At 38.8% G+C, this 72,089-nt stretch overlaps 2 protein-coding genes across 5 annotated transcripts in view; both read right to left on the bottom strand.

Annotated features, from left to right (window-relative positions):
* Positions 1–30,761: 30,761 nt before the first annotated feature.
* Positions 30,762–60,768, bottom strand: LOC108708785 (zinc finger protein 391). 4 transcript variants are annotated; one of them, XM_041582893.1, is made up of 3 exons: positions 60,693–60,768; positions 36,173–36,240; positions 30,762–32,837 (listed from the first exon to the last, which is right to left on the bottom strand). In XM_041582893.1, the coding sequence occupies exons 1-3, from the start codon at positions 60,701–60,703 to the stop codon at positions 31,453–31,455; spliced, it is 1,464 nt and encodes a 487-aa protein (XP_041438827.1). In that variant the 5' UTR covers positions 60,704–60,768; the 3' UTR covers positions 30,762–31,452. The 4 variants fall into 4 exon arrangements, with proteins under 4 accessions (XP_041438827.1, XP_018103308.1, XP_041438828.1 ...); XM_018247819.2 differs by lacking the exon at positions 60,693–60,768 and adding an exon at positions 39,639–40,111; XM_041582894.1 differs by lacking the exon at positions 60,693–60,768 and adding an exon at positions 38,155–38,194.
* An 8,732-nt stretch (positions 60,769–69,500) lies between these two features.
* trim26.L (tripartite motif containing 26 L homeolog) overlaps positions 69,501–72,089 on the bottom strand; it is a 47,855-nt gene continuing 45,266 nt past the window's right edge. The window contains exon 33 of the mRNA XM_041582891.1: positions 69,501–70,271. Within this exon, the coding sequence (XP_041438825.1) occupies positions 70,146–70,271 (126 nt within the window). The 3' untranslated portion in view covers positions 69,501–70,145. The remainder of the gene's footprint in view (positions 70,272–72,089) is intronic.

The raw sequence follows: 72,089 nt of genomic DNA, 5'->3' as shown, positions 1-72,089 counted from the left end.
TATCTAATGTATCAGCCTGTACCCCTGATTTCACTTTCCCAGCTCTCCTGTAACACCCCTTTCCCTCCTCGTAATCTCATGGGCTCCTCCTCTGTCTGCTGGGAGGGAGCATTACTTGCTACAGACAAGTTTATTATCTACAAGGACTCAAGCTCCGTCTCCATTATGGAATTTGCTAGTGCAGTCCCATTAAGGGGTATAAGTGGATATTGTTACATCCCAGGTGCAGGACTTTACATTTATCAACATTGAATCTCATTTGCCACTTAGCTGCCCAGATTGCCAGTTAGTCAAGATCCTGTTGCAAGTGCCACATCCTGGATGGAATTAATTGGGCTGATAGTTTTGTCTCATCTGCAAACACTGATACATTTCTTACAATCCCCTCCCCTAAATCATTAATGAACAAGTTAAATAAAAGTGGCCCCAATACCGAGCCCTGGGGGACCCCACTAAGAACCTTACTCCAAGTAGAGAATGTCCCATTAACAACCACCCTCTGTACCCGATCCTGTAGCCAGTTTCCTATCCATGTGCAAACGACTTCATTAAGCCCAACAGACCTTAGTTTAGAAAGCAGTCGTTTGTGGGGCACAGTATCAAACACTTTGGCAAAATCCAAATAGATCATATCTAATGCCCCCCCTCTGTCCAGCATTTTACTTACCTCATCATAAAAAGCAATCAAATTCATCTGACATGACCTATCCTTCATAAAGCCATGCTGATTGCTGCTCATAATGACATTCACTAGGACAACATTTTGAATGTGATCCCTTAACAAGCCTTCAAATAATTAGCCCACCACAGATGTCAGACTTACTGGCCTATAATTGCCAGGCTGAGATCGTAATCCATTTTTAAATATTGGAATAACATCAGCTTTTCTCCAATCCATAGGCACCATACCAGATGACAGTGAATCTGAGAAAATCAGAAATAGGGGCTGGTCTAAAACTGAACTAAGCTCTCTTAGAACCCGGGGGTGTATGCCATCAGGCCCTTGAGCCTTGTTTACATTAATTTGTATTAAAGCTTTATGAATCATATCCTGAGTCAGCCACTGACTAGATTGAGCTGAGCCATTAGTGCAACTATAAAGTGAGCCTGGGAACTCAGACTCTTCTATTGTATACACTGAAGAAATGAACTGATTTAGCACATTTGCCTTATCTGTATTTGTTACAACCATACTGGTACCATTATAAATGACAACCATTTCTATTCTGTGTTTTTAGCAGAAAACTTAATGCCCCAATCAGTACTCTGTAGGGCAGCCCTCAAGGCACTAAAATTAGCTTTTCTGAAAGTCATGGTTATTGTTGCCCCAGTATATATTAGTTTTTTGCACCAGACATTCAATGATATAACATTATGGTCACTATTACCCAGGGGTTCAATGACTTGCACATTTGCTATAAGTTCTGGCTCATTAGAGATCACTAGATCCACAATAGCATATTTTCTGGTTGGCTCCTCAACAACCTGTGCCATAAAATTGTCATGTAACAGTTTATAAACTTGTTCCCATTAACTGATCTGGCAGTACTGTTGCTCCAGTCAATATCTGGGTAATTAAAATCCCCCATTATCATTACTTTACCTAAACTAGCAGCCTTTTCTATTTGTATCAGGGGCATCGCCTCCTCCTCCTCCTCGTCACTTACATTAGGGGGTCCATAGCGACTCCTACAATTAATTTGCTGGACTCTTTACAATTGGTGAAGAACTCCACCCATAAGACTTCTGCCCCCTCATTTTCTAACATAACCTCCTCCTTTATATTAGATTTAAATCCTGCCTAACATACAGACATACCCCTCCTCCTTTTCTATTGCCTCTATCCCTCCGAAACAATGTATAGCCCCTGATATTTACTGCCCAGTCATGTGACTCATTCAGCCATGTTTCAGCCAATCACATCATATTTTCCCTCCAGCACCAGAAGTTCCAGTTCTCCCATTTTACCAGTCAGACTCGTTGCATTTATAAACATACATTTAATACTGGTCCCATACTGGTCCCATCTTCTCTCCCAAAACAGCTGCCCCATCATCATTGAGGTGCCCCCGTCCCTGGCAAAGAGCCTGTAGCCGACTGAAAAATCAGCCCAGTTCTCCAAAAACCCAAAACCCTCCTCCCTACACCAATCTCTCAGCCCCACATTAATCTCCCTACGCTCCCGCTGTCTCCTTAGTGTTGCTTGTGGCTCAGGGAATATCTCAGAGAAAATTACCTTGGAAGTCCTCGCCCTCAGCTTTGCACCTAGTTTTTTTTAAAATCATTCTTGAGGACTTCACCACCTCCTCTAACTTTGTCATTGGTACCTATGTGTACCCCAACTCCCGGGTCTTCCCCAGCCCCCCAATAATCTGTCCACTCGTTCCACCACATACAGAACCCCAGCACCAGGCAAGCAGCAGACTGTTCGGCATGTAGGGGCCTTGCGACAGATTCCCCTATCCACCTTTCTAATAATTGAATCCCCTATAACTAGAACCTGCCTTTCCTTCCTTGCACTCCCCCCACCACCCGTATTAGAGACACTGCCCCCGGGGTGCTCCGAGAGTCAGGCTGCTCCATACACGCCAGTTCGGAGTTTTCCTCCCCAGTATCTTCAGCCAAAATGGCGAATTTGCTGTTTTGGACAAACTGTGGACCAGTCCTCGTACTCTTCTGTCCCCTACTTCTCCTCCTGACTGTCACAAACCTTCCTCCCTCATTAGCCTCCACTGCCCCTTCTCCTCCCCCCACTCCACTAGCCCTTGATTGCTCTGTGACCTCCTTTCCTCCCCCACGTTTGCCCCTCAGTGCTGCAAGTTCCCCCCTTAGAGTCTGCAGTTCAGATTCCAAGATGAAACCCAGCGACATCTCTCACATGTAAATACTGCCTGGAACTGCTGCTCTAACACCACATACATGTGACACTGAGTAATACCAGCAAACCCACTTGCACTCACATTTACACTGGTACTTACAGTCTCCCAAGTGCAATTCCTCACAAATGCCTTAAGGTTTTTAACGCTGCTTAACACTTAGATCACATGTAACACTCGCTTAACAGCTCCCACAGTCGCTTTGAATTCACAAAGTTAAGGTTTCAACCAGAGCAGACAAAGACTGATCAGAATTTACCTGATGAAAGAAGGAAAGAGGGAGAAAAAATGCTATTTGCTACCAGCAGGAAAATAACCCCTTATTAACTTTTTTTCAAAAAATGTTCCCCTTAGAAACTCTAAAGCTAAAACACAAAAAGAAAATAAATGCACTTAATGTATCTACGTGTTTACCCCAAACAGAGAAAAGAAAAAGCTGTTTGTCTCAGTCAGATACTCTCAGTTTCTACTATACAATCTATAGTCTGCAACAACTCAGTATATTATCTATGCAGCTACTTGCTATATATTTATGCATCTGGTGATCATTATTTTTGATTCCCAATTGCTACTAGTTTGAGATTACTCAGTGTATTAATGTACATTAAGCATTCCATGTTAAGTCTATCCCCATTTAATTATGGTGTGTGTGTATGTGTATATGTGTATATGTGTATAGATATATGTGTATAGATATATGTGTATAGATATGTGTATAGATATTTATATATAGATATTTATATACAGTCATTTATATGCAGTCATTTATATACAGTCATCATTTTACCATGTGGCAATTACTCAACGTTATACATAATGTATATGTACTGCATGAGGCAAATCATGAAATATAAATATTGTGCATATGCAGATCTACAACATTTCTAAGGCTAATAATTAGTGCAAACACTATATATACATAGGTGCAGATTCACCAGCTCATTTACTGGGTGCAATTACTCAACATTTAAATAATATGCATTCGGCAGTCCATCTTTTTTCTGGGTGTCACTATAAATGATAAAGGTGCACATGAAGTCATATTTATACTAGATTGCAACTACTTAGTGCAACATATGTTCTGCAGTTAAAGGGTATATATATATCTATATATATATAGATATATATATATATATATATAACGTACAGTCTATAAGCATATTACTGGTCAATCTGCAGTTATCATGGCAGATGTAATTATTCATTAATTTAAGCCATGCATTGTACTATCCATATTTACTATGTTACTACTAAATGTTTAATACATATACAAATTTGTGGCATATTAATTCCATACATTCATAGTTCTTGTACCATCTGATTATTATCAAGATTTTATTTCACAACTATCATCCTTAATACTCTAGTTCACTATTGATAGTTTCTACAGTTCTATTACATGCATTTTCTTTGTATTAGTACTGCATACTTCTTGCAGTTCAGCACTATCATATGTAACAAACTTAACAGAATTATTCATGTTGCTCCTGGTTCAGCATCTCTGCAAATGCATCTAACATGGTGCAGGTAACTTTGTGCAGAACAATTCCAATTATGAGCTATGGTCCTGTAAGTAACCAGGCAAGGTATTAATACTTTGGTATCTGCAATTAATTATTGTTGTTACAGGTTACATCTTGTACTTCGATTGTAAATACTATCAGATACTATCAGATACTAGCAGCTCGTTTCAGTAGCATATTCCAGTTTCAGCTGTTAGTGTATCTATGTTGTAATAAGAAGGTAGAGAAGTTGTAATATACAAGTCTCTAGTTATACAGGGTTCTCTGCATGGATTGATGCTGCAGGTTACTACAATATTAAGACTCTGATAAAATAGCTCAGATATGCTTAGTCATTGTGACAGTACATTTACACTAATAAAGTATCTATTTTGTGTATTGCTCTTCTACATTGTGTTAGATCTGATTTTACATTACCCTATTTAATACAGGAGGTTACATTACTGATTCTGCGCATTTAAACTACAGATAATGTTCCAAACCATTTTCTTTTACAGTAGGTCCCTCTGTAAGTTCATTCAAAATGATGTTGTAGAAAAGTAAATTATTTATCAGTATAACAGTAATGAGGAAAAACTTCAATAGCTGTAGTATGTATATAGTATCTTTTTACCTTTCAGCAGATTGATTCTGAAGTATCCATGGAACATGTCTTATTATTGGCTACTATCTTACCCTTTTTACTTTTATATTGTGCAGTTTTCTTTTCAGCTCATTATTACAATGACTCTTCTTGCGGCTGCAGCAGGTAAATATAATGTGCACCAAGTCAATGTATCACCTTGTAATGTGGGTTTGATATATTTAACCTTCTGTAGTTCATCTTTAGTACTATTTGTTGTAGTGCAGCCAATTCAACACAATATGTTGTTATAGTTTCATCATTTATGTTATCATGTTGGCTCAGTTGGTCTTCTATAGGCATTTTTACACAATCCTATCTTGTCTAGTACTTTACACTGCATAATCTTACCAACATGTTATTCACTATAATAATTAAAATTCTTTATCTGAAGGTTTTAAAAAAGAATCTATCTTTCAACAGGTTAAAGTTCCTTTATCTAGCTCATCTACCTGTTTCATTTAACTTGTAAGTATGGAAGGGTTCATCATCCCTGCTAGTAAAAATGAATCAGTTAATAGTGCTGCTCCAGCAGAATTCTGCACTGAAATCCATTTCTCAAAAGAGCAAACAGATTTTTTTATATTCAATTTTGAAATCTGACATGGGGCTAGACATTTTGTCAGTTTTCCAGCTGGCCCAAGTCATGTGAATTGTGCGCTGATAAACTTCAATCACTCTTATCACTCTAACTTGCAGTACAGCAGTAATCACCCCCCTCCCTTTTCGCCCCCAGCAGCCAAACAAAAGACCAATGCGAAGGTAACCAGATAGCAGCTCCCTAACACAAGATAACAGCTGCCTGGTAGATCTAAGAACAGCACTCAATAGTAAAATCCAGGTCCCACTGAGACACATTCAGTTACATTGAGAAGGAAAAACAGCAGCCTGCCAGAAAGCATTTCTCTCCTAAAGTTCAGGCACAAGTCACATGACCAGGGGCAGCTGGGAAATTGACAAAATGTCTAGCTCCATGTCAGATTTCAAAATTGAATATAAAAAAATCTGTTTGCTCTTTTGAGAAATGGATTTCAGTGCAGAATTCTGCTGGAGTAGCACTATTAACTGATGTGTTTTGAAAAAAACATGTTTTCCAATGACAGGATCCCTTTAAGTATTTCAGTTACAGAATGGTGAGTATCAATTCAACCACAAAAATCTATGGACTGGTTGTTCTCAATAGGTAATGGTGTTGTAAGGTACTGTAGGTTCTAGTGTCATTTTTCTATAGTAAGAGACCCAAAGATCACTGCAAGTACCAGCTGGTCTTTTTCTAATTATACTATTGATATTATGGTACAGTATAATTATTACTGTAGGGTGTTCTAGCCATGTTAGTATCTCAGTGGTTGTATAACTTAACTACTATAGATAATGGTGTTGCAGGTATTTCCCTCACTAATATGTATACTGCTTGGGTATATCCCATTAGTACCCACTACCATGTGAAGTGCAAGAAAACGGAAAATCAAATCCTACTTACCGAGGTTTTCGATTCCTGTACTGTATGGCAGTTGGTACAAGTTTCCCGGCCCTAGTGGGGAGAGCCGTATTTTGTTACAGAAACATAAGGATGAATTGCTGGGGCTGGAATTCAAATTTACTGCTATTTCCTGCATGTCACATGACCATCGATTAACCCATTAGTACCCACTGCCCTACTTCAGTGCAGGAAACAAAAAACTCGGTAAGTATGATTTGATTTTTCATTTTCCCACTCTCACCACAATCTGCTAACATTTAACTCTCCTAACTACCTCCAGACCCCCTGCTCCTCCCCAAACATGTACATACCAAGTCTTGCAAACACTAGTTGTGTCACATCTCTCTCTTCTCTCTTCACTTCATATCTCAGTCACCTCTTCTCCTAATCCAACTACTATAGTTGTTCTGCCAGTGTCCTTAGTGAGGTTTTTCCTGCCAAAACTAAATGCACTCGACCCAAACATCTTCAACCTTGGCATACTATTCATACAAAAACTTTCCTTTTTTTTTTTTTTTTTTGGTAAATGTATTTTATTAGTAGATATTGAAAAGAGTACAATTGATAAGTGTAATTGTAATATCAATAACAATATTAAACACAAACAGCAATAACATTGGATAACATTAGCAATCCTGCCAGAATAAAAAAAATCTGTACGACAAATGTCCAAAATAAAATTGAATATATGAAAAAGAGATCATGAAATTATAGCTAGAAACAAAAATTAACTTTGAAACATAAGATCAAGTTACTGTAGATAATGTGAAATAGATCAATGGTTTCTATACAATTGAATTGTTAAATTGTTAAGGCAAGATTACAAAAATGTATTTATCCTTGGAACCATTAAGGAATATATCAATATTTTCTCTTTCTTCCTTGTCGAAGCCATGAAGATAAATTTTCCATTTGGAAGGTAATTGTTCTTGGTTTTTCATGCTGTCTAAACTGAAGTTTATAGTTTCAGACTGATAGAACTTCTTTAACAGAAGGTGAAGTGGACTTAATCCAATAATTAAAGATAATTCTGCGAGCTGCGGACACCGTCAGTTTAATAAATGAAGTTACATTTGAAAAACTCCACTCTTTTGTATTCTTTTTTATGGTGTTGAAATCTATGTCCGTAACATCACCTAAAAGAGCCATTTTTGATGAAAATAGTAACTTAGAGTTTAAATTATTGATTAAAATGTATTTTCTCTCCATCCAATAAGTTTCTATTATTGGGCAATTCCAAATTAAATGAAAAATGTTCAGAGAGGGAGAGTCACATTTTGGGCATGAATTGCTATTTTTTGATGTTAAATGGAATCCCTTATATGCCAGATGAATTAATTTGTAATTTTGTTCCCTCCAGATTTCCAAGGAAATTAGCTTATCAAAATCATTAATAGCATTTACCAAAGAATCTGTAGATATATTCTGTTGCATAAAATTAGACCATTTTTTTGCTGTGGATTCCATAGGGCGAGAACCCAGGTTATTATTATTCCAAAAATTTGTCTGAATAAATCTGATTTTTTTGTCTGGTGGAGAGGAAGAGAATTTATTGAAAAATTATGTTAAGGAGGAGTTGTAAGAATGAAGAGAGTCTTTTGGACTCAGATCATTAAACCAATGATGATTGTAACAGAATTTTTCCTTATCCAGAATCGAATATTTGGACTTAAAGTCTTCCCAATATTATATTTTCTTTGAAATAGGAGAGATAATTTCTCGTAGAAATCTTATTCCTTTAAATTTCCAGGAAGTTGAAAAAGGTGGAGAAGCTGAACTTGGGAGACAACGATTTTTAATCACTGGTAAGTACGGAGTGAGTTGATAGTTGGACTTAAATAGTTTGTGTATAATTCTCCATATCGTAAAAGTGTCTCTGTATAACGGGTTTTCTTTAAATATTGGTAAATGGTTTTTAAAGGGTTTATGCATTGTTACCATAATATCTTTATTAAATACTGTATAAAGCTCGATTGACTGGTGTATTTTCCAGTATTATCCATTCTAAAATATAACCAGTAATGGCCGATAACAATCTGTAATCTGGAACTCCTAATCCTCCCTATTTTTTTAAACTCTTTAGTTTTTGAAGAGCTATTTTCGGGGGGTTTTTTCCAAAGAAAACTTGAGAGTGAAAATTGTAAGGTCTTAATGTCTTGTGTTTTAGCATTAAAGGAAGGTTTATCAGAGGATAGATGCATTTGGGAAATGCTATCATTTTATAGAGGGCAATTCTCCCTTTTAAATTTAAAGCTGCATTTATCCATTTGTCACAAAATTGTATGATGTTTTTTATTACCGGAGAGATATTTAATGGATATAACCTATATAAGTCTACAGGTATAAGGAGACCCAAGTATTTTATAAAAGTTTGTCTTTTTTCTATTCCTAAATTGTTCAGAATTTTGGTGGAAGTTTGACCATAAATATCCATTAGCTCCGTTTTTTTAATATTTATCTTAAATCCCAAAATTGCGGTGAAGTCTTGAAATATGGAAAATATTTCTTCCAAATTAATGTTAGGATCCTTAATAATAAGAACAATATCACCTGCAAAGGAAATTAAATTAAACTGAAACACCATTAATTACCAAACCCGGTAAGTGAATAGATTTATGTAAATATCTGATGAGAGGTTCCATGGAGAGGTTAAAGAGAAGTGGTGAAAGAGGACAGCCTTGTCTGGTTCCTCTTCTCAAATGAATAACTGTAGACAATACACTGCAATAATTCTCGTTGTCGGGGAGGAGTACAGTAATTTTATAAGGTCCGTAAAGGGTCCAGAAAAGCCAAAGGCAGATAGAGAGTTGTTTAGATGACTCCAGCAGATGTTATCAAATGCTTTTTCCGCGTCAATATCTACTAGAGTAGTTGGTATCTTTTATGACTTAGCAGTATATATGGCATTAATAATTGTTCTAATATTTTTAGTTCCAGATCTCCCCTTGACAAATCCTCCTTGGTCAGTAGAGATAAGATTTGGAAGAACCACTTAGAGACAATTGGCAAAGATTTTGGTTAAAATGTTTATATTCTGGTTGAGGAGGGCAATAGGTCTATATGAATTTATTTAGGTAGGATCTTTACCTTGTTTGAGAATAACCTTTGTAAAGGAAATTAGACTGGAAGGTAGTGGATGTTTATGGTTGATAATGTTGTTAAATAGTTGAGTAAGAAATGGAGAGATTTCGTTTATTAAACATTTGTAGAATGGGCCTGTGAGGCCATATGGACCCCCTGCTTTATACATTTTTAATGATGAAATTACATCTCTTACTTCTTTTTCAGTGATTGGAGTGTTAATTTCATCCAGTTGCTCTTGAGATAATAGGGGGAGACTTATTTTGCTAAACAAGATCTTTCTCTTTTCATCGTCTGTATTTGTCGGAGAATAATGTCGTTCATAGAATTTTTTAATAGAATCCACTATTTCTTCTACGTCCCTCCATGTCAGTACACATGGGTATTGCCCCTCCCAGACCTGGAGGTAGGACCTATAACATAAAATAAAATAAAAATAAAACTCAAAATAAATCATGACCTATAAGACCACATGACTTCCTCCTCACCAGTTATTGAGTTATTTTTTGTCCTACTGGACAGGGAGGTAGGATCTCCCTCTTCACTTTTTATTTTTGGGTGAATTTTGAGAGAAATCAAACACAGTTTTTGTTTTTTCTTTTGTATTTTTTGTTTATTTTTTTCCTCTGTGTGGACACAGAGGGATGATTCCCAGGTAATGGAGAAGAATTTACATGATGCCTCAAGATGCATAATCTGTAAATTATCGCATATTGGGAAGAAGTGCAGGTTTCGGCATATCCATGGTTCTAGCCCTGTGCTAAAACAGCCCCCCTGCTATATGCCCAGCGAGGCACAAGATTCAACCTAGTGCTTTTTTTGGGAACAGACTCAGGTGTGGGCTTCCCACATTGTTACCTGTGAGCTTTTTGGACTCCCCTTTTCTTTTGAGTTAAGTGAGGCATTACAGAACCCTACAGAACACTGCAAAAGGGCCATGGGTATGTATATGGGCTAGTTATAACAGCCTGAAGCTGATGAGTATGATTCTTCATTATGCTCAGTGCACTGGGAAGTCTGCATGCTAATTAGCTAATTATGTCCCTCAGCTGAGAGCTATTGGGGCTTTGGCTGGAGTTTCCATCCAGCTAATCATCTGATAAGGTGCAGGTGTTCCTTCAGCCCCGTTGCTATTGTTGTTTAATATTTTAAGCTTTGTATGAGTGAACCTGCATCCTCTGTGCAGACACAGAAGTTATATTGGCTCATGTTACTAAGGCTCCTCCAGGAAGGGCTAGAGGTTGCACTGCTCAAGCAGTATGACACCTCCTTCCTTCTTATGAGTCTGCTCTTAACAAGCAGTGTTCCACCTGTCTGGATATACCTGCTGACAAACCTGAGCTATCTGGTAAGGTGCCTGTGTTCCTCTGACTTCTTGTATTATATGAAGTCTTATGTTGTGAGCTGGAGTCCTCTGTGCAAAATGCAGTATTGGCTCTTGTTACACAAGGTATTTTAAGTACTGGCTGGTGAATCCCTCTGCCTAAGCAGTGTGGTACCTGAATCTGGTGAGTTTGATGTGTTTGAAACATTAATTTCACTGGCAAGTCTGCATGTTAATAAGCTTAATATGTCCCTCGGCTGAGAGCTATCAGGGCTTTGGCTGGAGTTTCCATCCAGCTAACTAGTCACTATCTGGTAAGGTGTAGGTGCCTTCAGCCCCTTTGCTATTGCTGTTTAATATTTTAAGTTTTGTTTGGGTAAACCTGCATCCTCTTGGCTGACACAGAAGTTATATTGGCTCATGTCACTAAGGCACTTCCAGGAGTGTCATACTGCTCAAGCAATATGGCACCTCCTTCCTTTCTTATGAGTCTGCGCTTAACAAGCAGTGTTCCACTGGACTGGATATTCCTGCTGACAATCTGAGCTATCTGGTAAGCTGCCTGTGTTCCTTCTTATATTATATGAAGTCGTATGTTGTGAGCTGGAGTCCTCTGTGCAAAATGCAGTTACACAAGGTACTTTCAGTACTGGCTGGTGAATCTCTCTGCTGAATCAGGGTGGTACCTGAATCTGGTAAGTATCCGTATCCACGGTGTGTTTGAAACATTCATTACACTGGGAAGTGTGCATGTTAATAAGCTAATTATGTCCCTTAGCTGAAAGCTATCCGGGTTCTAGCTGAAGTTTCCATCCTGAGGACTTTTCATTGCTATCAGGTAATGTGCAGATACTCCTCAGTTTGCTACTGTTGTTTCTATTGTCCTGTGCAGACACAGAGGTAATATTTGCCTTTTATTACACTGGGTGCTTGCAGGGTTGGCTGGAGGCTTGCACTCCTGAAGCAGTATGGTAGCCCCTTCTTTCCTAACATTGAGTCTGCTCAGTGCTGAGTAACCTGAGTCATTGGGCCCCACAGCAAATTCATTTTAGGGCCCCTAACATATCCAGAGGTTGTGCTTTTTTTTCCCAATACATATTAAAATTGCTCTTTATTTGGGCCTCATGGGTCCCTATACCTTTTGGGCCCACCTGCAGCCGCAGGGTCTGCTTCCTCTGTAGTTACACCCCTGAGTCTGCTCCTAAGAAGCACCCTGACACCAAGGATCTGACTGGATTATTCCTACTGACTAGCCCATATTATCTGGTTAGGTGCCTGTGTTCCTCTGACTTCTTGTATTGATGTCATCTGAGGTCTTAGGTTTGTGCAGACCCAGTAGGTAAGTGTGATCTTATTACACCTGGTATTTCCAGGACTGGCTAGGGGTTTGTTCTGCTGTAGCAGCATTGTACCCCATTTTTTATTAGGATGTTTCCACACTTAACAGGCAGTGTTCCGATTTATATGGTGTCTTTTTGTGTGATGTAGGCCTTCTCTTAGATATTCTATTCCCATCTGGTGGTTTTTGTTGGGAGCTAAGTTGTAGTTACACTACATCTACTGAGTTTTTGTGGCTGTAGGTTTCCCTTCTTTAATTGTTGGTAGATTGAAGGGCACTTACTGTTATGTCTATTGGCACCTTAACATGCTTGAAGCCAGCTTGTAGTCTATGGCCCTTTGGGTGGCCTCGGGCATCTCGCCAGGGAACTGGGTTTGTGTGGCCTCTGGCTTTCATTTTGGCCCTTGGCTTGGGTTAGAGCCCTTGTTTTGGTCCATGGCTTTTTACCATGGCCCTCGGCTCCTGGGTCTGCTGGCTTTTAAAAGGGCCCTTGTTCTGCCGGCCTGTTGCATGAGCCTTTGGCTCATGTGGTCTTTTACCCGTGGCACATTTGTTTGCTTGTCCTTTTACCAGGGTTATTATGGCTGCCGGCCTGTTTTCATGGCCCTTAACTTAGGTGCTTGCTGCCTTTTACCAGGGTTCTTGGGCTGTTGGCCTTTTCTGTGGCCCTTGGCTAAGGTGGCCGCTGGTTTTTATTATAGTCCTTGGGGGCTTGTTTATAAATAAACTTGCCTGAAGCCTTTTTAATCCTTGAAATCCGCTGAAATTTTAGACAAATTTTTTGTGAGATTTGATCATTTGTTTGACTTGTTTCTCAAGTTAAAATATTTGGATTTGAAGTAAAATTGGTGTAGTGAATCTCTCATCTTGAGCTAGGTTTTCATTTCATTTAGGGCTTCCTCAAAAGCATTGCGAGTATTTGGAGTAGGATTTGACTTAAATAACATATATGCATCTTTTTGTTTCTTGCTTAGGTGTCGGAATTTTAAATTAAGGTTTTTCATGAAAGCTGATTTGTAGGAAATAATTATCAGAGTACCAAAATTGAAACAAAGTAGCGGTGCACCCGCAAGTTAAATTATAACAATTGTAACAGACATATATATCTATTTGAGGAAATGCGAGGTACGATACATAATTGCTTATGCCTCCCCCCTGCAAACCTCCAGTTAACTAGTTCAGGTGCTGAAGTAAATAGTAAATTAAAACACAACTTTTATTAATCTCATTTAAAAGATCACGCTACAAAGACTCATCATTAGGGGATCCTCCCCAATGAAGCTGGACCATGTCCATAAAAATACATATAACTTAAAAACACATAGGATGGATCAGTGGGGAAATGGTGCACTGATATCCAATCAGCCGCTATCACTATAAATATAGTCAAAAAAATAGTCAGTAATGGGGTATATAAGTTATTCCCCTGCTCTTATCTGTATACATAAACAGGTAATGAGACACCCAGTGTTAATTCTGGTAATTAGTAATTCACTCAAATAAACCACAAAAAGATGGCACTCCCTTCTACTCACAGAGCGATTGTATATTTAAGTAGCCAAAAAGAGTTTGCTCCAAAAGCTGGTCAGAAGTCTAGCCAGCCCTCCCAGACCACCCTTCCATTTGTTACCCAGAGTGATTCTGCCTAGCTACGTAGGGAGCAGATGGGAGCTGGTCCCCCACTGTCCACCTATGCCACCCAACGCGTTTCACCGATAAATCGGCTTCTTCAGGGGCATAAGTAAATTTCACGTGTCTTGTGAGCGTTTAAATAAGGTATGCGCAATACATGCGTCTTTACTTCCGCATACGTCACTTACGTCACGTGACATGCGGCTCTTTTTCGTCCAATAGGGTAAGTGCTGTAGACGCGCCCCTATTTTCGCATACGTCACCAGCTTCGCGTGACGTGCGGCTCCCTTCCTTATACCCGGGACAGCGCTGCTTATTGAGGGCTGCCTCCGTGTTCGTAATCCGCATCATATGATGCTCAGTGTAGTCCCTCATGTTTCGCCCTGTCAGTATGCGTATATGTGCTCTTCTGTATATTATAGCTGACAGGGGAAAACAGTAACATATGCTGATTCTGCCCTTGCTTACAGCCTATAAAAGAGCCTTAGAATCTAATCGAAACAATCTCTTAGTTCCTAAGAAACATGATAAATCGGATATGGCAATAAAGTTGAATAAACAACCATTAAGACTTATTGGTGACTTCAGCTCACAGCATAAGAAAATCTCTGATATCCTTCAGAAACACTGGCACATCTTGGAGCAGGATGTAGATCTCAAAGAAGCTATAGGAAATCGTCTCCTGATAACTTATAGACGAAGCAAAAATCTACATGACCGATTCACAGTCATTACAACAATCCGTCTAAATCAACTTGGTTGACGTGTAACATCAAGGGATGTTACAAATGTGGGGACTGTTTAGCCTGCCCATATATACGTAAGAGCACTATCCTCCATGGCAGACTTGACATGAAAGAATACACTATTAAACAGTTTATAAACTGTAAAACGACGGGTGTCATATATGTCATGGAATGCATATGTGGAATGAAATATGTCGGAAAAACAAAAAGAGAATTCAGACGGCGTATATTGGAACATGTGGGTGATGTTCGCAATAAGAGAAATACAACGATCGTGAACCATGTCAATGTACATCATAGTGGCAATAGCGGAGTGATGAAATTTATTGCCGTAGAACATATCAAATTCACCACAAGAATTGGAGATATTGACAATAAGTTACTTAAGTGTGAAGCTGAATGGATTTATTGGCTAAACAGTAAAGCACCCAGTGGCCTAAATTAAGGCTTTACATTTAGCCCCTTTCTATAAATTCTCTATTACAGTAGATTTTGTTCCTTTTATTATCTATTATTATTTTGTCTCTTTTCCTTTTTCATTTCCCTTCTTTTCATTGAATTAGCTTATTATATAGTAGTTTCTATGAAAACATAATGTTCATAGAATAAAAGTGGTTACTTTTTCTATGCCCCTAAAGGTGTAAGCAAGGGCAGAATCAGCATATGTTACTGTTTTCCCCTGTCAGCTATAATATACAGAAGAGCACATATACGCATACTGACAGGGCGAAACATGAGGGACTACACTGAGCATCATATGATGCGGATTACGAACACGGAGGCAGCCCTCAATAAGCAGCGCTGTCCCGGGTATAAGGAAGGGAGCCGCACGTCACGCGAAGCTGGTGACGTATGCGGAAATAGGGGCGCGTCTACAGCACTTACCCTATTGGACGAAAAAGAGCCGCATGTCACGTGACGTAAGTGACGTATGCGGAAGTAAAGACGCATGTATTGCGCATACCTTATTTAAACGCTCACAAGACACGTGAAATTTACTTATGCCCCTGAAGAAGCCGATTTATCGGTGAAACGCGTTGGGTGGCATAGGTGGACAGTGGGGGACCAGCTCCCATCTGCTCCCTACGTAGCTAGGCAGAATCACTCTGGGTAACAAATGGAAGGGTGGTCTGGGAGGGCTGGCTAGACTTCTGACCAGCTTTTGGAGCAAACTCTTTTTGGCTACTTAAATATACAATCGCTCTGTGAGTAGAAGGGAGTGCCATCTTTTTGTGGTTTATTTGAGTGAATTACTAATTACCAGAATTAACACTGGGTGTCTCATTACCTGTTTATGTATACAGATAAGAGCAGGGGAATAACTTATATACCCCATTACTGACTATTTTTTTGACTATATTTATAGTGATAGCGGCTGATTGGATATCAGTGCACCATTTCCCCACTGATCCATCCTATGTGTTTTTAAGTTATATGTATTTTTATGGACATGGTCCAGCTTCATTGGGGAGGATCCCCTAATGATGAGTCTTTGTAGCGTGATCTTTTAAATGAGATTAATAAAAGTTGTGTTTTAATTTACTATTTACTTCAGCACCTGAACTAGTTAACTGGAGGTTTGCAGGGGGGAGGCATAAGCAATTATGTATCGTACCTCGCATTTCCTCAAATAGATATATATGTCTGATTTGTAGGAAGTTATTTCACCTCTTATAAAAGCTTTCCAAGTGTCCCAAGTAGAATTTAATATATAGTCGATCCTTGTAGCTGAGCCATGAGAATGTAAATAGAAAGTAAAATCTCTTTCTGGAGGATTGAAGGTATCATTTAAGTTGGTTGAGTCAAGAAAATCTGATTTTTTTTTTTATTTGACTTCAAATTCATATTACATTTATCCAATATCCACATATGGGATTCAGTGAAATCGCCTCCTACAACTAAATTGTGAGAATTAAGGGAGCAAATTTTTTGAGTGATTTCTGAATAAAATTCTATTTTATCATTATTAGGGACATATACGGAGCACATGTTCCAAGGAAGGTTATCAATAAGAATCTCTATGTGGGCATATCTACCCTTCTTGTCTTTTTTCTTATTTAACAAATGGGAATTTAAATTTTTCTGTAATAAAATTGAGACTCTTCCCTTTTTCTTGATAGCTGGTGAGTGGAACATAACTTCTGACTTTGGTCAATATTTAAATGGGTTTCTTGTAGTAGAGCGATGTCTGCTTTCAGTTTTTTGAAATTCCTGTAAAATCCTTTTATGCTTTATAGGAGAGTTAATTCCATTAACGTTCCAGAATACAATTTTTAACTTATCCATAGATCTTATTTAATGGTATCAAGAAATGAACAGGATCATAAATGCATAAACTAGCCTTGCATAAAATATTATCAGTGGTAGTACAGAGCAATACAAATACAATAATACATATATAAAATAAACAAAACATAGACAAATAAAATAATGTAGAGTATATATAACATAGTGAACATGTGTCATGAAAACTGTGTGACAATTAATAGATATAGTAGATAGTAGATAGTATCAAGGATTTCTCTTTTTTCCTAGAGGTTGGAGAACAGCTCAATAGACTTGTAGAGTATCTCACCTATAGAGGCTTAGGCCACCTCCTCTTTAAAGGGAAAAAAATGCCAAACAATGGTGAAGGTGTAGTTAGTAAATACAAATAGCTTTTAGTAGACCCTTCAAGTGTCCATCACTGATAAATGTGAAGGGGAGGTCCTGAGAGTGTGAGGAGATCTAGATCTAGATTTAGAAGAGTACTTTGTATCCTTTTTATTAAACTGGTTTACCTTTCTGGAGATATGAGATTCAGAAGTCATATCTGAATTGGATGTGGTTTTGTAGTGACTGGAGTTTCCTTCATATTTTTGTGAAGCTGAAGAAATATCAGGATGAACCTTGTTCACAGAGTGGGATAAAAAATTGGAAATGTCTCTTTCTGCATCTCTGTAATCCTCAAAAGAATGTGTCTGTGGGTAGGAACACTTTTAGGACTGCTGGGCAAAGAATAGCAAATTTTATTTTGAGTTGAAACAGCGTTTGGCAGGCTTTATTGAAGTTTTGCCCTTTTTTTTTATAAAAACAGGAGAAAAGTCTTGAAAAACCAGTATTTTATCTTTTTCTATAAACAAATTCCTAGATTTTTTAAACATTTTTATCTTTTTTTCCAGGTACATCAATTTATTATTTGAAGAGGAGGCATTATCTTCCAAGGAAGAAACTCTTTCCTCCATTTCTTTGTGAGGTAAGTTGTGCAACTAGACTATGTTTGTCTACTTGTATTCTGTTTATAGCTTTATCTATTGCTGCATCAATTGTGGGGTTAATGAGGTTCGCTACTTCTGTAGCTGTGTGTTTAATATTTAAATCAGTGGGCGTGCTTTGTGGAGGAGAGGGTGTTACTTGTGTGAGACTAAGTCTGCTTGCGTCCGCCATTGCTCTGTTTGCTGAGGGGCCGTCCTTCTTCCTCTCGTTTTCAGGTCTGACTGAGGCAGACGACGAAGCTGTTCTCCCCGTTCTTCTTGTTCCTCGACGAGTCTCCTGCCATAATGCGCACACAACACACGAGGTAAAATATTACTGAGATTCAGTTGCTGGGAGGATGGGCGGCGGAGCGGGTCTATAGAGCTGCGCAACTCTCAGGCGAAATTCACGTGCACTTAAGTGTCACTGGCACAAATCCCATTCAGAATGAGACTTTTGGAGCAACAAATCTGAACTGCGCTCCTATAACTCCAGCCTTTCCCAAGCCAAACAAACTTACTTTACTTCACTCATTAACTCCCTTTCCAGAAATCCTGAGCAACTTTTCTCTACTTTTAACATTCTTTGATCCCCTTCCCCACCCCCTCGATTTGCATCTGTCTCTGCTCAAGATATTGGGGAGAACTTTAAAAACAAAAGCATTAGAAGTGACATTACAACACTACTAAACCCCCCTCAACAATCACCACCCCCTGTCCATACTCCCCAGTCTCTTCTGTGCTCCTTTATGATGAAGTCTCAATACTTTTGGTTTACTCTCACCTTACTACCTGCCCACTTGATCCCATTCCTTCCAAACCTCACAATGCCAATCCCTGACTAATTAAAGCCTTAACTCACCTGTTTAAGTCTCAACTGGAATCTTTTCTTCTGAGCTAAAATGTGCACTTGTTACCCCCATTCTGAAGTCGGATTTATCCTCCTATAGTCCTCCAGGAATATTAGATTCTCCCCCACAATGAGTAAGTCCCTCTTGGATTTGAATAAATCAGATTTGTTTAGAAAGTTAACCAGCCAGCTTTATTTTGAGGTATACATTAATACAGAATGTTACAATACAAAGTATTAAATAATTGCTCATATGTCCTGAAAGCTCGTGAGGATGTTGGGGGACATTTTGGTAATATAACATACAACCATTGAACCATTTCTTCCCTCATGGGGCTGATCCTGTGACATCCATTTGTTATTTAACATAATTGTGCCTTTCTGTCCATCATAAGTATAAGCCTTGCCTAACCTTAGTATAGTACAAGTTGATCCAGGGACTGGTCCCATTACATTTTGGAGTCAGGAAGGAATTGAGGCAAATTGGAGAGACTTCAGATGGGTTTTCACCTTCCTCTGGATCAACTGGCAGTTAATTCCAATTAGACCGCACTTACTGAATAGACCAATATATCATCGGGTGCACGTCATGTGGCCTGTTCATCAAGGCTCCATTGTTGTATTAATTCTCTCCCAGTAGACAGCACTCCAGTTTTCGTAAAACCGTCTTTATTGTGTATGGGACAGCAGCATAAAATTACAACGTTTCGAGTGGCACTCCACTCCACTGCCTAACTGGCAGTTAGGCAGATTATAATGTAGAAAATGAACAGCACCATCGATTTGGATGTAGTTTTAAAAGCCTTTATTTGTGCTCTTGTGGGCATCCCCCGCGACGTTTCAGGCCATGTGGCCTTTTATCAAGCTTGATAAAAGGCCACATGGCCTGAAACGTCGCGGGGGATGCCCACAAGAGCACAAATAAAGGCTTTTTAAACCACATCCAAATCGATGGTGCTGTTCATTTTCTACATTACATGGTCTGTCAATGGAAAGTGGTCGTTGCAGAACGTGCACCATCAAGGCAAGATACTAAGAATCGGTGTGCTGACTAAATTTGTTCTCCAGTTAGGCAGATTATATACAGACTTAAGGTTGAACTTGATGGACGTGTGTCTTTTTTCAACCTCACTTACTATGTCATACGGTCTCACTCTTAGCTTCCAGTCTTTATTTCTAAAGAACGATGAGTTTATGGAAACTGCAAACATTATCAAACATGTCTATTATTGCACTACAGATCTCTTATATGTTGAACCAGTTCCAAAGATAATGAGCAAAATAACACACAATTAAACTATCAAAAAAATGATCGCACTCTGTAAATTTACTTCAATATTATTGTTGTTTAATACTCTAAAATATCTCAATTTCATCAAAATACACATGGCAATAAATGTGTGTGTGTATATATATATATATATATATATATATATATATATATATATATATAACTAATCTCATTTAAAAAATTCACATATTGTATTGCACATTTAAGTGTCTCTATTATATGAATAAAATGCACTTGTGTTAAATATGAATTCATAGCATATGGAAATTATTTATCAATTTCATTATTCAGAAATCAATAGAGTCCACGTTCAGTACTGTTATTATTTCTCCAAGTGTTTGGAACTCTTCCCCTACTGTATATAAAGACTTTGCTGAAGGTTTAGTCTGGGAATTACTTTTGTGATAAAACAAACTTTTAATCAGGAGTAGTGATGGGCGAATTTATTCGCCAGGCGTGAATTCGCAGCGAATTTTCGCGATTCGCCGGCAGCAAATAAATTCGCAAAACGCCCGTGAAAATTCGCAGCAAAAATTCCCCGGCGTCAAAAAAAACGGACGCCGCGCCAAAAACGGGCGCGGGCATTGAAAAAACGGGCGCCGGCGTAAAAAACGGGCGCCGGCATCAAAAACGAGACGCCGACGCGATTTCGCAAATTTTTTGCCGTTTCGCAAAATTCGCGAATTTTTCAGCGAACCGAAACGCCGCAAATTCGCCCATCACTAATCAGGAGTAAAAAAAAAAAAGTCAACTGTTATGTTATTTCTTAGTTGCTCCTAATTGTTATTAAATGGTATGGGTATGATAACTTTTGCTCCTTTCCCGATGTGGTTTTGATGTTGGATAGCCAGACCTGCATTCCTTGGTCAGTGATCCCTACTGTGAGGGCAAATATACCAGACCCCTCTGTAATGCAATACATAAAATTGGCCAAGATGCTATACAGGACCTATGTACTGTCTGGATCCTACATTCAGACTAAACTGGAAATGCTTCCCAAATGGCAGCCCATTGGACCAGAAGTATTAGCTGTAAATTGGCACCATTACAAGTTATGGCCAGATATGTCCCTATAATGGCCCGTCTGGCCTATCATGTGATTGGCCCTTCTGGAAGTTGCCTTTGTGGTTGGCAATAGGAATCAAACTCTGTTCTGCATTTACAACAGGAGCTGTTCCCTTTCTGGCTAACAAAGTTGACTACCTTGAATTCCAAACTATTAGGGGTAAATTTATCAAAGAGTGAAGTTTCGCCACTAGAGTGAAATTCCGCAGCTCTCAATTCATTTCTATGGGATTTTGAAAGGCGTATTTATCAATGGGTGAAAGTGAAAGTTCACCCTTTGATAAATACGCCTATAAAAATCCCATAGAAATGAATGGAGAGTGGCAGAATTTCACTCTAGTGGCAGAACTTCACTATTAACTTCACTCTGATAAATATTGATAAATATCCCCCTTAGTCTTTTTACATACATGGAGGATAACAGAGACTGCCCGAGTGTAAGTCATCACAGCTGTCCCCACATTCTCCAGTAACCAACAATAGCCCAAGTGCCCAACCCTGGCATCATCCACAAGCAGAATCACTGAATGGTGACTGGCTACCATCTAAATGTGTGACATTGCCATGCTCCAATAAAGAGCTGCATTACGTAAAGGAGTTCTGTTGTGTCCTGCCGTATGTTCACGTCGTGACAACTTTCCTTTACTACCCCCATCACATTGCACATTGGAGACAACCCTATTGATATTGTATGTAACATAAATCCCCATCTTGAGATCAAGAGTCGTGTGTTGTGCAGGGAGTTGTGCAGGGAGTTGTGCAGGGAGTTGTGCAGGGAGTTGCTGGGGTACAGAGCAGTAACTTACATTCTTACATCAGCAGTTTCCCATCACATTTCAGCGGCAGGGAAATTCTATTTTCACTTCCAAAACTTTGGGGCTTGTACAAGTTATTCTTATGGGATCCCAGTGCCAAAAATGTTGGCCATGGTAAATAAACAAAAAACGAATAGCTTTTCAGTTTGACCTGGGCAAATAGTGGAACTTGATGTATGTGTGTGTTTTTATAAGCACAGCTACTATGGATTCTGGGACTTTAAGTCCCTCTGCTTTCCAGAGAATTTGTGCTCCACCCACTATGGAAAGAAGTCAGAATCCATCACAGTGGGGGTCTTTTATAAACACGGGGCAGATTTGCACCTGGGCAGTAACCCATGGCAACCAATCAGATTGTTTTCAGTGCTCAACCTGCAGCTGGCTGAAAAAAGCTAATCAGTGATTAGTTGCCATGGGTTACTGCCCAGGTGCAAATCTGCTCAGTGTTTATAAATGAGCTCCAGTGTCCTTTAGAATCCTTCTCTGTGGAACAAGGTGAAGGTTTGTCTTACACTGGGGCAAATTCACTAAGCGCCGAAGCGCCGAACGCTAGCGTTACTTCGCTAGCGTTTGGCATTTTCGTTACTGCGCAAATTCACTAACGGACGCTGGCGTAGATTCGCTAGTGTTACTTCGCACAATTACGCCTGGCGAATTATCGCTACGGACATAACTACGCAAATTCACTAACTTGCGCAGTGTACTGAACGCTACCTTTTACGCCAGACTTGCCTTCTCCACCTCAGACCTGGCGAAGCGCAATAGAGTAGATAGGGATTGTTTCAAAAAAAGTCAAAATTTTTTCTAAGTCCCAAAAAACGCTGGCGTGTTTTCTACATTATGGTTGATAGGCTGAAAAAGATCGCAAATTTTTTTGGGGCTCCCCTCCTTCCCCCCTACATTTCCTGACTCATGGCAACTTACCTAGACAGTGGGCACATGTGTAGGGCAAAATAACATTTTTATTTGATGTTTTGAAGGTTTTCTAGGCATTTGTAGTGCAGATACGTGTTCCTCCATTGAAATTTGAATTTGGCGCCGTATGCAAATTAACCATCGCTAGTGTAACTTCGCAACCTTACGCTACCCCTGAGCGCAACTACGAATCTTAGTGAATTTGCCCCACTGTGTGTAGGAAACCTCGATTCTGGGATGGCAGTGGATGTGATTTACTTAGACTTTGCTAAAGCATTTGATACAGTGCCACACAGAAGGTTACTGGTTAAATGAAGGAATGTTGGCCTGGAACATAGTATTTGTACCTGGATAGAGAACTGGCTAAAAGATAGACTACAAAGAGTGGTGGTAAATGGAACATTTTCTAATTGGACCAGTGTTGTTAGTGGAGTACCGCAGGGCTCTGTACTAGGTCCCTTGCTTTTCAACTTGTTTATTAATGACCTGGAGGTGGCCATTGAAAGTACTGTTTCTATTTGTGCAGATGAGACTAAATTGTGCATGGAGGCATACGAAGCTCGGCAGTCCCAGACTGGACAAGCGCTGGAGGCGATCCTGGAAAAACTATCCATTCTCACACCAGCAACACCAACGCCAGTTCCAGTCACTGCAGTCGCTGCTTCACATTCTTCCTCCGCTTGTCCATGTATTCCGGCACCTCCTCTTTATAGTGAAGATCCCCAAGCATGTCGTGGTTTTGTGAACCAGTGCCAGATCCAGTTTGTTCTGCAACCCACACAATTTGAGTCTGAGATGGGATTTGTAATTTCTCGTCTGGCTGGGAAAACGCTCGAATGGGCATCTCCACACTGGGAGAAGGAATCTCCTCTAATTGATGGATGCCAAGGCTTTCCTCCAGGAGTTCCAGACTGTGTTTGATGCTCCTGGTCAGGTTACGACCGCTTCTTCACGGCTGTTTCAGATTCGCCAGGGGAGTCGCTGTGTTGCTGAATGTGCTATTGAATTTCATACGCTTGCTGCAGAAACTGGTTGGAACAACAAAGCCTACCATGCCACCTTCTATAATAGGCTCTCTATCCGCCTTAAAGACGATCTGGTCTCCCATGAATTGCCTACACTGCTGGAAGACCTTATTGCTTTGGCTGTCAAGGTGGACACTCGGCAAAGAGAGCATCAGGCGGATAAGGACCGTATCAAGAGGTTCCAACCTACGTTGGCTCCCCGTTTCCAAAGACCCCTGCTACCTTTGTCATCTCAGCAGAGATTATTCCTCCTGAAGAACCTATGCAAATCGGAAGGGCACGTCTCTCTGAACAGAAAAAGCTCGGGAGGCGTTTGGCAGGCCTATGTCTGTATTGTGGTGGTCAGTCTCATTTTGCCAACTCCTGCCCTGTGAAGCCAAAGGGTCCTCTTCTTCAAGGTAAACCTGGGAAGACATATGTGGGTGGCATTACTCCAAAATCCCATTAGAACTCTCCCAGGTTTCTTCTGCCTTTACTGATTTGTCTGGCCACTAAGACTATTGTCGGCTCTGCCTTCATCAATTCAGGGGCTGCCGGGAATTTCATGCAAAATATATGGAGGTTCCCTTGTTTCCACTGACCACTCCCCTATGGGTTACAGCAATTGACGACAGGTCACTTATATCCGAGATAATTTCCATGATGACAGGGGAGTTGTCTGTGCAGGTTGGGACTTTACATAAAGAAAATTTATCGTTCCTGATTATTTCCTGCCCTTCCGTTCCTGTTGTCTTGGATCTACCCTGGCTTCATCTACATAACCCCTCCATTGATTGGTCTTTGGGGCAGATCTTTCGTTGGAGTCCGTACTGTCAAGGACATTGCCTTACCGCTAATCCCCTCCACTGGGTGGCTATCTCTTCGACAGATCTGAAAGCCCTGCCTCCCTGCTACAAAGAATTCTCCGATGTCTTCTGTAAAAAGTCTGCAGAGTTTCTCCCTCCTCATCGTCACTACGATTGTCCCGTCGATCTCCTTCCTGGAGCCATGCCTCCCAGGGGTCACACCTATCCCCTCTCTCCTGCAGAGACCTCCGCCATAAAAGACTACTGTATATCCAGGAGAATCTCCAGCAGGGATTTATTTTGGTCCTTCTTCCTCTCCGGCAGGAGCTGGCTTCTTCTTCATGGAGAAGGACAGTGGTCTGCGTCCCTGCATAGATTATTGTGGACTTAACAAGATTACAGTTAAGAATTGATATCCTTTGCCTGTGATCGCAGAACTATTTGACCAACTGAAAGGGGCAAAGATCTTCTCTAAGTTGGATCTACGCGGGGCATACAACCTAATCCGCATTTGTGAAGGGGATGAATGGAAGACGGCATTCAATACTCGGGATGGGTACTATGAATACCTCATGATGCCCTTTGGTCTCTGCAATGCCCCCGCCGTCTTCCAAGAGTTTGTGAATGACATCTTTGGGGATCTCTTAGGGAGATTCGTGGTCATGTACCTCAATGACATCTTAATCTTCTCCAGGGACTTGGAAAGTCATCGCTCCCAGGTGAAGGTGGTACTCTGTTTGAGGAAGAACTCCCTCTTTGCCAAAATTGAGAAGTGCGTTTTTGAAGTGGCCAAGATTCCTTTCCTTGGCTATATCATCTCTCCAGAGGGTTTCGAGATGGATCCTGCCAAAGTGTCCGCAATTCAGGAGTGGCCCCTTTCTTTGAGCACCAAGGCTATACAAAGATTCATCGAGTTTGCAGATTATTACCGACAGTTCATCAAGGGGTTGTCCTCTCACATTGCGCCTATCCTTGCTCTCATCCGAAAAGGGGGTAAACCCAACTCTTGGCCCCCTTCAGCTGTAGAAGCATTTCAGTCCCTGAAGGATGCTTTCACCTCTGCCTCTGTCCTCTGACATCCAGATCTGGTGTTACCCTTTTTCATTGAGGTGGATGCTTCTGAAGTTGGAGCTGGTGCTATCCTGTCCCAAAGGCATCCTGCTGATGGGAAACTACATGCTTGCAAAAAATTCTCTCCAGCAGAGCAGAATTACGACGTTGGGAATTGTGAACTCTTGGCAGTAAAGCTTGCTCTCGAGGAGAGGCGTCACCTTCTTGAATGATCTTTGATCCCCGTCACTATCTATACTGACCATAAAAACTTAGAGTTCATACAATCTCTCAAGAGATTAAATCCCGACAGGCAAGGTGGGCTCTCTTCTTTTCTCGCTTCAACTTTTTTTTGACTTATCTCCTTGGCTCCAAGAATCAGAAAGCTGATGCTCTATCCCAAAGCTTCACTCCGGTGGATCGTCTTCCTGAAAGGTGAGAACCAATTATTCCTCCTGCCAAAATTATTGCATCTCTGTTCCCTCAATTTGCTGAACAAATCTTGGCTGGCCATACTTCTGCTCCTACCGAAACCCTCATTGGAATGGCGTTTGTACCCTCTGAGCTTCGCCTGCCTATCCTTCAACAGATTCATTGTTCCAAGCAAGCTGGACATCCTGGTCTTGAAAAAACTCTTGAGCTGTTACGACGCCTAGTCTGGTGGCCAACTATCCATAAAGACGTCAAAGACTTTGTTACTGCCTGTATTATTTGTACCACTTCCAAGGCTAGCCATACTCACCCTAGCAGGTTATTACAACCTCTACCCATCCCCTCTCGTCCATGGACTCATTTAGCAATGGACTTCATTGTAGAGCTTCCACCCTCAAGAGGGAACACTGTGATCTGGGTAGTTATTGACCGCTTCAGCAAGATGGCACATTTCATCCCATTGTGGAAACTTCCCTCAGTGGTGGAACTATGCCAGCTCTTCATCCAATTTATTTTCCGGTTGCATGGCTTCCCGGCTGAGTTTCTGACAGGGGATCTGAATTTCTGGCAATCCTTATGTAAAGACTTGGGTATTACAATTCAGTTCACCTCTACCTATCATCCCCAAACCAATGAGGCAGCGGAGCGTGTAAATCAAGCTTTGCAACAATTCTTGAGGAATCGTGTTTCCCTCTGTCAGGATGATTGGTCCGATCTTCTCCCGTGGGCGAAATTTGCTCATAACAATGCATGCCACACTTCCACTGGAAGATCTCCATTTATGACTGTGTACGACCAACATCCTCAAGTCTTCCCACAAGACTTAATTTTGTCTGACGTTCCTGCTGCGGATGATCATGCAGCCCATATGTCTGCTATTTGGGCGGCAACCAAATCAAGTTTGGAAAAAGAGTACTCTTGTACATAAGACTTTTGCTGATCGGAGGCGCAGGTCTTCTCCTCCATACAAAGTTGGTGACAAGGTATGGTTATCCACTAGGAACATTTGCTTAAGAGTGCCTCCACCCAAGTTGGGTCCAAAATTTGTTAGCCCATTCTCCATCGTGGAGATTGTCAATCCTGTGGCCGTTAGACTTCAACTTCCCCCTGAGATGTGAATTCCTAATGTGTTCCATGTTTCTCTGGTGAAACCAGCAATTTCCAATCACATCTCTTCTGATCAGTCTCCTCCTTCAGCTATCTCTGTGGATGGCCAACAAGAGTACAAGGTGAAAAAGATCTCCAATTCCTCATTGAGTTGAAGGGCTTTGGCCCTGAAGAATGCTCTTGGGAGAAACACTCTGATATACACGCCCATCGTTTGGTAAGGGAATTCTACAGACAATTTCCCCAGAAGCCAAGGCTTGGTGGTCTGGTGGCCCCCCGTGGGGGCGGGTACTGTCAGGACCGCTTGGCACGGTCTTACCTCACGGTGTCTCCATCACATCCAAGATGGTGGCACCCATGGCCGCCATGTGGGTAGAGGCGCCAGCGTTTCATTGCCGGCACGATGCCATAATGAATCTGTGCCAGCGGAATTATGTCATGAACCGGCACCAAATTAAAATAAAAGTATGCCGGTTTGATGCCCAAGTATAGGACTTGCTTGTTTAGTGTTCCTGGTTGCTATTATTCCTGATTTGCTGATTATTGGACTTGCCTGGACCTGGATTCTACATTCATTCTGCCTGCCTTTGAACTTTTGCCCGAATTTGGATTTCATCTTTGCCTGAACCCTCCTGTACTGCACTCTGGGACTTTTAACCCTAAAGCTTCCTCCTTGGTCCAGACTACTCCCAGCTGGGAGGCGATAGGCCCCCTGACATGTATACACTAAATGGCAGTGTGTTGGGAGTTTCCTAAAATGAGAAGGATCTAGGGGTCTTTGTAGATAACAAGTTGTCTAATTCTGGGCAGTGTCATTCTGTGGCTACTAAAGCAAATAAAGTTCTTGTATAAAAAAGGGCATTAACTCAAGGGATGAAACATAATTGTGTCTCTTTATAGGTCCCTGGTGAGGCCTCATCTGGAGTATGGGGGCAGTTTTGGACTCCAGTCCTTAAGAGGGATATAAATGAGCTGGAGAGAGTGCAGAGACTAAGTGCAACTAAACTGGTTAGAGGGAGGGAAGAGTTAAATTATGAGGGGAGACTGACAAGGTTGGGGTTGTTTTCTCTGGGGGAAAAAAGGCGCTTGTGAGGGGACATGATTAGACTTTACAAGTACATTAGAGGACATTATAGACAAATAGCAGGGGACCTTTTTACCCATAAAGAGAATCACGTACCAGAGGCCTCCCCTTCAGACTAGAGGAAAAGAAGTTTCATTTAAAGGAACAGAGTAGGGGGTTCATCACAGTGAGGACAGTGAGGTTGGGGAATGCACTGCCGGGTGATGATTCAGTTAATGACTATAAGAGGGACTTGGATGATTTCTTGGACAGACATAATACAAAGGCTATTGTGATACTAAACTCTATAGTTAGTATAGATATGGGGATATATCATTTATGTGACAGTAGGGAGGGGTGTGTGTATGGGGCTGGGTTTTCATTTGGAGGGGTTAAACTTGATGGACTTTTTTCAACTTGATTTAACTATGTAACTATGTCTGTGTAAGGAAGCTGGGGGATGTCTGTCTGTCTGTATGTAAGGAAACCCTAGGGGGACTGGTGGTGTCGGTCTGTTTAAAGAAGTCCTAGGGGGACTGTCTGTCACTGTGAGGAGAAGAGGGAGCCATGTCCATGTGTTTGAGGTGCTATCAGAAGGTGAGCCAGGAGGGGAGAGTCAGTAGGACTTAGGGTGAGAACCCCAGAATATTCCAGAGAGTGGGGAAAGTCATGAGTGGGTGCTGCTGAAACTCTATGGAACTGTGTTCCTGTCACTTTATGTTGGGAAGAAGTTGCCAAAAATAAACCTGTGTTTTTGCCTGAAGACCCAATGCCCCATGTGTCTGTGTTCCTGATCCCACACTTACCTGCCTACCAAAGCTAACTCCTCAAAATCTACATGTACAGATAGTCCGCCTCTCTCTCTCTATATATTTATATATATCCACACACATTATTCATGTAAATACTCTAATCCCCTTCATTGCTCTTCTGCTCCGCCCCTATATCACCATTACGTTTAATTTCCTATGTGTTTCCCCGCTCTCCTTTCTCCCCTCTTTATTTCTATTTACCTTTTAACTCGTAGTCTGACCCTCAAGATCAGGACTGTATATCAATAGCTATTACTAACAGATTATGAGTCTGTTATTCACCCAGGATTATTTTATCGTACAAGGTCTCGGCCTCAAACACAAACCCACTGGTACTCGACATTTCCACTAGTGACCTTGCCAGTAACAAATAGACGTACATCTGCCCATTAAAACCCCCTCCTTTAACCCAATTTCTATTTGTTACTAATGCTCATCCATGTGAGCCCCTTATACATCATTAGCACTCACTATTACTTGCACTAGGAACCATTAGCCAAAGCCTCAGCTTCTAGTGGCAACTATTATAGTAGCGCCCATGTGTCAAATCCCATTCCTCACATTAGGACTCAGCAGGTTGGCCTTTAAATCTCTATGTGACCATCATATTTAATGGGAAAATTCTCATTACCTGTGGAAGAAAAACCAAATAAAAGAACATTGGAGACAAAGGCACAAACCTCTGTAAGATGTGATTCATTATGAGTTTGTTAAAGGGCTTGTTCACTTTTGGAACAACTGTTAATATGACATAGAGAGGGATATTCTGAGACAATTTGCAATTGGTCTTCAGTTTTTATTATTTTTTAGCTATTTAGCTTTTTATTCAGCAGCTCTCTGGTTTGCAATTTCAGCCTTCGGGGTTGCTAGGGTCCGAATTCCCCTAGCAGCCATGTACTAATCTAAATAAGAGACTGAAATATGAATAAGAGGGGTCTGTGACCCCCATTTGAAATCCAGAAAGAGTCAGAAGAATAATTAAAACAAACCAATTAAAAAGTTGTTTACAATTTGCCATTCAGATGCATACTATAAGGCAGTGATCCCCAACCAGCGGCTCTAGAGCAACACATTGCTCCCCAACCCCCTAGATGTTGCTCTTGGTGCTTATATTTGAATTTCTGACTTCTGAAGGCAAGTTTTATTTGCATAAAAACCAGGTGTACTGCAAAAAGAGCCTCCTGTCCACATAGGGGCTACCAATAGCCAATAACAGCCCTTATATGGCACCCCCATGCTTATGTTGCTCACAATCTTTTTTTACATTTGAATATGGTCACAGAAGAAAAAGGTTGGGGACCCCTGCTATAAGGTAACTCACGACTCACCGCTTTAACACACAATAATGCTATTATTGTATGAGGATAGAGAATAGAAAGTAAGGCTGCACTCTGCTGTTATTTGTGGGTGCTGGGTTTATGCTTTTGATTTACAGCATCAGTGATCCCCAACAAGTGGCTCATGAGTAACATGTTTGGCTGTTGCTTATTATTCAATCCCAGGCTTGGGGGCAAGTTTTGGTGCATAAAAAACAGTTGTACTGCCAAACAGAACCCCCTGTAGCTGCCAGTCCATACAGGTGCTACCAACAGCCAATCACAGGCCCTACTTGCCCCCCACCAAGAACTTTTTCATGCGTGTGTTGCTCCCCAACTCTTTTTACATTTGGATATGGCACACAGGTAAAAAAGGTTGGGTGAAAAATGTTTTAATGACGGTATATGTGAGCTATTCATTGTGCAAGGCAGAAAAGAGTTCATAACCCTAATGTCTACTCGGAAGTCAACAATGAGAATGGGACAATGAGTGTGTGCAGAACTTCTCTTCTCTGCACTAAATCACATTCTCAGTTCCCATGCCTTGTGCTCCTCATTCAGTTGGCTTGAGGGCACATCATCAAAGCACATTCTTCTTCAACATTCTATAATCGATAGGAGTCCATCACATGCCATTATCATGAGTACACCCAAAATATTCTCATCTCAACATACAACCATATCTAGAGTAATAGTGACATCAATAAGTGCTTTGTGGTACATGGGGACAGATGCCCTTCTCCTCACAGCTAAAGGCTTCACGTAGACAAGTCCTAATAAATCTTGTAGATGTTCTTCTTAGACATTTAATGGATGGATGATGCTATTTGCTGAGCTATATAACATGAACTGCCTTAGTTTGTATTGATAAGAATCTTCCCATAAATAGAGTTCAGTTCCAGCTATCTAGGAACCAGCCTTTCTCCTATTTCTATGCCAATTCTGGCCAGAACATGGAGTTTGAGTCAGTGAGGCTTTTTTTCTGCCAATAAATGTACATTTAAGTAGGAGCCTCTGTTTTCTGGCATCCCTTAACCTTAGGGTTAGCAATGAACATGGAGCCCAGTCTATAAGCATGAGGGCTCCATAGTATGGGATCGCTGATGTGTGACTAGCTGATAGCTCCAGCAGAAGCTCCTGCCACACTCAATACAGGTATAGGGTTTCTCCCCAGTGTGCACTCGCTGATGTCTAACAAGTTGATAGCTCCAACTGAAATTTTTGCCACACTCCAGGCAAGAATATGGCTTCTCTCCTGTATGGGTCCTCTGGTGTTTGTTATAATCTGAGTTGCGACTAAAATTCTTTCCACAGATTAAGCACTGGAAGGGCTTTTCATCGCTGTGAGTTACACGGTGTCTGTCACAGCCAACTTTATCTATGAAACTTTTGCCACAGTCGGGACAGGTGTAGGGTTTTTCTCCAGTGTGTATCCTCTGGTGTGTAACCAGCACCGAGCGCTGACTGAAGCTCTTGCCACATGCAGTACACGTGTAGGGTTTCTCTCCGGTGTGGATTCTCTGGTGCATGACCAGTTTTGAGCTCTCACTAAAGCTTTTGCCACAGTCATTGCAAGTATAGGGTCTCTCTCCAGTGTGAGTCCTCTTATGTGTGATAAGATGTGAGCGCACACTGAAACTCTTCCCACAGTCACTGCATAAGTATGGCCGCTCTCCTGTGTGAGTTCTCTGGTGTATAACCAACTTGGAACTTTCACTGAAGCTTTTCCCACACTCAATACATGTGTAGGGTCTCTCGCCTGTATGAGTTCTCTGGTGTCGGACAAGCTGGGAGCTCTCGCTGAATCGCTTTCCGCAGTCAGAACAGGCAAAGGGTTTTTCTCCAGTGTGAATTTTGTGATGCCGAATGAGGAGAGAGCAGGAGGTGAAGCTCTTCCCACACTCAATGCAGGGGAAGGGTCTTTCTCCCGTGTGATTTCGGTGATGCTGAATAAGGAGGGATTTCTGGCTGAACCTTTTGCTGCATATGGTGCATAGGAAAGGTTTGGCTTTAGTGCTAGTTTTCTTCTGGGACTTGGCAGATCTGCTGGTGCAGATTGCGGCCGGTACCAGATGCTGTTCACTAGTTTCATTTTGTTTGTTTGCCGTAGGTGGCATCATGTATACAAACGGATCCCTTTGTGGGTACAAGTCAGTGCAGTGGCTGAATGAACTTGCAGATGGCACGTCTGAGGGCACAGCCCGTCCTGTACTGCCAATGTGTGCCGACAGTCTCCCAGACACCCCCTTGTTTTTGTATAAAGACTCCGGGACATCTCCACTGATGGTCATATCTAACAACAGTCTCTCTGGGGAGCTTCTCGTTGGATTTCTGTGGGTTCTGAGAGGTTTTCGCCGACGTCTAATGCTCTGTTCTCCTGGGCATGTTTTGGTGACATCTTTTTCAGTGGTTTTTGGCTCATCTGGAGAGATCTCTTTAAGACACCTCATATCTAAAGAAAGAACAACATTGAGAGGTAAGATGACATTGCACTTTATTGGCTTTCTGTAAAGAAGGGTTACATCAGGGCTATCCAGCGGGTTATGCACAGCCCCTGGAGGCATCATTATACTTTTTATGTGCCAGTCATCATGCCCTTGTGCTCCGTAAACCTCCTAAAATCACTTTAGGGCCTAAAGTGATTTGTACATACAGTAATATAATAATGTATGAAATATATGAGGTAGGGGTCTCCAAATTAGTATGAGTTATAACTCACCACATTTAGTAAGTGGCCCAGGTGCACCACCCTGAGCCCTCAGCATAGGGAGCGGACAACCGAAAGGCATAAAGCTATGGATGCAATAAAGTACTTTTCACTAAACCTTTACCTGGTGGAAGTCTGCTTCAATATAATAATGCATGGCATTAAAATCATGCTTAACATTATCAAACAAGGTGAATAGGATCATTCTGGGCCCTTCTAATTAACAGGACATTTATAGTTTAGTTTAGATATTAACAAATGAGAAATCCCAGCATTGTTCCGCAGATCCCAATTACACATGGAGCAGTGGGGCTGTAGATGCAGAGTCACTGTAGCAGCCAATAACAACAGGCAGACATCCAAACTAAAATACACGTTTAAATGCCTATTTGTATCCACCGACAATAACAGTGCCATACTTGCAGTTAGTTGCCCCCCAACCTTAAAATCATTTTAGGGGCCCCTACAGTTTGTTTGATAAAGTTAAAATGCAACAGTATATCAGACACTTTCCCCCAGGTCCCTATAACTCCTGGGCCCCCCCAGTAATCACAGGATCTGCTTCAACTACAGCTGCAAATTGTAAATAATAAAATGTAAATGATGAAAACAACTGAAATAAAAAATGTATATTTCCCATGGGGTTATGCACTTGAGGGAGAAGATGAACAGAAATTGGGAACAATGTCCAACACTGATAGAGACTATGAACGTTGTTTACCTAAATCAGGCATGTCCAATGTCAGGCCCGCGGGCCAATTGCAGCCCGTTTTCAAATTGACACCGGCCCTCAGCCTCCATCATGAAATTAATAATAATGTGACCCCCAGCACAGTGTGATCAGGAGTCACATAGCAGTAATATTTGGGCACATTAGTGATCTGCAAGTTGGTCTATACTGTGTCTGTGAGCTGAAGTGTTAGTAATAGACAAGTACTGGCACATAGTGACTCCCCACTTTCGAATACTTTTTTAGAGCTGAAGGTGCAATAGACGTATTGACGTGCCAGTACAGTAAAGTAAAGATGTACGGAGAGCGGTGCGTCACTACGTGCCGTTATGTGACTATTACAGGCACAGTATAGACCAACTGGCACATCATTTCACTAATCGTGTGCCCAAATTAGGGATGCACCAAATCCAGGATTCGGTTCGCGGTTTGGCCTTTTTCAGCAGGATTCGGATTTGGCCAAATCCTTCTGCGTGGCCGGAGCAAATCCAAATCCTAATTTGCATATGCAAATTAGGGGTGGGGAGGGAATTCACCTGACTTTTTGTCACAAAACTAGGAAGTTAAAAATGTTTTCCCATTCGGGGGTTCAGTATTCGGCAAAATCTTTTGAGAGGGATTCGGGGATTCGGCCGAATGCAAAACAGTGGGTTCAGTGCATCCCAGCCCAATTATTACTGCTATGGCTTTGCAATCTCTTCTTTAAATGAAGTGTGGAGAATCCAAACAGACTCCACTTCTCTACTACCTAAACGCCGTGTATGTGTCCATCTCCAGGAGTGAATGATCCTGATCACAAACTAGATACCTCGCAATGATGTCAGGCTCAATGCACAACCCCCACACATTTTCACCTCACTAAATCTGGCCCTCGGAAAAAGTTTGGACACCCCTGACCTAAAGGGACAGTATACAACATGAGTTGAATGAATAGATTTGTGTTGAACATACTTTGTGCCTGAAATATTTATGGTTTCCATTATTTCTGGAACTAAACGATAACATAAAGTCAGTTTTACTTTAACACTTCCTGTTACTTCCTGTCCCACAGAAATTAAGAGGAGCTGATAAAACTAATTACCAGTCCACTGAGAAGCCCCCGATATTGAGATGCTTAAAGGCTGACACAGCGCAGGAAGGGGTTTGTTTGCATAGAGGTAGATAGGCCTGTTTACAATGGGAGAGGGTAAGGTCAGTGAAAATAGACCAATATATAAATTAGTGCTTTAGAATGGCAAACAAATAGGAAAATGTTGATTTTTTAAAATGAAAACAATAAGCCATTTCAACACCGGTACTATTTACTGTGCTCATTTTAAGCAAAGGTGTTTTAAGTGTAAACTGTCCCTTTAAAAAAAGCTGTTCAACTGTCAGCAGTAACTGATCCAGTGTATTAAGGTTACTTTTCTACTGGCACTATTGAATCTCTGTTTTTTTTCACCATTGCCCCTCGACTTTTCTACTTGCACCATTGTCCCTCTTTTTTTCACCATTGCCCATCGGCTTTTCTACTGGTACCATTGCCCCTATTGTTTCCCCATTGCCCCTCAACTTTTCTACTGAAACTATTGCCTCTCTCTTTTTTCACCATTGCTCCTCGACTTTTCTACTGGTATCATTGCCCTTCGACTTTTCTACTGGCACCATTGCTCCTCTCTTTTTTCCCTGGTACCATTGCCCCTCTCTTTTTTTACCATTGCTCCTCGGCTTTTCTACTGGCATCATTGCCCCTCGACTGTTATATTGGTACCATTGCCCTTTGACTTTTCTATTGGTACCATTGCCCCTCTCTTTTTTCACCATTCCCCCTCGACTTTTCTACTGGCACCATTGCCCCTCGACTTTTCTATTGGTACCATTGCCCCTAGCTTTTTTCACCATTCCCCCTCGACTTTTCTACTGGCACCATTGCCCCTCGACTTTTGTACTAGTACCATTGCCCCTCTCTTTTTTTCACCATAGCAGCTCGGCTTTTCTACTGGCACCATTGCCTCTCTGTTTAACTGGCACCATTGCTCCTCGACTTTTCTATTAGGAACATTGCCCCTCGACTTTTTTATTGCCACTATTGCCCTTGACCTTTCTCTTGCCTCTTGACTTTTCTACTGGTACCATTGCCCCTTGAATTTTCCACTGGTGCCAGTGCTAATTGCCATTTTCTACTGGTACCATTGCCCCTCTCTTTTTTCTACTGGTACCATTGCTCTTTGACTTTTCTACTGGTTCCATTGGTCTTTGGTTGCTGGTACTTCCCACTGGTGCCATTCTGGATGGCTTCTAAGCCCTCTGTAGTGGTAACATACTATTTGCATGCTCTGTGCTTGGAAGGCATTTCCATCTGTGCCATTACCTGTGCAAATAGAATCCAAAGCACTTTCCTCTGGAACTTCCCTTTCCTGCATATCCAAACTTGAACCCCTAAGAATAGCAGAAAAGACAATTGTTATATATGGACACAGACACAAGCAATCATATGGAGATTGAGCCAGTACAGCAAACAAAAGGTACACCACCTGGATAAGGGTGGGGAGGGAAGTCCCACAGTATAACATCTTACCCAAATAGCATCCAGAGAATTCCCTACTATTGATGCACAATATAAGTGACTGCTGAAAGCTCTGATATTTTGTGCTGCTGAAGTGGGTTTAGAACTGGAAACATCATATGTCCCCCCTCCCCAATATTAGCTCAGAGTTTAATCCAGGAAACTCAGGAAAAAACCTGCGCAAGGGAAAACTTAGTTAAAGAGACTGGAGTTACTGGTGTGTAGCTATGGAACTGTATCAACCACTCTTATTCCACAGAGAAACTGTGTGTGTATATATATATATATATAAGCAAAAAGAAGACCAGCAACACTGAGATCTCTTGTGATATAGTCAAATCTGTATTGTGAAATCACATGTAAAGCCGATGTGACGTTTGGGTCCACACAGGGACCTGTCTCAAGGCAACCATGTTTAACCCCAAATGCATTTAAATACCCATAAAACCAAGGTCAAAGAACAGGAAGTGACATCAGCATCATAAAAAGCCTCATAAGAGGTGTGTGTCAAAATGTCAATAAAAGTGACCATGAATCGCACAGTATAAATCCGAGCTGTGGTTTAGGTGTTCTTATCCGTATATCCTGAAGGGCTGATCACTAGTTGTCTCCTGTTTTTTCTATTCATGGTGCATTAGATGCACTTTAGGCATTTAGTTTATTCTACGGCCTGAGGATTCCGGTTTGTTTATTGTATTAGATATGTCTTTAATGGCAATTTGCCTGTTTTTAAGATTTTTTTATACTACACACTGCACAGTATATGAAAGTTTGAAACACAATCTTTTGCAACAAATAAAACACACACGTAAATTGCTTGCACTTCTCTTTCCCAATATATACGCTACACACTGCACAGCAGATACGATTTGAGGCAGAGTAGCAACTTTTTTTGTAACAAATAAATTGTACACATAAATTGTTAACAATTTTTAATATAAATTTTTATTACACGATTTATACTGTGCGATTCATGGTCACTTTTATTGACATTTTGACACACACCTCTTATGAGGCTTTTTATGATGCTGATGTCACTTCCTGTTCTTTGACCTTGGTTTTATGGGTATTTAAATGCATTTGGGGTTAAACATGGTTGCCTTGAGACAGGTCCCTGTGTGGACCCAAACGTCACGTCGGCTTTACATGTGATTTCACAATACAGATGTGACTATATCACAAGAGATCTCGGTGTTGCTGGTCTTCTTTTTGCTTATATATATACACATTACCGTGCACCCGAGGGATGTTGCAAAGGTGGAGTGTTGCCCTTATCAATAATTATATATATATATATATATATATATATTATTATTATTTTTTTATTTTTTTGACCCTGTGCTGTCCGTATATATGTGTGTATGCATATATATATATATATAATTCTTATAGATGGACCCATACTCCAAATTCATGTTAAAATGCTTTTATTTATTCATCACTCGCGCATCCAACATTTTGCCCCACTGTGGGGAGTTTATCAAGGATAAAGTGCTAGTGATACAAACGTGGTGTAAATATACATTTCCTGTTACAAAAAAAAAAGCCAGAATGATGTCATTATCCTGGTCATGTTTCAATTGGTTTTACATTGAATTAAATTAAGTGAACATATATATATATATTGGTCCAACCAGATCGCACTCCATATTTAAAACATAGCTTTTATTAGCTTGTTAAAATGTATCAAAAAATGGCATTCTTCACAACATAGTAGCAGCGTCATTTGTATCAAGACACTTATCTGTTAAAAGTCCAGCATAAACGCTATATTCATCCACACTCACGCGACGTTTCGGGACCCATCCGTTCCCTTTCTCAAGCGTATGTATCGTGTAGTAGCGTGTAGGACTCCATTGCACACACTTTCTGCTTCCTCGTTAGGCGGGGCATACGTGGTAAGTAACTGTGATGATGCTTCCTCACCTGGAGGCCGGATCTGCACGTCAGTCACCACATATCTCCACCCTCCCGTTACTATGCAAAGTCCATAGTTACCAAAGAAAAGAAATATATCAGTAACAGCAAATTACATGGGCATTTTTCACTATATCTGATAATTGTAGTTGTTTGAGCAAATTATGCCAAAATGAAAAGCAAAAGTTGACAGATGAAATGGCAAAAAAGAAAAAAAAAAAAAAATATTTTTTTTTTTTAAAAAAAATACAAAGTACTTATAAAGAAAAAATATACACAAAATAATATTAGTTGCCCAAATATTACTACTCACCCTAAATGGGTACTTTACAGAAATAAATGCAAGTCAAAATCACGATTTAGACCCCTTGGACTGAGAGTCCCTAGCCTGTCAATCCATTTAACTTCTGCTCTTTTTAATGCTAGAACACGATCTCCTCCTCTTTTCAGAGGTGGGACGTGTTGGATAACTCTGAATTTCAGCTCCTCTGATATTCTAATATTATTTTGTGTATATTTTTTCTTTATAAGTACTTTTGTATTTTTTTAAAAAAATTTTTTTTTTTTTTCTTTTTTGCCATTTCATCTGTCAACTTTTGCTTTTCATTTTGGCATAATTTGCTCAAACAACTACAATTATCAGATATAGTGAAAAATGCCCATGTAATTTGCTGTTACTGATATATTTCTTTTCTTTGGTAACTATGGACTTTGCATAGTAACGGGAGGGTGGAGATATGTGGTGACTGACGTGCAGATCCGGCCTCCAGGTGAGGAAGCATCATCACAGTTACTTACCACGTATGCCCCGCCTAACGAGGAAGCAGAAAGTGTGTGCAATGGAGTCCTACTCGCTACTACACGATACATACGCTTGAGAAAGGGAACGGATGTGTCCCGAAACGTCGCGTGAGTGTGGATGAATATAGCGTTTATGCTGGACTTTTAACAGATAAGTGTCTTGATACAAATGACGCTGCTACTATGTTGTGAAGAATGCCATTTTTTGATACATTTTAACAAGCTAATAAAAGCTATGTTTTTAATATGGAGTGCGATCTGGTTGGACCAATATAACTAAGAAGCGGAATTACTCACTGCTATTGGGATCAGCACCCTTGACTCTGATATACATTGGGATTAGTGCATCATAAACGTTGGCATTGCATATATATATATATATATATAATATATATATATATATATATATATATATATATATATATATATATATAATGTCACCACTAGGTGGCATAATCACACCAATAAAGTCTGTTGTTTGTCCATGTGTTAAATCCATTGTTGTGTAATTCCATTGAAAAAAGAAAAAAAGAAATCACTAAACAAGTTGTACCTGTTGCCCATTGAGGCCCCTCGGTGCTGCACAGTCCAGCTCTTGTATCCAGAAAAGGCTCTCTTTTATACAGAATATTATCATAGTCTCCCCCTCTCTCTCTGGGGGAGCAGTTCTATTGGCATTCACCTGAATGATACCTGAATGACACCTGTGTTTGGCCTCTGCCCAGTGTTTAGCCACAGGCTGCTGTGAAAGATCCAGTTTGTTACTTTCTGGATCCAGTGCCGCTCGTAGGCTGGATCTGTGATGGATCTGTCCTTGATAAAGGCCCCACAGTGGGGCAAAACGTTGGATGCGCAAGTGATGAATAAATAAGTCTTTTTTTCACATGTATTTGGAGTGCGGGTCCATCTATAAGAATTATACATTTGAAGTTGACCCAGCACCCGCAAACAGAAGTTTGTAGTTTGAGTGCAGGTACCATCTCAACATATATATATATATATATACAGGGCCGCCATTAGAAATCACGGGGCCCCACCCCAGCCCCCGCCCACTCCACACAACAGTTAAAAGAGCACACAGACATCAGCACTAAAAAAGGTAACCCCCCCACACACACACAATTGATGGTCAGGGCCCCCTTATAAGTATAAAAAAAAACTGTGGTGCCAGGGCCCCCTTTAAAAGTTTTTTTAAAAAATTGGTGGTCAGGGCCCCCCTACAAGTCAAAAAAATATTGGTGACTAGGGCCCCCTTATAAGTTAAAAATAAAAACTGGCACCAGGACCCCCTTACAAGTTAAAAAAAATTGGGGCCCCAAAAAATATTTTTAAAAAACAAAATTGGTGGCAGGGGCCTATAGAGTATTAAAATAATACATTGGTGGAAAGGGGATAAAAAACACACAGGTGTTCAGTAGAATTGAACTCGTTTTCATGACTTTGGGTCTTTTCGCCACTTCAGGACTTTAATTTCGGCTATTTCCGTTGGCTGTTTTCGTGGCTTCAGGACTTCAGCTTTTTGGCACTTCCGCATTTCAAAAATGGGAGCAGACTTCGGGGCCCGGGTCTATCAAAAGTGCAGCACTCGTACCCCATGTCCCCCCCTGATGGGCAGCCCTGTATATATATATATATTATATAACACACTCCCCTGTACTGTCAGTATATATATATTATGTACACACTCCCCTGTAGCTTGTCCCGTATATAATATAATATTTATAACACACCCTCCCGCTGTACTTGTCAGTATATATATATATATCACACTCCCCTTGTACTGTCAGTATATACTATATACATACTCTCCCTGTACTGGTCAGTATATATATATCTACACACTCCCCTGTACTGTCAGAATTTATACACAGCCCCTTTCAGTATATATATAATATATACACACTCCCCTGTACTGTCAGTATATATATATATATATACATACTCCCTGTACTGTCAGTATATATATATATATACACACTCCCCTGTACTGTCAGTATATATATATATATAACACTCCCTGTACTGTCAGTATATATATATACACACACTCCCTGTACTGTCAGTATATATATATATATATATATACATACTCCCCTGTACTGTCAGTATATATATATACACACTCCCCTGTACTGTCAGTATATATATATATACACACACTCCCCTGAGTACTGTCAGTATATATAATATATCATACACACTCCCTGTACTGTCAGTATATATATATATACACACTCCCTGTACTGTCAGTATAGTATATATATACTCCTCTGTACTGTCAGTATATATATATATATACTCCCCTGTACTGTCAGTATATATAGTAATATAAATATATATATATACACTCCCCTGTACTGTCAGTATATATATATATATATATATATATATACACACTACACCCCTGTACTGTCAGTATATATATATACACAACACTCCCTGTACTGTCAGTATATATTATATATATATATATATATACACACAATCCCTGTACTGTCAGTATATATATATACACACACTCCCCTGTACTGTCAGTATAAATATATATATAATACACACACTCACCTGTACTGTCAGTATATATATATAATATATACAAACAACTCCTCCTGTAGCTGTCAGTATATATATATATACACACTCCCCTGTACTGTCAGTATATATATATATACACACACTCGCCCTGTACCCGTCAGTATATATATATATACACTCCCCTGTACTGTCAGTATATATATATACACAAACTCCCCTGTACTGTCAGTACACTTATATACACACACTCCCTGTACTGTCAGTAATATATAATATATACACACTCCCCTGTACTGTCAGTATATATTATATACACACTCCTGTACTGTCAGTATATATATATATACAACACTCCCCTGTACTGTCAGTATATAATATATACACAACTCCCCCCTGTACGGTCAGTATATATATATATACCAGCTCCCCCTGTACTGTCAGTATATATATAATACTCCCTCTGTACTGTCAGTATATCTATATATCACAGACTCCCCTGTACTGTCAGTAATTATATATATATATATATATACACACTCCCCTGTACTGTCCAGTATATATATATACAACACTCCCTGTATACTGTCAGTATATATATATACACACACTCCTCTGTACTGTCAGTGGTATATATATATATATATATATAATATATACACATCCCCTGTACTGTCAGTAATATATATACACACTCCCTGTAACTGTCAGTGTATATATATATACACACACTCCCCTGTACTGTCAGTATATATATATATATATACACACTCCCCTGTACTGTCAGTATATATATATATATACACACTCCCCTGTACTGTCAGTATATATATATATATACACACTCCCCTGTACTGTCAGTATATATATATATACACACTCCCTGTACTTCATATATAATATACACACACACTCCCCTGTACTGTCAGTATATATATATATATACACACTCCCCTGTACTGTCAGTATATATATATACACACACTCCCCTGTACTGTCAGTATATATATATATATACACACACTCCCCTGTACTGTCAGTATATTATATATATATAACACTCCCCCTGTACTGTCAGTATATAATATATTACCACACACTCCCTGTACTGTCAGTATATATATATATATACACACTCCCCTGTACTGTCAGTATATATATATACACACACTCCCCTGTACTGTCAGTATATATATATATATACACACTCCCCTGTACTGTCAGTATATATATATATACACACACTCCTCTGTACTGTCAGTATATATATATATACACACTCCCCTGTACTGTCAGTATATATATATATATACACACACTCCCCTGTACCGTCAGTATATATATATATACACACTCCCCTGTACTGTCAGTATATATATATACACACACTCCCCTGTACTGTCAGTATATATATATACACACACTCCCCTGTACTGTCAGTATATATATATATACACACTCCCCTGTACTGTCAGTATATATATATACACACTCCTGTACTGTCAGTATATATATATATACACACTCCCCTGTACTGTCAGTATATATATATACACACTCCCCTGTACCGTCAGTAAATATATATATATATATACACACTCCCTGTACTGTCAGTATAATATATATACACCATCTCCCCTGTACTGTCAGTATATATATATACACACTCCTCTGTACTGTCAGTATAATATATATACACACACTCCCTGTACTGTCAGTATATATATATATTATATACCACTCCCCTGTACTGTCAGTATATATATATATATATACACCTCCCCTGTACTGTCAGTATATATATACAAACAGCTCCCCTGTACTGTCGTATATATATACACACTCCTCTGTAGCTTGTCAGTATATATATACACACACTCCCTGTACTGTCAGTATATATATATATATACACACTCCCTCTGTACTGTCAGTATATATATACATCACTTCCTCTGTACTGTCAGTATATATATATATACACAAACTCCTCGTACTGTCAGTATATATATATTACAACACACTCACCTGTTACTGTCAGTATATATATATACACACACTCCGCCTGTACTGTCAGTATATATATATATATATATATTATATATTATACAACACCTCCTGTACTGTCAGTATATATATACACACTCCTCTGTACTGTCAGTATATATATATATATACAACACTCCCCTGTACTGTCAGTATATATACAACACATCTCCCTGTAACTGTTCAGTATATTTATATATATTATACCAGCACTCCCCTGTACTGTCCAGTATATATATATATAGTACACACACTCCCTGTCGTCAGTATAATATATATATATACACACTCGCGCTGTACTGTCAGTATAGATATATATACACACACTCCCCTGTACTGTCAGTTATATATATATACACAACACTCCCCTGTAACTGTCAGTATATATATATATAACACACTCCCCTGTTACTGTCCAGTATAATATATATACACACTCCTGTACTGTCAGTATATATATATATACACACTCCCCTGTACTTCAGTATATATATATACACACTCCCCTGTACCGTCAGTATATATATATATACACACTCCCCTGGTATGTGCAGTATATTATTATACACACACCTCCCGCTGTACTGTCAAGTATATATATATATATACACACTCCCCTGTACTGGTCAGTATATATATACACACTCCTCTGTACTGGTCAGTATATATATATACACACACTCCTCTGTACTGTCAGTATATATATATACACACACTCACTCTGTAGCTGTCAGTATATATATATACACACACTCCCTGTACTGTCAGTATATATATATATATATATATATATATATATATATATATATACACACTCCCCTGTTACTTCAGTATATATACTCACACTCTCTGTACTGGGTCAGTTATATATATATACACACTCACCTGTTACTGTCAGTATATATATATACAACACACTCCCCTGTACTGTCAGTATATATATATACATACTCCCGCTGTACTGTCAGTATATATGATATACACAACTCCCGCTGTACTGTAAGTATATATATATACGACACACTCCTCTGTACTTGTCAGTATATATATATATATATATTATATATATATATATATATACACTTCCCTGTACTGTCAGTATATATATATATACAAACACACTGCCACACTGTAACTGTCAGTATATATATATATATATCACACTCCCCTGTACTGTCAGTATATATATATATATACCACACACCCCTGTACTGTCAGTTAATACTATATTATATATACACACTCCCGCTGTACTGTCAGTAATTATAATATCTACACACTCCCCGTACTGTCAGTATATATATAACACACTCCTCTGTACTGTCAGATATATATATATAACACACTCCACTGTAACTGTCAGTATATATATATATATAACACTCCCCTGTAACTGTCATATTATATAGTATATATATATACAACCTCCCCTGTACTGTCAGTATATATATTATATTACATACTCCCCTGTACTGTCAGTATATATATCCTACACACTCCCTGTACTGTCAGTATATATATACATACTCCCGCTGTACTGTCAGTATATATATATAACACACTCCCCTGTACTGGTCAGTATATATATAATATATATACACACTCCCCCTGTACTGTCAGTATATTATATAACACACTCCCTGTACTGTCAGTATATAATTATACACCACTCCTCTGTACTGTTCAGTATATATATACAACACACTCCCCTGTACTGTCAGTTATATATAATATATATACACACTCCCCTGTACTGTCAGTATATATATACACACTCCTCTGTACTGTCAAGTAATATATTATATATACACCACACTCCCTGCTGTACTTGTCAGTAATATATATAAATACACACACTCCTGTACTGTCAGTAATATATATATACCACACACTCCCCTTGTAGCTGTCAGTATATATATATATATAATATATATATATATACACACTGCCCTGGTACTGTCAGTATATATATACACACTCCTCTGTACTGTCAGTATATATATATATATACACACTCCCTGTACTGTCAGTGAATATATACACACACTCACCCTGTACTGTCAGTATATATATATATATAACACACCTCCCCTGTACTTGTCAGTATAATATATATAGTATACACACACTCCCTGTACCGTCAGTATATATATATATAATACACACTCCCCTGTACTGTCAGTATATATAATATACACCACTCCCCTGTACTGTCAGTATATATAAATATACAAACATCACTCCCTGTAACGTGTCTAGTATAATATATATATACACACTCCCCTGTACTGTCCAGTAATATATATATATATCATCACTCCTGTACTGTCAGTAATTATATATAATACACACTCCCTGTACTGTCAGTATATATATATACAGCACTCCTGTACGCGTCAGTAATATATATATATAACACACCTCCCTGTACTGTCAGTCATATATATATACACACACTGCCCCTGTACTGTCGTAATACTATATTATATACACACTTCTCCCCTGTAACTGGTCAGTATAATTATATACACTCTCCTCTGTACTGTCAGTATATATATAATACCACACACTCCTCTGTAGCTGTCAGTATATATATATACACAACACTCAACCTGTACTGTCAGTATATATATATACACACACTCCGCCTTGTACTGTCAGTATATATATATATATATAATATATATATATTATATATATATATTAACCACCTCTCCCCTGTACTGTCAGTATATATATACCACACTCCTCTGTACTGTCAGTATATATATATACACACTCACCTGTACTGTCAGTATATTATATATACACACACTCCACCCTGTACTGTCAGTATATATATATACATACTCACCTGTACTGTCAGTATATATATATACACCTCCCCTGTACTGTAAGTAATATTATATATACACACTACACTCCTCTTGTACTGTCAGTATATATATATATATATATATACTAATATTATATATATATATACACACTCCCCTGTACTGTCAGTATATATATATATACATCACCTCCCCTGTACTTCAGTAAATATTATATATATATACACACTCCCCTGTACTGTCAGTATATATAATATATACACCACACGCCCTGTACTGTCAGTATATATTATATATAGTAGTATAACACACTCCCCTGTACTGTCAGTATATTATCTACACACTCCCCTGTAACTGTCCAGTATATTATACACACTCCTCTGTACTGTCAGTATATAATATATATACACACTCGCGCCTGTACTGTCAGTATTATATTATAACAACACACTTCCTCTGTAACTGTCAGTATATATTAATATATATATATATATATATATATATATACACACTCCCCTGTACTGTCATGTATATATATATACACACACTCCCCTGTACTGTCAGTGTATATATATATATATACACATCCCCTGTACTGTTTTTTCCGGTAAAATGATATATACACACAACTCCCCGTGTACTGTCAGTATATATATTATATATATACACACACTCCCCCTGTACTGTCAGTATATATATACAACACTCCTCTGTACTGTCAGTAAATATATATATACACACTCCCCTGTACTGTCAGTAATATATATATATATACACACTCCCCTGTACTGTCAGTATATTATATATACAACACTCCCTGTAGCTGTCAGTATATATATATACACACATCCCTGTACTGTCAGTAATATATATATATATAACAACTCCCCTGTACTGTCAGGTATATATATATATATACACCCTCCCCTGTACTGTCAGTATATATATATATACAACAACCCCCTGTACCTGTCATAATATATATATACACACTCCCCTGTTATGTCAGTATATATATATATCACACACACCCTGTACTGTCAGTATATTATATATATACACACTCTCCCTGTACTGTCAGTAATATATATAGATATACACTCCCTGTACTGTTAGTAATATATATATATACAACACTCCGCCTGTTACTGTCCCAGTATATATATATATATATACACTCCCCTGTACTGTCAGTATATATATATAATATCTACACACTCCCCTGTACTGTCAGTAATATATATATTTATATACAACACTCCCTGTAACTGTCAGTAATATATAATATATATATTATACACACTCCCTCGTACTGTCAGTATATATATATATTAATATATATAATATATATATATTATATATATATATAATATATATATACTATATATAATATACACACTCCCCTGTACTGTCAGTATAATATATATATATAATATAACACTCCCGGCTGTACTGTCAGTAATAATATATTATACACACTCCCTGTACTGTCAGTATATATATATATACACACTCCGCCTGTACTGTCAGTATATATATATATATATACACACTCCCACTGTACTGTCTATATATATATAGTATACACACACTCGGATCGTCCTGTACATTGCAGTATAATATACTATACACACTTACTACGCCCCCTGTACTGTCAGTAATAAATATATATATATATATATATATATATATATATATATATATAACACACACTCCCCTGTACTGTCGTATATATATAATATATATATATATATATATATAATCATATATACACACACTCCCCTGTACTGTCAGTATATATATATAATACAATACACTCCCGCTGTACTGTCAGTATAATATATATAACACTCCCCTGGTACTGTCAGTATATATACTATATATATCACACTCCCCTGTACTGTCTATGATAATATAATTATATAATCACACTTCCCGCTGTCTGTCTAGTATATATATACTACACACTCCCCTAGTACTGTCAGTATATATAAACACCTCCTCTGTATCTGTCAGTATATTAATATACACACTCCCCTGTACTGTCAGTATATATATATACACACTGCCCCTGTACTGGTCAGTATATTATATATTATATATATATATATATAATATATATAGTATATACACACACACTCCCTGTACTGTCAGTATATATATATATACACATCCCCATGGTACTGTCAGTAATATATATATATACAACACTCCCCTGTACTGTCAGTAATATATATTATGTACACACTCCCCTGTACTGTCAGTATATATATATATATATACAACTCCCTCTGTACTGTCTATATATTATATTAATATATACATCACTCCCCTGTACTGTCAGTAATATATATATATATATACACACTCCCGCTGTACTGTCTAATTATATATATATACACACCACTCCCCTGGTAACTGTCAGTATATATATATATATACACACTCCCTGTACTGTCAGTATATATATATACACACTCCCCTGTACTGTCAGTATATTATATATATATATATATATATATATATATATTATATATATATATATTATAATAATATACACACACTCCTGTACTGTCGTATATATATAAATAACACTCCCTGGTAATGTCAGTATAATATTATATACACACTCCCTGTACTGGTCAGTATATATATATATATACACACTCCCTGTACTGTCAGTATATATATATATATAACACAACTCCACTGTACTGTCAGTATAATATATATATATATATATTAATATATATATATATATATATATATATATATATATATACAACACACTCGCCCTGTAACTGTCCAGTATATATATATATACACACTCCCCACTGTACTGTCAGTATTATTATATATCTATATATAATATATATATATATATAATATATATATACACACCTCCCCTGTACTGTCAGTATATATATATAATAACACACTCCCCTGTACTGTCGTATATATAATTATATATATATATATATAGCACACACTCCCTGTACTCTGTCAAGTATAATATATATATATATAATATTATATATATATATATATACACATCGCCCTGTACTGTCAGTATATATATATACATACACACTCCCCTGTACTGTCAGTAATATATATATAATACACACTCCTGTACTGTCATATAATAATATATATCACACTCCCTCTGTACTGTCAGTATATATATATATATATATATATATTATATACACACAGCCCTCACTAGTACTGTCAGTATATATATATACTAACACACTCCCTGTACTGTCAATATATATATATACACACACTCCCCCTGTACTGTCAGTATACTAATATATATTACAGCAACTGCCCCTGTACTGTTAGTATATATTGATATATATACACACACTCCCTGTACTGTCAGTAATATATATATATATACAACACTCCCCCTGTACTGTCAGTATTATATATAAATACACACACCCCCTGTATCTGGTCAGTATATATATATATATAATATACACACACTCCCTGTACTGTCGTATATATATATACAACCCCCCCCACGCCCCCCCCTCCCTCTGTATGTCAGTATATATATATATACAGCACTCCGCCTGTACTGTGCAGTATATATTATACACACTCCTCTGTACTGTCAGTATATTATATATTACACACTCCCCTGTACTGTCAGTAATAATATATATATAACCACACTCCCCTGTACTGTCAGTATATATATATATATACACACTCCCTGTACTGTCAGTATATATATATACACACTCCCCTGTACTGTCAGTATATATATTATATATATATACACACTACCGCTGTACTGTCAGTATATATATATATATACACACTGCCTCTGTACTGTCAGTATAATATATATACATCACTCCCTGTACTGTCAGTATATATATTATATATACACAACTCCTCTGTACTGTCAGTATATAATATATATCCACACTCCCCTGTACTGCTGTCAGTATATTATATAATATATATATATATATATATATATATACAACACTCCCCTGTACTGTCAGTAATATATAGTATTACAGCACTCCCCTGTACTGTCAGTATATATATATATATACACCCCCTGTACTGTCAGTATATATATATATATACACACTCCCTGTACTGTCAGTATATATATATATATACACACACTGTCCCCTGTAGCTGTCAGTATATATATATTATAACACTCCGCTGTCTGTCAGTATATATATATATATACACACTACCCTGTACTGGTCAGTATATATAATAATATATCAGACACTCCCCTGTACTGTCAAGTATATATATATATACACACTCCCCTGTACTGTAGTATATATATATATATACACACTCCCGCTGTACTGTCAGTATATATATATATTCACACTCCGTAGCTAGTCAGTATATATATATATATATATACACTCCCGCTGTACTGTCAGGTATATATATATAATACACTTCCCTGTACTGTCAGTATATATATATTATACACACTCCCCTGTACTGTCAGTAATATATATATATACACCCTCCCACCTGTACTGTGCAGTAATATATATATATTATATACACATCTCCCCACTGTACTGTCAGTATATATATATATAATATACACCTCCCGCTGTACTGTCAGTATATATATTATATACACATACTCCGCCTGAACTGTCAGTATATAATATATATACCAACCACTCCCTGTACTGTTCAGTATATATATATATATATACACACTCCCTGTACTGTCAGTATATATATATTATATTAATACACACTCCCGCTGTACTGTCAGTATATATTATATATACACACTCGCCCTGTACTGTCAGTATAATATATATATTATATCACATCACTCCCTGTACTGTCAGTATAATATATATATACAACACTCCCCTGTCACTGTCAGTTATATATATATATACACACTCCCTGGTACTGTCAGTAATATATTATATACACACACACCCTGTACTGTCCAGTATATATATATATTACACACTCCCCTGTACCTGTCAGTAATATATATATATACACACACTCCCCTGTACTGTCAGTATATATTTATATATATACACACACTCCCTGTACTGTCAAGTTAATATATAATATACATAACTCCCTGTAACTGTCAGTAATATATATATATACACACTCCCTGTACTGTCATATATATATATAACACACTCTCCCCTGTACTGTCAGTATATATATATTATAATACACACATCCTGTACTGTCAGTATATAATATATATACACTTCCGCCTGTACGTCAGTATAATATATATATATAACCACTCCCATGTACTGTCAGTATAATATATATATACACACTCCCTGTACTGTCAGTATAGTATATATAACACAACACTCCATGGTACTGTCAGTATATATATATACACACACTCCCACTGTAAACTGTCAGTAATATATATAATATATACACACGTCCCGCGTGTACTGTCAGTATATATATATATATACACACTCCCCTGTACTGTCAGTAATATTATATAATATTTATACACACTCCCTGTACTGTCAGTATATATATATACACAGCACTCCCCTGTACTGTCAGTATATATATATATACACACACTCCCCGCTGTACTGTCAGTATATATATATATAATATATACCACTCCCCTGACTGTCAGTATATATATGTATACAACAACAACTCCCGCTGTACTGTCAGTATATAATATATATATACAACACTCTCTGTACTGTCAGTATATATATATATAACACACTCCCCTGTAACTGTCAGTATATATATAATATACACACACTCCCTTGTACTGTCAGTATATATATGTATACACACTCCCTGTACTGTCCAGTATATATATATATACACACACTCCTCTGTACTGTCAGTATATATATATATACAACACTCCCCTGTAACTGTCAGTATATATACTATATATACACACACTTCCCTGTACTGTCAAGTATAATATATGTATACACACAACTCCCTGTACTGTCAGTATATATATGTATAGCCACACTCCCACTGTACTGTCAGTATATATATATATACACACACTCTCTTGTACTGTCAGTATATATATATACCACAACACTCCCCTGTATCTGTCAGTATATATATATACACATCCCCTGTACTGTCAGTAATATATATATATATACACTCCCCTGTACTGTCCAGTAATAATATATATATATATCACACTCCCCTGAATGTCAGTATATATTATACACATCTCCTCTGTACTGTCAGTATATAATAATATGTACACTCCCCTGTACTTGTCAGTATATATATATATATACACTCCCTGTACTGTCAGTATATTATATATCACACAATCTCCCCTGTACTGTCAGTATATATATATAATATACACACTCCCCTGTACTGTCATATATAATATATATATATAACACTCCGCCTGTACTGTCAAGTATAATATATATATATACACACTCCCTGTACTGTCAGTATATATATACAACACTCCCCTGTACTGTCAGTATATATATATACACACACTCCGCTGTACTGTCAGTATATATATATATATACACACTCCCCTGTACTGTCGTAATATATATTATAATACCACACTCCCTGTATGTCAGTACTATATATACACACTCCCTGTACTGGTCAGATATATATACACGACTCCCGCTGTACTGTCAGTATTATATATACAACACCTCCCCTGTAGCTGTCAAGTAATAGTATATATACAACTCCCCTGTACTGTCAGTAATATAATATATATATACACATCTGCTCCTCTGTACTGTCAAGTATATATATATATATAACACCTCCCCGGTAACTGTCAGTATTATATATACACACACTCCCTGTATGTCAGTTAATATATATATATACACAACGCACTCCCCCTGTTACTGGTCAGTAATATATTATATATATATAACACACTCCCCTGTACTGTCCAGTATATATATATATTACACACACTCCCCTGTAATGTCAGTATATTATAATATATATACACAACACTCCTCTGTCTGTCAGTATATATATATATACAACACTCCCCTGTAACTGTCAGTATTATATATAATATATCCAACACACGTCCCCTGTACTTGTCAGTATATTATAGTGTATACACACACTCCCTGTACTGTCAGTATATATATATATACACACACTCCTCTGTACTGTCAGTATCAATATATATATACACTCCCCTGTACTGTCAGTATAGATATATATATACACACACTCCCCCTGTACTGTCAAGTATATATAATGTATACACACATCGCACTCCCTGTACTGTCATGTATATATATGTATACACACACTCCCCTGTACTGTGCAGTATATATATATATACACACACTCCCTCTGTCTGTCAGTATATATAATATACACACACGTCCCCTGTACTGTCAGTAATAATATTATACAACACTCCCCTGTACTGTCAGTATATATATATATTACACTCTCCCCTGTAGCTGTAGTATATATATATATATAAACACACTCACCTGTACTGTCAGTATATTATATACAAACACTCCTCTTGTACTGTCAGTATATATATATGTACAGACTGGCCCCTGTACTGTCAGTATAATATATATATATACACTATCCTCTGTACTGTCCAAGTATATATATATACATCACACTCCCACTGTACTGGGTCAGTATATATATTATATATACACCACTCCCTCTGTACTGGTCAGTATATATATTATATATACAACAATCTCCCCTGTACTGCGTCAGTATATATATATTATACACACTACCTGTAACTGTCAGTATAATATATAACACTGGCACCCTGTACTGTCCAGTATAATATATATACACACACTCCCCTGTACTGTCCAGTATATATAGTATATATACACACTCCCCTGTACTGGTCAGTAATATTATATATATATACACACTCCCGCTGTACTGTAGTATATATATACAACACTCCCTGTTACTGTCAGTATATAATATACAACACTCCCCTGTACTGTCAGTATTATATATATATACCAACACACTCCCCCTGTACTGCTCAGTATATATATATACACAACTCCCTCTGTTGTCAGTATATATTATATAATATATACACACTCTCTGTACTGTCAGTATATATATATATTCACACTCCCCTGTATGTCCCAGTATTATATATATATACCACACACTCCTGTACTGTCATATATATATATATACACACACTCCCTGTCTGTCAAGTATAATATATATATACACACACTCCCCTGTACTGTCAGTCTATATATTATTACAACACATCCCCTGTACTGTCAGTATATATTATATATACACACTCCCTGTACTGTTCAGTATATATATATATACACACACTCCCCTGTACTGTCAGTATATATATATATATAAACACTCCCCTCTGTACTGTCAGTATATATATATATATATCACACTTCCCTGTACTGTCAGTATATATATATATACAACACTCCCCTGTACTGTCAGTATATATATATATACACACTCCCCTGTACTGTCAGTATATATATATATATATACACAGCCACCCCCTGTTGTCAGTATATATATAAAGTATAACACACTCCCCTGGTACTGTCAGTATATATATATTATATACACACTCCCCTGTACTGTCAGTTAATATATATAATATATATACACACTCCCCTGTACTGTCAGTTTTATATATATATATATATAAACACACTCCCCTGTACTGTCAGTATATATATATACACAGGCCTCCCCTGTAACTGTCAGTATATATATTAGCACACACTGTCCCTGCTGTACTGTCAGTATATATAATATATATCACACTCCCTGTAACTTCAGTATATATATATTACACACACACCCACTGTACTGTCAGTATATATATATACACACCTCCCCTGTACTTGTCAGTATTAGTATATATATATATCACATCCCCTGTACTGTCAGTATATATATATATATATACACACACTCCCTGTACTGTCAGTATTATAATATACACACACTCCGCTGTACTTTACTGTCAGTATAATATATATATACACACAACTCCCCCTGTACTGTCAGTATATATATATATATATTCAAGCACACTCCCCTGTACTGTCAGTAATTATATATATACAGCACTCCCCTGTACTGTCAGTATATATATATATTATACACACACTCCCCCCTGTACTGTCAGTAAATATATATTATATACAACCTCACCCTGTACTGTCAGTATAATAATATATATACACACTCCCCTGTACTGTCAGTATATATTATATATACACACTCCCCTGTACTGTCAGTATATATATATATATAACCACTCCCCTGTCTTGTCAGTTATATATATATACACACACTCCACTGTAATCTGTCAGTAATATATATACACAGCCACTCCCCTGTACTGTCAGTATATATATATATACACACTCCCCTGTAACTGCAGTATATATATATATACACACACAGCCCCTGTACTGTCATATATATTATACACAACTCCCCTGTACTGTCAGTATATATATATATTATACCATCCCCTGTACTGTCAGTATATATATATATAATTATTACACAACAACTCCTGTACTGTCAGTATATATAATACACACCACTCCTGTACTGTCAGTATATATATATATACACACAACTCCCTGTACTGTCAAGTATATATTATATATATATACACACACTCCCGCTGTACTGTCAGTATATATATATATACACACTCCCTGTACTGTCAGTAATATATATATATATATACACACACTCCTGTACTGTCAGTTATATATATATATACACACTCCCTGTTACTTCAGTATATATATATATATAACACTTCCCCCTGTATGTCAGTATATATATATATACACACACTCCCGCTGTACTGTCAGTATATATATATATACATCACACTCCCTGTACTGTCAGTATATATATATACACCACTCCCTACTGTGCAGTATATATATACACACACTCCCTGTACTGTAGTAATATATATATACAGACACACTCCCTGTACTGTCAGTATATATATACCACACTCCCTGTACTGTCATATATATATATACACACACTCCCTGTAGCTGTCCAGTATATATATAATACCACACTGCCCCTGTAACTGGTCAGTATATATATACAAACACACTCCCCTGTACTGTCAGTATATATATATACAACACACTCCCTGTACTGTCAGTAATATATAATATATTATATACACACTCCCCTGTACTGTCAGTATTATATATATATATATACACTCCCCTGTACTGTCAGTATATATATATATATACACTCCCCTGTAACTGTCAGTATATTATAATATATATATATACACACCTCCCCCTGTATGTCAGTAAATATATATATATAATACACACACTCCCGCTGTACTGTCAGTAATATATATATATATACACACTCCCCTGTACTGTCAGTATATATATATATTATATACACACTCCCCTGTACTGTCATGTATATATAATATATACACATACTGCCGCCTGTACCTGTCAGTATAATATATATTATACACCACTCCCTGTACTGTCAGTTATATATAATAGTATATACACACTCCCCTGTACTTGTCAGTATATATTATATATATAGACACACTTTCCCTGTATCTGTCAGTATATATATATATAGCACATTCTCCCCTGTACTGTCAGTATATATATATATTTTACACACTTCCTTGTACGTGTCAGTATATATATATATACACACTCCCTGTTACTGTGCATGTATATAATATATATATACAACACTCCCCGTATGTCAGTATATATATACTATCAACACCAGCACCCCTGTAACGTCAGTATAATATATATAATAACACACTCCCTGTACTGTCAGTATATAATATATATAACACAGCACTCCCTGTACTGGTCAGTATATATATATATATACACACACTCCCTGTCTGTCAGTATATTATATATATATACATACTCCCCTGTACTGTCAGTATATATATTATACAACACTCCCCCTGTACTGTCAGTAATAATATATATACACACACTCCCTGTTACTGTTCAGTAATATATATATATATACAGCACTCCCCTGTACTGTCAAGTTATAATATATATATATAACACTCCCTGTACTGTCCAGTATATATATATATATATACACACACTCCCCTGTAACTTGTCAGTATATATATGATATGCAAACACTCCCTGTACTGTCAGTATATATATATATACACACACTCCCCTGTACTGTCAGTATATATATATATATATATAACACACTCCCCTGTACTGTCAAGTATATTTATCATGTAATACAGCACACTCCTCTGTAACTGCAGTATATATAATATATATACACCAACACATGCCTCTGTACTGTCAGTATATATTAATATACACACACAGCTGCCCGCTGTACTGTCAGTATATATATATATATACACACACTCTTCTGGTAGCTTGTCAGTATATATATATATACACACTCCCCTGTACTGTCAGTATATATATATATTATACACACACTTCCCCTGTACTGGTCAGTATATATATGTATACACACACTCGCCCTTGTAACTGTCAGTATATATATTATACATACACAACTCCTCCTGTACTGTCAGATATATATATATACACACTCCCCTGTACTGTCAGTATATATATTATATACACACACTCCCCTGTACTGTCAGTATGATATATGTAATACACACACTCCCCTGTACTGTCAGTATATATATGTATCCACACTCCCGCTGTACTGTCAGTATATATATATAACACACACTCGCCTTCTGTACTGTCAGTATATATATAATACACACACACTCCCCACTGTACTGTCAGTTATATATATATATCACACTCCCCTGTACTGTCAGTTATATATATATATATACACTCCCCTGTCTGTCAGTCATATATATATATATACACACTCCTCTGTATCTGTCAGTATATATATGTTAACACACATCCCCTGTACTGTCAGTATTATATATATATACACTCCCCCTGTACTGTCAGTATATATATATATATAACACACTCCCCTGTACTGTTCAGTATATATATTATATTAATACACACTCCCCTGTAAATCTGTCAGTATATATATATATTATACACACTCCCCGTACTGTCAGTATATATAATACACACTCCCTGTACTGTCAGTATATATAATATATACACACACTCCCCTGTACTGTCAGTATTATATATATATACACATTAACTCCCCTGTACTGTCAGTAATATATATATATATATATACACACACTAACACTCCCTGTACTGTCAGTATATATATATACACACTCCCCTGTACTGTCCAGTATATATATATACACACTCCCCTGTACTGTCAGTATATATATATACACACTCCCGCTGTACTGTCAGTTATATATATATATTACACACTCCTCTGTACTGTCAGTAATATTATATATACACATCCCCTGTACTGTCAGTATATATATATATTAACACAACTGCCCGCTGTACTGGTGTATATATTATATATATACACACTCCCCATTCCCCTTACTGTCAGTATATTATATATTATACCACTCCCCTGTACTTCAGTAATATATATATATACACTCCCCTGTACTGTCCAGTATATATTATATACCAACACTCCCTCTGTACTGTCAGTATAATATTATATATACACACTCCCCCCTGTACTGTCAGTATTATATATATATAACACACACTCTCTGTACTGTCAGTATATATTATGTATAAAAATACACACTCCCCTGTACTGTCAGTATATAAATGGTATTACACACCTCCCCTGTATCTGTCAGTAATATATTATATACACACACTCCTCTGTACTGTCAGTATATATATATACACACACTCCCCTGTACTGTCAGTATATATATATACACACTCCCCTGTACTGTCAGTATATATATATATATACACTCCCCTGTACTGTCAGTATATATATATATATACACACTCCCCTGTACTGTCAGTATATATATACACACTCCTCTGTACTGTCAGTATATATATATACACACACTCCCCTGTACTGTCAGTATATATATATATACACACACTCCCCTGTACTGTCAGTATATATATATATATATATACACACAACTCCACTGTACGTCAGTATATATATAATATAAACATACACACTCCCCTGTACTGTCAGTATATATATATATATACACACACTCCCCTGTACTGTCAGTATATATATATATACACACACTCCCCTGTACTGTCAGTATATATATATATACACACACTCCCCTGTACTGTCAGTATATATATATATACACACACTCCTCTGTACTGTCAGTATATATATATATACACACTCCCCTGTACTGTCAGTATATATATATATATACACACACTCCCCTGTACTGTCAGTATATATATGTATACACACACTCCCCTGTACTGTCAGTATATATATATATACACACACTCCCCTGTCTGTCATACACACACTCCCTGTACTGTCAGTATAAATATATATATACACACCTCCCTTGTACTGTCAGTATATATATATACACACTCCCCTGTTACTGTCAGTATATTATATAACAACCCTGTACTGTCAGTAATATATATATATAACACTCCCTGTACTGTCAGTAATATATATATATATACACACTCCCCTGTACTGTCAGTATATATATACACACTCCCCTGTACTGTCAGTATATATATAATATATATACACACACTCCCTGTACTGTCAGTATATATAATATACACACACTCCCCTGTACTGTCAGTATATATATATATATATACACACTCCCTGTACTGTCAGTATATATATATATACCACACTCCCCCTGTACTGTCAGTATATATATTATATATATACACACTCCCTGTACTGTCTGTATATATATATTACACATCACTCCCCTGTACTGTCAGTATATATATATATACACACACTCCCCTGTACTGTCAGTATATATATATACAACCTCCCCTGTACTGTCAGTATATATATATACTGTATACACACTGTATAGTATATATATACACTCCCTGTTACTGTCAGTCCCCTGTACTGTAGTATATATATACACACACTCCCCTGTACTGTCAGTATATATATATATACACAACAAGCAGTGAGTTATGTTACAATCATTTCTCTGTACTCACGTATCCTCCATGCAGACCTGTGATGTCACTTCCTCTTTCACTACTAAATCTTTATGTGAAGGAAACAGGGAGACAAAAGAGATGGAGGGAGAAATCTCTACAGTAAAATCTCCTATTTCTCCAGTGCAGCAGAATGTCAGTGTCGTTCAGTCAGGGGCTGCCCTCACGGCTCCACATCAGCTTCTTTATATGAGATGTATAGAGTTTCACTCACACACCAGTATTACCTGTGTAATCAGTACTTTATATACTTTATATCCATTTATATCCATATACTTTATATCCATTTATATCCATTATATACATTATAATACACAAGAGCCATGAATATCCTGTAAATTATATCCTTATAAATGGTGAGTAGTGATGTCATTTCTGTCACATGACTCACTAAAACTTGTGTATTATAATAAATAAAGTACCCCCAGTTGTAAAATATAAAGATATTATAAGTTACCTCGGAGTTCCATGACCTGTATAAATACACTCGGCCTTTGGTCTTGTACTTTTATATGGTCATGAAACTCCTCGGTAACTTATAATATCCTTATATTTTACAAGAGGGGGTACTTTATTCACTATATATACATTATATACACAGTAACATAGTAAGTGAAATTCACTTCCCAGCTCTCCCTGTAACACCCCTTTCCCTCCTCTAATCTCATTGGCTCCCTCCTGTCTGCTGGGAGGAGCTACTGGTGAATAAAGCATCCGACCCTTCCTTGTACCTATCTAATGTATCAGCCTGTACCCCTGATTCACTTCCCAGCTCTCCCTGTAACACCCCTTTCCCTCCTCTAATCTCATTGGCTCCCTCCTGTCTGCTGGGAGGAGCTACTGGTGAATAAAGCATCCGACCCTTCCTTATACCTATCTAATGTATCAGCCTGTACCCCTGATTCACTTCCCAGCTCTCCCTGTAACTTCCCTTTCCCTTCTCTAATCTCATTGGCTCCCTCCTGTCTGCTGGGAGGAGCTACTGGTGAATAAAGCATCCGACCCTTCCTTGTACCTATCTAATGTATCAGCCTGTACCCCTGATTCACTTCCCAGCTCTCCCTGTAACACCCCTTTCCCTCCTCTAATCTCATTGGCTCCCTCCTGTCTGCTGGGAGGAGCTACTGGTCAATAAAGCATCCGACCCTTCCTTGTACCTATCTAATGTATCAGCCTGTACCCCTGATTCACTTCCCAGCTCTCCCTGTAACACCCCTTTCCCTCCTCTAATCTCATTGGCTCCCTCCTGTCTGCTGGGAGGAGCTACTGGTGAATAAAGCATCCGACCCTTCCTTGTACCTATCTAATGTATCAACCTGTACCCCTGATTCACTTCTCAGCTCTCCCTGTAACACCCCTTTCCCTTCTCTAAACTGTAGGGCATATTCTAGATGGGGCCTTACCAGTGCTCTATACAGTGGGACCCCCTCCTCCCGTGACTCTCTGCCCCATTTAATACAAGTCAAGACCTTATTTGCCCTTGATGCTGCTGACTGGCATTACTTGCTACAGACAAGTTTATTATCTACAAGGACTCCAAGCTCCGTCTCCATTATGGATTTGCCTAGTGCAGTCCCATTAAGGGTATAAGTGGATATTGTTACATCCCAGGTGCAGGACTTTACATTTATCAACATTGAATCTCATTTGCCACTTAGCTGCCCAGATTGCCGGTCATTTATGATACAGTTTGTCTGAATAAATATGTTTTGTATCTCAGCCTAATCATAAAGAGAAGGACGGGATGTCTGTTTTACTGGAGTTTATCCAGCAGTTACAGAAGAAACAAGCTGTTGTGGCGGTGCCCAAGTCCCAACAAAGGAGAGGGTTCTATTCCCCTCTATTTTTAGTCCAAAAGAAATCAGGTGAAATGAGACCAATTTTAGACCTCAGAAGGTTGAACAAGTATATAAGAACATGTTCCTTCAAGATGGAGTCGATTCAGATGATCAGAAGAGCTGTCAGTCCTGGAGATTGGCTCATTTCAGTAGATTTAAGGGATGCTTATCTACACGTGCCTGTTGCCAGGGAACATCAATGGTTCCTCAGGTTTTGCTTCCTAGAACAACATCTGCAGTTCACGTACCCTACCATTCGGCCTGTCCACTTCGCCCAGAACTTTTTCAAAGGTGCTTGTGGTGGTGATAGCAAAACTAAGAAGGCAAGGTATAGAGGTCTATCACTACCTGGACAATCTGTTGGTAGTTGCCAGGGATCTGAACACCTTGTTAAGACATCAAACAGAGCTGCAAAGATTCGGATGACTGTTAAATCTGGAGAAAAGCCAGTTGGAACCAACTCAAAGGCTTGTCTATTTAGGAGCACTTTTAGATACCAGAGTGGGTATGGTTTACCTGTCTCACGAGAGAATCTACAAGATAAGAGATATGGTGGCTGCAGTTTCTCAAGTATGGGGTATTTCCGCAAGAGAATCTATGCGGGTCCTAAGCACTCTAACCTCCACAATTTGAATGGGCCAAATGGAGCATGAGAGAAATTCGAAATGTATTTTTGAAACAGTGGAATCGGCAGAAAAAGGATTGGGAACAAATCATATTTCTGACAACAGAAGCAAGACATCAAATGAAATGGTGGGAGAATACCACAAATCTTCGGAGGGGATTTCCTCTTCAGGAGCAGAGGTGGCTAAGTATCTACACGGATGCTTCAGGTTTCGGTTGGGGTGCACATCACCAAAATTGGTCCATTCAGGGTCACTGGAACGAAGATCTATCTCATCTACAGTCCAATATTCTAGAGCTGAGAGCCATCATGAGAGCTTTAGAAGCCTTCAAACCACTAAGTCTGGCAGAGGACGTCTGTATAAGATCAGACAACATGGCAGCAGTTGCTTATATCAGGTGTCAAGGAGGCACCAGGAGCAGAGCGATGATGAGAGAATTGAATCCCATCATGGAGTTTGCTCAGACATATCTGATAGTGATAACAGCAATCAACATTCCGGGGAGTCTGGATTGGAAGGCGGACTTGTTGAGTCGCAGATCTTTGGATCCAGGAGAATGGAGCCTGAATTATCATGTCTTCCGGAAAGTAATGGGAAGATGGGGGTGGCCCAGAGAATCACAAACTACCAGTTTTTCTTGCCAGAGTTCCATGCAGGGAAGCTTGGGCAAATAGATGCTTTTGCTCACAGTTGGGACAACCTGTGGGCCTATGTGTTCCCTCCGTTTGCCATGATCTTCAAGATGTTGAAGAAAATTCTGATATCCAAGGTCGAGATAATTGCAATTCTGCCGGATTGGCCAAGGAGGCCTTGGTATCCCTTACTGAGGAGGCTGTCTATAGACAGACCAATGAGACTTCCCTACAGACAAGATCTATTAAGCCAGGGCCCTCTTTTTCATGCGGAGCCACAGCAGTTGAATTTGACAACAGCTCACCAGCTCACCAGGATGAAAAGAAGAGGGTGTTCTGAGGCAGTTGTTAATACTTTGTCTAAATCCAGGAGTAGGAACACTACCTTGAGATATGACAAGATCTGGAACACCTTCTGTTCCTGGGCTATGAAGGAAGGGGTTGATCCTACTAACCCAGAGATTGTCCAGATTCTAGAGTTTTTACAGATTGGATTAGATAAGGGTCTCAGTGCAAGTACCCTCAAAGTTCAAGTATCTGCTCTTTCAGCAGTGTCGGAAAATCAATTGTCTAGTGACCCCTTGGTAGTCCGTTTTCTTAAGGCTGCGGTAAGGATAAGGCCACCAATCAAGGAGTTAGCACCTCCCTGGGATTTGCCTCTTGTGCTGAAAACATAAGCTGGACTTCCTTTCTTTCCTGAGGAGGAAAGTCTCTAAATTACAGGCAACAATGGCTGATCCACCTTATACAATTTTCAATGATCAAGGGGTGACCTTCAGACCAAGCTTGGCTTTTTTGCCAAAAATTGTTTCTGGATTTCATCTTAATGAGCCTATATTCCTTCCAACTGTTGGTGTAGAAAGGTTGGATGAAATCCCAATGGCATTGGATGTGAGAAGGTGCTTGGAATTATATTTGAATATGACCAAGGATTTTCGGAAGTCAGAAAGACTCTTTATTGTCCCTATTGGTGCTAGGAAGGGGCAAGCAGCTTCTATTTCTACGCTTTGCAGATGGATAATAACTGTGATCGAGAGAGCCTATTCGCTACAGGGGCAGAAGGCACCTGAGGGGGTCAGGCCTCATTCAACCAGAGGTGTGGCAACATCTTGGGCAGCAGAAGCAGGAGTATCCGCAGATGCTATTTGCAAGGCAGCTACTTGGGCCAATCCAATCACATTTGTTAAACATTATCGTTTGGATATTAGGGCGGCGAAAAGAGCAAATTTTGGTCGTAGAGTTATCCAGGCTGCATTCAGTTCTAATTAAATATTCAGCATCAATTTGTGTCCCTCCCTTGTTATTGCTTGGGGATTCACCCAATTTGTTAATGCTGACGGGGGATGGCCAGGGAAAGGAAGAATCCTATCATAATTACCATGATTCTCCTTTCCTGGCCATCCCCCTGGTCAGCATCCCATCCCAAATAGAGCTTTATACATAGAGAGGGGAGGAGTTGAGGGGTGGGGTTTTAAGTCTGCTGGGAGACACATCTGTAGAGGGAGGGAATACCCGATTACTTAAAGGGGAAGGAAACCTAGTTGGAGTTCACAGACGACATCTTCTTCCACGCGATCTTCTTCCTGCTTTGAACGCCGCATGCGCAGTAGGAGCATTTCGCCGTTACGGATCTACTGCGCATGCGCCGGTCAAAGCAGGAAGAAGATCGCGTGGAAGAAGATGTCGTCTGTGAACTCCTTGGACTGGACCTGCGCAGAAGGGTAAGTAACAAGTTAGGGGCATTTGCCCAGCGGGACGGGTAGGCCGGGGGGGAGGGAGGGTGGGCAACTCACGGGAGGGGGGAGGGTTTTTACACCAATTAGGTTTCCTTCCCCTTTAATGCTGACCAGGGGGATGGCCAGGAAAGGAGAATCAAGGTAAGTATGATAGGATTCTTCCTTTCATTGCTGCCCTACAGCTTCTCACTAGATCTTCCTCTATTAATCCATCTGATGTTGTTCAGTAATGACTACTCCTGGGAGCTGTTACATTTCACTGTAATTATCAAACTATTTTATGTTTTTATCGCTTAAAAGTTGTAAGTGAATAATGCGTTAGGATTAATTCTATTCTATAAGTATCGCAATCCGATTAGAATACCGCTGTGCACAAATGTAGAATTAACGTTGATGAATCGTTCCTTAAATAACGCGTCTTAAATAACGCACAAAACGTTAAGGAATAACAACCTTTAGTGAATTGGCCCCATGGAATGTTATTTTGATGATACTTTAGATGTACAGACAAGCTAAAAAGAAATAAACTCTAATAAATCTGTTATTGGAATTGAGAAATACGTTTGTGTCTTTGTTTGTAGGTAACGGACACTTTGCCATGGACTCATGTCGGCTTTATTGTTACTGGATCTCAACGTGATACTCTTAAAGGAACAGAAACCTTATTGAATTATTCAAAACATCATGTTTTTTTATTGGATGTTTCCTTCTTCCCAATTTTTATATAAAATACTTGGCTATATCTATGGGAGGGTTAATACGCAAATAAAATATTTTTTATTTTTTCTGCACCTTCTAATACATTGTCATTGCCCAAAAAGAAGAAATCGGAGGAGAATGGATGTGCAGACAACTCCATTAATTGAATTCTACCGAAGAACTACCAGAAGAGATATATTGTGTTGCACCAGCCATATACCATGATTGTAGTGTAATAAAAAGGAGAAAAAAGTTAGTAAAAATAATTGTGAAGAAAAATTCTTGTAACTCTCAGAAAAATTCATTGTGCAAATTTGCAATAAATTCATTTGTAACAAACATTTGAGTCAGTCATGTGATTGAATATAAGGAGAATTCATTGGATAATTAAATAAATATAAAGTACTTCCAGTTAATAAAGTGCCCTGTATTAATCACTCTGATTAAATTAATCAATGGGACAGTTGATGGGGTTAATCATAATGTGATCATATAAATTATTGGGTAACAGTTATTCCATTGTTTAATTACATGGCTCTTTCCAAATCTGTCCTTTATCTCTCTGGTATTTGTTATATAAGGACAGACATTGCGGGACCCATTTGCTAAGGGTCAAAGTGAATTTTCTAATTAAAAAACTTTGAATTTCGAAGTAATTTTTGGGTACTTTGACCATCGAATATGACAGATTAGACTTCGATTCGAAGTGAAAATACTTCACAAATTCGACCATTCGAAATGCGAAAGTACTGTCTCTTTAAAAAACTTTGACTTCGACACTTCGCCGCCTTAAACCTGCCGAATTGCTATGTTAGACCTCCTAGAACCTATAGACCGTATTTGGCTAAGTTTTGAGAAGTTGATGGATTTTTTTGTAAAATCGTACGATCGCACGATTCGAAGTACAATCGTAGTACGATCGAACGATTTTAAAAATCCTTTGACTTTGACTGTGATTGTCAGACTACCCTATTCGATGGTTGAGTTTCAACGTTTTTTTCACTTTGAAATTCGACCTTTGATAAATCTGCCCCTTCATGTACCACAAGGGAAACGTGCCTGTAGGGTGAATAAATTGCTTCTGTTTTGTCTTACCAAAATGGCTCAGTAAATGAGGTGCACGACTAGAAGTTAACGGTGGATAATGTCCTATATTTTCATATAATATGGAGGAATCCATCTGCAATATGTGCCAATGCTTTTTTAGAAAAGCTCTTATAGAGAAGTGGATGAATGGAAAGAGGAGAAGGGGGATTGTTTTGTTGAATAGCGCCGGTTTAAAAACAGGAGAGAATTGTTCCGGAATCTTGTTTCACTAAATTCAATTGCCATCTTTATGCCCCTACAATTGCCATGAGGATAAATAATCTGGATTAGACCATTATACATTTAGGTGCCTCTGAGAGGACAAAGGCATTAGAGGTGATCCCTATAGTATATCAGTCAAGCCCAATGCACTTTATTGGCAGTTGTGATGAAGTTCTATGATAATAAATACCGGCTGTACCGTTTATTATTCGAATTTAACTCACACCCTTTATTGGTCGGATGTTATGATGTAGGTGGGATTCATTTATCTATTGTTACTACTTAGGGGCAAATTTACTTATGGTCGAATGTCGAGGGTTAATAAACCCTCCATATTAGACTGTCGAAGTTAAATCCTTCGACTTCGAATATCGAAGTCGAAGGATTTACTGCAATACGTTCAATCGAACAATTTTAATCCATAGATAGAAAGATTTTTCTTCGACCAAACAAAGATAGCAAAGCCTATAGGGACCTTCCCCATAGGCTAACATTGACTTCGGTAGGTTTTAGGTGGCGAACGAGGGGGTCGAAGTTTTTTTTGAAAGAGACAGTACTTCGACTATCGAATAGTCAAACGATTTTTAATTCGAATCATTCGATTTTAAGTCGTAGTTGAAGGTCGAAGTAGCCCATTCGATGGTCGAAGTAGCCCAAAAAAAACATTAGAAATTCTATGTTTTTTTTATTCTATTGCTTCACTTGAGCTAAGTAAATGGGCCCCTGAATGTCTTCAACCCCATGAACTGTCCGATTGAGTTTAATTGATGAATTAAATGCTATATAGTGTTGTGCAGGGAGTGGCCTCGTCCTCTTTGGCTCCTGGTGCTGCTGGGTGAATCTCCATTGAGCCTGGGATCACCATGGCCCCAGTAAAGCCATTACCACAAAGGGACCTGTACCTTTCAGGTAACCCGTGAATGAGGGATAAGTCAGCACAGACTAGTTCTTGTTATAGACTCTCTAGAGTGTGTAAGACAGAGAGGTGTAGCAGAAAGAGCAGTTGTCGCTCCAACGAGGATTGTAGGAGGACGTAGCTTCCCACAAGGCCTGTTTGCCTTTAGAGCAGGGAACTCAGTTGATAGGCATCTAGGTGAGCAAAGGACTACCTGTACCCTACCTGATCGATCCCCTCACTGGCAACGTTAACTTGGAGTTTATGTACACCTGTCTGCAAATACCTAAAGGAGTCGCTTCTGTCTGAATGTGATCCTTACTATGTCTCAAGTGATTCCATCTTCTGTATCCAACAACTCCTGCGTCAGTAAACCTGATGTCATTTGCCTCTGGCATAGTAAACCATCTCTCTAGTTTGCATTCAAGAACCTCCTGGCGCCAATTCATCTATTTTACACTAATTAGCCTGTGGGTTGTAGTTTTACAACATCTTAAAGGGGAAGCTTCCATTTGGCGAAGGCTCTGCCCTGAGTGTAGATTCGCAGTGTAACCCATGTCCATACACTAGCTGGACACCTTTAACTATCTATGTGCTGAATAGCCCAAGAAAGCGTTACACAGCCATATGTTTTTGTTTCTATTTCTTTTAACATAACCCGATGAAACCTAAATGTTGTGGGACACCATTGTGCAAACTGCAAGAAGTGGGGGTACAGGCGCTCCACAGAACCCCCATGTACTTACTTACTGTAATTAATGAAGACTTGGGGGGTGGAGTTTAGGATTATACAGTTAATTACAGAACACAATTAATGAAGACTTGGGGGTGGAGTTTAGGATTATACAGTTAATTACAGAACACAATTAATGAAGACTTGGGGGTGGAGTTTAGGATTATACAGTTAATTACAGAACACAATTAATGAAGACTTGGGGGGTGGAGTTTAGGATTATACAGTTAATTACAGAACACAATTAATGAAGACTCTGGGGGTGGAGTTTAGGATTATACAGTTAATTACAGAACACAATTAATGAAGACTTGGGGGGTGGAGTTTAGGGTTATACAGTTAATTACAGGCAACTTTCAATGCGCTGAGAGAAATACTGGACATAAGTAAGTGCAGCCATCATGGTCACTATTGGGTTTATTCCATAGTAAAATACAATGTCACAAAGTGACTACAGAGAACACAGGAGGATTCCATATTCTGGATCAGACGTTTGCTCAGAACATTCTCTACTATTATTCCCCCAGACTGATCTCGACTATAAGTTCCTTTCTGATGTCCCTTTACTGTATGTTTGGCATCTGCCGCCATTTTTCTCTCTCAATGGGGCAATAAAATAATAAATTCTTCACAAACTGCCCCTGATGAGAATGATATATTGGATATATTGGATATATTGGATATAAGATCCTCGCCATTGCTTCTCTGGGCTGTTTATTCTACTGAACATTATAATATGAGGATTGTCACGCGCCCCATAGACTTAATGGCACAAACACACAATGATACAAGTTACACGTTGTCTGTAATTCAGCAGCAAATGGAACAAAATAAAGTTTGTGTTTGTACAGTAACCGTATAAGTCTATTCAGCTTTGCTGTGAGATCCTTCACACAGTTTGCAACACTTTTCTCTTACTTTCTGGTCACTGTGTGGATATAACGTTGTGGTCACTTTGTGTTGCTGTTGTGATGGAGGCAGTTGTGTTAGTAATGTGTCCCATGCACTTCTGCTGTTCTCTGGAGAATTTCCTTCTCATCCGCATAGATTGGGATCTTGTGGTCCAGGATTTGCCAGCGGAGAGAAACCCCAGGGCTGGAGTCATTCACATTCTATGAGACAGAGAGAAGATCTCATTACACCACATTTATTTGCAACATACAGATTGTCTATATTTATTCATATAAAACCTTCTATCTTGTGTCTCTGTCCCTCTGGGATTCTATCCCTGAATTCCTCCCTGCAGAATAGGGATGTAGCGAACCGCCGATAATGTGTTCGCGAACGCCGTTCGCGAACACCTGCAAAAAATGCGAACAGTTTGCGAACAGTTTGCGAACTTCGAACATCCGAAAATCGTTCGATTCGAACGATCGAAGGATTTTAATCGTTCGATCGAACGATTTTCGTTCGAATCGAATAAAAATCGTTCGATTTTAGCGACCGAATGGTCGAATGGTCGAACGATTTTGACGCGAACGCCTATTGGCGAACGTCACGCGACGTTCGCGAACTTGCGGCGGACGCGAACAGCCGATGTTCGCGCGAACAAGTTTCGCCGCAGAACAGTCCGCGACATCCCTACTGCAGAACACTCTCCGAACCCCTATCAACTGCCAACTCAGGTCCCACCTATTGGAGCACTAGAACATTATATGCCCAATCTTGGAATCCAAACCCCTAACCCTAATTCTGATTAGAAGAAAAGAGGTTCCAGCTAAATATTGGGAAGGGGTTTGTTACAGTGAGAGCTGTGAAGATGTGGAATTCTCTCCCTGAATCAGTGGTACAGGCTGATACATTAGATAGGTACAAGGAAGGGTCGGATGCTTTATTCACCAGTAGCTCCTCCCAGCAGACAGGAGGGAGCCAATGAGATTAGAGGAGGTGGAAAGGGGTGTTACAGGGAGAGCTGGGAAGTGAATCAGGGGTACAGGCTGATACATTAGATAGGTACAAGGAAGGGTCGGATGCTTTATTCACCAGTAGCTCCTCCCAGCAGACAGGAGGGAGCCAATGAGATTAGAGGAGGGAAAGGGGTGTTACAGGGAGAGCTGGGAAGTGAATCAGGGGTACAGGCTGATACATTAGATAGGTACAAGGAAGGGTCGGATGCTTTATTCACCAGTAGCTCCTCCCAGCAGACAGGAGGGAGCCAATGAGATTAGAGGAGGGAAAGGGGTGTTACAGGGAGAGCTGGGGAAGTGAATCAGGGGTACAGGCTGATACATTAGATAGGTACAAGGAAGGGTCGGTATGCTTTATTCACCAGTAGCTCCTCCCAGCAGACAGGAGGGAGCCAATGAGATTAGAGGAGGGAAAGGGGTGTTACGGGGAGAGCTGGGAAGTGAATCAGGGGTACAGGCTGATACATTAGATAGGTACAAGGAAGGGGTCGGATGCTTATTCACCAGTTAGCTTCCTCCCAGCAGACAGGAGGGAGCCAATGAGATTAGAGGAGGGAAAGGGGTGTTACAGGGAGAGCTGGGAGTGAATCAGGGGTACAGGGCTGGATACATTAGATAGTACAAGGAAGGTCGGATGCTTTATTCACCAGTAGCTCCTCCCAGCAGACAGGAGGGAGCCAATGAGATTAGAGGAGGGAAAGGAGTGTTACAGGGAGAGCTGGGAAGTGAATCAGGGGGTACAGGCTGATACATTAGATAGTACAAGGAAGGGTCGGATGCTTTATTCACCAGTAGCTCCTCCCAGCAGACAGGAGGGAGCCAATGAGATTAGAGGAGGAAAGGGGTGTTACAGGGAGAGCTGGGAATGAATCAGGGGTACAGGCTGATACATTAGATAGGTACAAGAAGGGTCGGATGCTTTATTCACGCAGTAGCTCCTCCCAGCAGACAGGAGGAGCCAATGAGGATTAGAGGAGGGAAAGGGGTGTTACGGGGAGAGCTGGGAAGTGAATCAGGGGTCAG

The sequence above is a fragment of the Xenopus laevis genome, chromosome 2L, assembly GCF_017654675.1.
Source record: "Xenopus laevis strain J_2021 chromosome 2L, Xenopus_laevis_v10.1, whole genome shotgun sequence".
In the NCBI taxonomy this organism is placed as follows: Eukaryota; Metazoa; Chordata; class Amphibia; order Anura; family Pipidae; genus Xenopus; species Xenopus laevis.
Note: the sequence above shows the minus strand (reverse complement) of the source record. Positions and strands in the feature narration are given on the sequence as shown.

Bases quoted from the DNA above. Each gene is read 5' to 3' on its own strand.
- LOC108708785 (XM_041582892.1), bottom strand. From the start codon at position 36,374: ATGTTATACTGTGGGACTTCCCTCCCCACCCTTATCCAGGTGGTGTAC. The intron at 32,838-36,172 runs GTAATGGCACAG...TTCTTTCTTTAG, and splicing joins TTTGGATTCTATTTGCACAG to ATATGAGGTGTCTTAAAGAG.